We start from the raw sequence: 70006 nt of genomic DNA, 5'->3' as shown, positions 1-70006 counted from the left end.
GTGAGGAGGACGCTAAGAGGCTGCAGGGTCACGTGGGCAGATTAGGTGAGTGGCCAAAAACATGGCAGATGTGGTCTAATCTGGATAAATGTGAGGTTATCCATTTTGGGGGCAAAAACACGAAGGCAGAATATTATCTGAATGGTGGCAGACTAGAAAAAGGGGAGGTGCAGCGAGACCTGGGTGACATGGTTCATCAGTCTCTGAAGGTGGGCACGCAGGTACAGGAGGTCATAAAAAACCAAATGGTATGTTGGCCTTCGTAGCTAGGGGATTTGAATATAGGAGCAGGGAGGTCTTACTGCAGTTGTACAGGGCCTTAATGAGGCCTCACCTGGAATATTGTGTTCAGTTTTGGTCTCCTAGTCTGAGGAAGGACGTTCTTGTTATTGAGGGAGTGCAGCGAAGGTTCACCAGACTGATTCCAGGGATGGCTGGGCTGTCATATGAGGAGAGACTGGATCAACTAGGCCTTTATTCACTGGAGTTTAGAAGGATCAGAGGGGATCTCATAGAAACATATAAGATTCTGACGGGACTGGACAGTTTAGATACGGGAAGAATGTTCTCTATAATTGGGAAGTCCAGAACCAGGGGAGACAGTCTTAGGATAAGGGACAGGCCATTTACGACTGAGATGAGGAGAAACTTCTTCACTCAGAGAGTTGTTGACCTGTGTAATTCCCTGCCGCAGAGAGTTGTTGATGCCAGTTCATTGGATATATTCACGAGGGAGTTAAATATGGCCCTTACGGTTAAGGTGATCAAGGGGTATGGACAGACAGCAGGACAGCGGTACTGAAGGAATGGTCAGCCATGATCTGATTGAATGCCGGTGCAGGCTCGAATGGCCGAATGGCCTACTCCTGCACCTATTTTCTTTGTTTCTCTGTTTCTATCCACGTAAGTACATCACCCCCAATATCATGTGCTTTGATTTTGCACACAGATCTCTTGTGTGGGACCTTATCTAAAGCCTTTTGAAAGTCCAAATACACCACATCCATTGGTTCTCCCTTGTCCACTCTGCAAGTTACATATTCAGAAAATTCTGGTTGATTCGTCAAGCTTTATTTTCCCTTCATAAATCCATGCTGACTTGGTCCGACCCTGTCACTGCTTTCCAAATGCGCTGCGATTTCATATTTAATAATTGATTCCAACATTTTCCACACGACTGATGTCAGGCTAACCGATCTATAATTATCCATTTTCTCTCTCCCTCCTTTTTTAAAAAGTGGTGTTATATTACCAACCCTCCAGTCCATGGGAACTGATCCAGAGTCGATAGACTGTTGGAAAATGATCACGAATGCATCCACCATTTCTCGGGACACTTCCTTAAGTACTCTGGGATGCAGACTATCAGGCCCCGCGGATTTATCGGCCTTCAATCCCATCAATTTCCCCAACACAATTTCGCATCTAATCAGCATATCCTTCAGTTCCTCCTTCGCACTAGACCCTCGGTCCCCTAGTACATTCAAAAGATTATTTGTGTCTTCCGTCGTGAAGACAGAACCAAAGTATTTGTTCAATTAGTCTGCCTTTTCTTTGTTCCCCATTATAAATTCACCTGAATCCGACTGCAAGGGACCTACCTTTGCCTTCACTAATCTTTTCCTCTTCACATATGTATAGAAGCTTTGGCAGTAATTTTTTACGCTTCTGGCACGCTTCGTCTCGTACTCTTTTTTCCCCCTCTTAACAAAACCCTTAGTCCCCCTTGGCTGAATTCTAAATTTCTCGCAGTCCTCAGCTTTCCTGATTTTTCTGGCCAATTTATATAACTCTTCCTTGGATTTAACACTATCCTTAATTTACCTTGTTAGCCACGGTTGCGCCATCTTCCCCGTTGTATTTTTACTCCAGACAGGGATGTTCAATTGTTGAAGTTCATCCATGTGGTCTTTAAATGTTTGCCATTGCCTATCCACCGTCAACCCTTTAAGTATCATTTGCCAGTCTATTCTAGCTAATTCACGCCTCATACCATCGAAATTACCTTTCCTAAAGTTCAGGTCCCTAGTTTCTGAATTAACTGTGTCACTCTCCATCTTATAAAGAATTCTACCATGTTATGGTCACTCTTCCCCAAGGGGCCTCGCACAACAAGATTGCCAATTAGTCCCTTCTCATTGCACATCACCTAGTCCACGATGGCCAGCTCTCGCGGTGGTTCCTCGACATATTGGTCTGGAAAACCATCCCTAATATACTCCAGGAAATCGCCCTCCACCGCATTACTACCAGTTTGGTCAGCCCAATCAATATATAGATTACAGTCGCCCATGGTAACTGCTGTACCTTTATTGCACACATCCCTTATTTCTTGTTTGATGCTGTCCCCAACCTCACTACTACTGTTTGGAGGCCTGTACACAATTCCCACTAGCGTTTTCTGCCATTTTGTATTCTGCAGCTCCCCCCATACCACTTCCAAATCATCCAAGCTAATGTCCCTCCTTATCATTTCATTAATTTCCTCTTTAACCAGCAACGCCACACTGCCTCCTTTTCCATTCTCTCTATCCTTCACAAGCATCTTATCTACCTGCCCTGCTACCGTCAAGGATTCTGTGGACATGCACTCCAAGGTCATTTGCACCTCTACACTCATCAGTGGCCTCACATTTAATGTTTATTCGCTTTCCCTATAAGCACTCCCCAAATGCATTATCGAACACTTCTCCCGGTTGAATTCCATTAAACCCCTGACCAGTTCTTTGATATCTACCTGCAAAGTACAGCTTTCTTCCTCATTATCAAGCATACCTGGTTGACCAATCTTTTAGTCACCTGCGCTATTTTGTATTTAGTAGCTCTATGTCAATTTGTATCGCATAAAACTCTTGTGAAGCGCCTTGGACGTTTCGCTAATTTCAAGGTGCTAATTATATATAAGTTGTTGTTGTTTAAAATGTGTGTTACATAACGTTATATAGAGATTGCATCACAGAAAGAGACAATTGTACCTAACTGGTGTTGCTAGAGTTAATGCTGCACACTACCCTACTTCACTTGATCCTATCAGCATATTGTTCTATTGCTTTCTCAGTCATGTGCTTTGGTAATTTCCCTTTAAAATGAATCTGTGCTATTCGCCTCAACTGCTGCTTATGTAGCATCTTCCACATTCTAACCACTCTATGGTAAATAAGTTGCTCTTGAATTGTCCACTGAATTTACCGTTGATCTCCCGTTCTGAACTCCTGCACAATAGCAAACATTTTCTCCACATCAACTCGATCAAATACCTTCATAATGTTAAAAATATATCTCACTTGTTTTTCGAGAAAGAAGCTCCCCAGACTGTTCATTTTTTCCCGAAATGTAAATTCTTTCAGTTCTAACCGAAATTTTTCCTTCTTTGCTGCGAGATTCTGCGATTCTATGATTTCATTTTCACATCGTCTGGGTGATCCAATAGGGCAAGCATGCAGGCGGTCTCTCTGATAAATTGCACCGACGATTCGACTATTAAAGCAGCTCTACTGTGTAGCTGCTATGGCCGAGTAGTTAAGGCGTTGGACTTGAAATCCAGTGGGGATTTCCCTGCCCAGGTTCGAACCCTGCCCGCAGCGATTCTGCAAGTGCTCTTTTTTATCGACACACGGGGATCTCATTGGAATCTGATCACAATTCCCTCCACTGCCCTTTGTTACACTGATTGACGCGAAGCTGTTGTTCGAACTGGAAACATTAATAGTTTATCGGTATTAATTGTTGGTTTGTTGGACACTATCTGCAAAAATCAGTGAGCAATATAGACAGTATAAAAAAATGCCTTTTAATAAAGTCAAGTGCATTGTTTGGGAGGAACTCACCTTTAGTTAATGAGTGCGAACGAGGTTTGGTTTTCTAAAGATGAACAAGTTTTGCCAAAATGACCAAGGCAGCGTTTGACGTTGCAATTTTCTGATAACATCAGTGTTTGCATCAACGTAGATGGCTTATCCATTAAGCGACGTGGCCCCTGCAGTTTGCAGCAGAATAATGTACAGTAAAATTCTAATGGGTCAAAGTGTAATTGAAAGGCAAGCATGAAATCTCGGTGCCGCAATGCAAGGAGTATTCGGAACCCAGGACAGGGCTCTGAGCTAGTTAGAGTGCTTGACAGCTCAGATCACAGGACCCCAAAAATGCAAAAGGCAGGAGGCAACAGAGCAGAGTAGCACTGGGGAAAGTGTAAACGACAAGGTGATAGGAAGAGACAATATGTATGAATATAAAGAGGCTGCAGGAGGGGTCAAAACTAAAAATCCTGGTTTAAAAACTAGTACTAAAACACTCTACCTAACCGCACGCAGCTTTTGAAATAAAGTAAATGATTTGACGGCACAACTCATCATAAATGGGTATGATTTGTTGGCCATTACAGAAATATTGCAGGTTGGCCAGAACAGGGAATTAAACATATAGCGGTATCTGACAATTCGGAAGGATAGACAAGACGGGAAAGGAGGTGGGGTAGCTCTGTTAATAAACGATGTTATCAGGGCAGGTGTGAGAGACGATATTGGCTCTAATTAACAAAATATTGAATCATTTTGGGTAGATATTAGAGATAGTAAGGGGAAAAAGGCACTGGTGGGCGTAGTTTATAGGCCCCCAAATAATACCTTCACGATGGGGCGGGCAATAACCAAGGGAATAATGGAGGCATGTGAAAAAGGAACGGCAGTAATCATGGGGGATTTTAACCTACATTTCGATTGGTCAAATCAAATCGCACTGCGTAGCCTTGAGGAGGAATTCATAGAATGCATACGGGATTGTTTCTTAGAACATTATGTTACAGAACGTAAAGGGAAGCAAGCTATCTTAGATCTGGTCCTGTGTAATGAGGCAGGAATAATAAACGATCTCCCAGTACAAGATCCTCTCGGGATGAGTGATCACAGTATGGTTGAATTGGTAATACAGTTTGAGGGTGAGGAAGTAGTGTCTCAAACGAGCGTACTATGCTTAACCAAAAGTGACTACAGTGGTATGAGGGCAGAGTTGGCTGAAGTAGACTGGAACACAGACTAAACGGTGGCACAATTGAGGAACAGTGGAGGAATTTTATGGAGCTCTTTCATAGTGCTCAACAAAAATATATTCCAGTGAAAAAGAAGGGCGGTAAGAGAAGGGATAACCAGCCGTGGATAACCAAGGAAATAAAGGAGAGTGTCAAAATAAAAACCAATGCGTAAAAGGAGGCTAAGATTAGATGGAAATTAGCAGGTTGGGAAAATTTTAAACGACAGCAAAGAATGACGAAGAAAGCAATAAAGAAAGGAAAGCTAGATTACGAAGGTAAACTTGCACAAAACATAAAAATAGTAAGTAAAAGCTTTTACCGATATATAAAACGGAAAAGAGTGACTACAGTAAATGCTGGTGCCTGAGAAGGTGCGAAGGGGGATTTAATAATGGGAGATGTGGAAATGGCTGAGACCTCAAACAATTATTTTGCTTCGGTCTTCACAGTGGAACACACAAAAACCATGCCAAAAATTGCTGGTCACGGGAATGTGGGAAGGAAGGACCTTGAGATAATCACTATCACTAGGGGGCTAGTGCTGGACAGGTTAATAGGACTCAAGGTAGACAAGTCCCCTGATTCTGATGAAATTCAACCCAGGGTATTAAAAGAGATGGCGGACGTTCTAGCAGATGCATTCGTTATAATCTACCAAAATTCTCTGGACTCTAGGGAGGTACCAGTGAATTAAAAAGCAGCAAATGTAACGCCTCTGTTTAAAAAAGGGGGCAGACAAAAGGCAGGTAACAATAGGCCGGTTAGTTTACATCTGTAGTGGGTAAAATGCTTGAAGCTATCATGAAGGAAGAAATAGCGGGAACCGAGATAGGAAAAGTGCAATCAAGCAGACGCAACATGGATTCAGGAAGACAAAAGCATGTTTAAATAATTTACTGGAATTCTTTGAGGATATAACGGGCATGGTGGATAGAGGTGTACCGACGGATGTGGTGTATTTAGATTACCAAAAGGCTTTCGATAAGGTGCCACACGAAAGGTTACTGCAGAAGATAAAGATACCTGGAGTCATAGGAAATCTATTAGCATGGATAGAGAATTGGCTAACGAACAGAAAGCAGAAAGTCTGGATAAATGGGTCCTTTTCGGGTTGGAAATCGGTGTTTAGTGGTGTGCCACAAGGATCGGAGCTGGGACCACAACTGTTTACAATATACATAGATGACCTGGAAGAGGGGACAGAGTGTCGTGCAACAAAATTTGCAGATGACACAAAGATTACTGGGAAAGAGGATTGTGTAGAGGACACAGAGAGGCTGCAAAGAGATTTAGATCGGTTAAGCGAATGGGCTAAGTTTTGGCAGATGGAATACAATGTCAGAAAATGTGAGGTCATCCACCTTGGGGAAAAACAACAGTAAAAAGGAATATTATTTGAATGGGGAGAAATTACAACATGCTGAGGTGCAGAGGGACCTGGGGGTCCTTGTGCATGAATCCCAAAATGTTAGTTTGCAGGTGCAGCAATAATCAGGAAGGCGAATGGAATGTTGGCCTTCATTGTGAGAGGGATGAAATAGAAAAGCAGGGAGGTCCTGCTGTAACTGTATAGGGCATTGTTGAGGACGCACCTGGAGTACTCCGTGCAATTTTGATCACCTTTCCTTAGGAAGGATATACTTGCTTTGAAGGGTGTACAGAGACGATTTAATAGGCTGATTCCGGAGATGAGGGGGTTACCTTATTAAGATAGATTGCGTCGACTGGGTCTTTACTCGTTGGAGTTCAGAAGGATGAGGGGTGATCTGAAAGAAACATTTAAACGAATGAAAGGGAGAGACAAGATAGAGGCAGAAAGGTTGTTTCCACTGGTCGGGGAGACTAGAACTAGGGGCACAGCCTCAAAATAAGGGGGAGCCAATTTAAAACCGAGTGGAGAAGGAATTTCTTCTCCCAGAGGGTTGTGAATCTGTGCACTTCTCTGCCCAAGGAAGCAGTTGAGGTTAGCTAATTGAATGTATTCAAATCACAGATAGATACATTTTTAACGAATAAGGGAATTAGCGGTTACGGGGAGCGGGTGAGTCCGTGGAGCTGAGTCCTCGGCCAGATCAGCCATGATCTTGTTGAATGGTGGATCAGGCTCAAGGGGCTAGATGGCCTACTCCTGTTCCTAATTCTTATGTTCTTATAATGAGAGATTATGCAGTAGAATTGTATTTAGATCAGTTCCATACTTTGCACTACAAACCAATCAGCGGCAGTGAGCCTTTCACTGATTGAAATACGAGAAGTCACAAATCCCCGGAGGATATGGAATTATTCATTTAATGCTGGAAACACTCCTCAGGGCCACCAGCTCTCGGCAGAACTAATGTTTTGCAGCATTGCTTCAATGTATTACAGGTTTGGTGTGAGTTTCGTCCCTGAATGTTTAAGCTGCTCTAAAATACTTGCAGGCCAACCGCACCACCAAAAATAAAATAAATGGCCCGTAATGGGTTCGAACTCGCCAATTTGGCGTTAGTAAGACCAAGCGCTAACCAAGTGAGGCAATCGGCTTTAATGCCATGTACTTTCTTATGGCACTTTTACATTAAAATGATAGCATTCCTATAGCGACTTTTACCTCAGCACTTCCCAAAGCAGTTCAGATCAAATTAATTACTTTTAAGATGTGATCACTTTGTAGTGTAGGAAATGCAAAAATGTACAGCATGGAAGGAGGCCATTTCAGCCAATAGTGCCCGAGGAGGCCGATCAAGAGCTTTCCAGCCTAATTCCCACTTCCCAGCTCTAAGTCCGTCCGACGGGTTACAGCAATTTAAGTGGAATTCAAGTATTTTTAAAATGTGTGAGGGTTTCTGCCGCATTGAGACATTGAGTTTCCGACTACCATGACGCCTTGGGTAAAGACATTTATCCTCACAGCTCGTCTAATCCTCCCCCTAATTCATCATCATAGACAGTCCCTCGGAATCGAGGAAGACTTGCTTCCACTCTTAGCATGTGTTCTTCGATGGCTGTACAGTTCAATACGGGAACCACACTCTCTGACACAGGTCAGACAGACCGTCGTTGAGACAAAGGATGGGCAGGGAGCCTGGTTTGCCGCAGCTCCTTCCGCTGCCTGCACCTGATTTCTCCATGCTCTCGGCGACGATACTCGATGAGTTCAGCACGCACCCCCATGCACTTCCTCCACTTAGGGCGATCTATGGCCAAGGACTCCCAGGTCACAGTGGGGATGTCACACTTTATCAGGGAGGCTTTAAGGGTGTCTTTTTAACGTTTCCTCTGTCTGCCTTTGGCTCATTTGCCGTGGACGAGTTCCAAGAAGGGCGCTTGCTCTGGCAGTCTCGTGTGTGGCATATGGCCTGCCCAGCGGAGCTGATCAAGTGTGGTAAGTGGTGCAATGCTGGGGATGATGTCTTGGACGAGGACGCGAATGTTTGCGCGTCTGTCCTGCCAGGGGATTTGCAGGATCTTGAGGAGACATCGCTGGTGGCATTTTTCCAGCGACTTGAGGTGTTTACTGTACATAGTCCACGTCCCTGAGCCACACAGGAGGGCGGGTATTACTACAGCCTTGGAGACCATGAGCTTGGTGACAGTTTTGAGGGAATCATCTTCAAACACTCTTTTCCTCAGGCGGCCGAAGGCTGCACTGGCACACTGCTGGCGGTGTTGGATCTCGTCATCAATGCCTGCTCTTGTTGATAGGAGGCGCCCGAGATAGGGAAATTGGTCCATGCCGAAATTAGTTTAAATCTATTCCCCCTGGTTGTTGACCACTCTGCAAATGGAAACAGGACATTCCTTCCAACTCTATCTAGGGCCGTCATAAAGTTATGCACCTCAATATAGTCTCCCCTCAGCCTCCTCTGGTCCAAAGAAAAGAGACTCAGCATTTCCAATCTTTCCTCGTCACCAAAATTCTCCATTACAGGCAACTTTTTTTGTAAATCTCCTCAGTACCCTTTCCAGCGTAATCACATCTTTTTTTTGAAATGTGGTGACCAGAACTGCACACAGTACTCCAGCAGCGGCCTAACCAATGTTTTATACAGTCAAGTGCAATGTCTTTGCTGTAACTAGCAGAGTTACGGACCGAGAGCTGGTAAGTGGGATTAGGCTGGATTACCTTTTGTTGGCTGGCGCAGATACGATGGTAAGTACTGCAGGGATTCCAATACGGCCAAGTTGATCTCGTGGACTAATTTGATCGCGTCGATGGAGAGGAATTTTAACAGATTTTTTTCCAATAATTAGCCTGGGGGATTTTTTTGCTTTTTTGCTTCTCCCATGCGTTCGCATGGCTCGGGTTGGGGTGGTGTGTATAATTTTTCGGTGCAAGGGTTGTAGAAGTTGTGTGGGGCGGACTTATTGGGCTGGGCGTTCTTTATCTTTCCGCCATTGTCATACTTCACAGGTTCATATATAGCCTTCAGGGTTGTTGATCAAAGGGCCCTGTGGCTTTTTGTCGGCTGGCATGTATACTATGGGCCGAATTGGCCTCCTTCAGCGCTGTGGATTTCTAGATTTCTATTTACTTTCACAGCCCCAGACTATTCCTTCACAGAGCCAGACAGCTGCAACACATGTTCAGACGGCTCTTTCACAGTCCCAGACTCGACCTTCACAGATTCACAATCTTCCGACACAGTACCACAATCTACCTTCACAGATCCAAACTTTTCCTGCACTCACCCAGACAGCGGCTAAACAGACCCAGGCAGCTCCCGTACAGAGGGGTAGTGATCCTACACTGAGTCAGACATTACGGCACAGATCCATACACACTTGTGCAGATAGGCAAAGCGCATACACAGCATCAAAATGCTTGTGTGCAGACTGAGACAGTTCTTTTCAGAGACCCAGCATCACCTACACAGGAGCAAACATGTCCTCATCAGCTGCAGACTACACCAACACATTTCCAGAGAGCTTCGACAGATACACTGACATTTCCTTCGTGAAAGTAGGCAGCTCCTGTACAGAACCAGGCAGGTGCTACACTGAAGCAGGGATTAACAGCACAGGGATAACCTTCATACACAAACCCATACAGCTCCGTTCCAAGACATTTGGACCTCCGAGACAGATTAAGTCCCTCCTATATAGACATAGACAGCTCTACCCTGGCCAAGGCATCACCAACACAGATCCAAGAACTCCTACACAGATATAAGCAGTTCTTGCACGGGCGCAGACTGTTCCGACAAAGGACCAGACTGCTCGTTCACCGAGCCAGACACCTCGCTTCGGAGATGCAGACATTTCATTTAAAGATAAAGACAGTACCGGTACTGAATCAAAAAGCTCAATGCAGAACCACACTGACCCAGGGAGATCAACCAGAGACAGACACACTCCATCACAGATGCAGACTCTCCGGCACAAAAAGAGACAACTCTTGCAGAGACCCAGTCAGCTCCAAACCTGACACATGGAGCTGCAACACAAAGCCCAACGCTCCTACACAAACCCGGACAACACTTAAACAGACACAGTCAGCTCAAATTCTGACACAGGCAGCTGCAACACAGACCCAGACAGCACCTAAAGAGACTCAGAAACTATTACACAGAAACAGAAGGCTCTTACAGTGACACAGACAGTCCTACCTACACTCAGAGAGCTTGTCATTGAATCCAATGCAGAAAGCTGCAGATAACTGAATTAAATAGGCTTACAAAGGACAGCATAGCGTATACAGCCTCTCTCGAATATTCTGGAGTCTTTTTTCATTTAAATCTATCAGCATAGCCATCTATTCCTTTCTACCTCATATGCTTGTATAGCTTCTCCGTAAATGTATCTATAATATTCGCTGGAACCACTCCTACGCTTCTGAGTTCCACATTCTCATCACTCTTTCCAGAAAGAAGTTGCTTCTGAATTCTCGATTTGATTTCTGGATTTCTTGATGACTATCTTATATTGGTGGCCTCCAGTTATGCTCTTCCCCACATGTGAAAACATTCTCTCTGTAAACACTCCATCAAAATCTTTCATAATTTTAAATAAATCTATTAGGTCACCCCTATAGATCAATCTTCAAGAGAAAAGAGACCCAGCTTGTTCAGTATTTCCACTTATGAATAACCTCCCATTTCTGGTAGCATCCTTGTAAATCTTCTCTGCACCCTCCCAAATGCCTCTATATCATCTTTATAATAGGATGACCAGAACTGAATACAGTTCTCTAAGTGTGGTCTAACCCAGGTTCAATACAGGTTTAGCATAACCTTCCTATTTTGCAATTTTATAACACTAGAAATAACCTCCACTGCTTAGTTACCTTTATTTTGTCTTGATAAACTCTGACAATTTTTGTGATTTGTGTAGTTGTACTCAGAGATCCTATTGTTCCTCTACCCCACCGAGAGTCGTTTGTGCCAAGTAATTAGTGACCTCCATATTCTTCCTACCACAATGTAATACCTCACATGTGTGTGTGTGGAACTGAATTGAACATTATATGCCCATTCTGCGTGTTATTAATGTTGTCCTTAATTTGTTGCAGTCCTCCTCATTATAAATTTCCTCCAATTTGGTATCATTGGCAAATTTGGAAATTCTGTTTTTAGTTCCAAATTCTAAATCGTTCATATAAATTGTGAACAATAGTGGTTCCGGCATTGATCCTTTTGGAACACCACTACCCATCTTCTGCCAATGTGAATATCTGCCTTTTACCTCCAATCTCTGATTTCAGTCTTGAAGCTAGCTCTCTATGCATTCTGCTGCTTATACCCTGACGTTGCTCAGCAGGCTATTATTGGGTATCATAGCGAGGGTCTTTTGAAAATCTAGATACCTTACACGTATTGCATGATCAATGTCTACCCTCTCTTTTACCTCTTCAAACATTATGAGTTTGGTCCAGCAGTACTTTCCCTATTGAAATCCATGCTGATTATTCATTTTTATACTTTTGGTTTCTAGATGTTCTTCTATTTTCTCCATTAGTAAGGGTTCCATTATTTTCCTATATCAGTGACAATCATACCCCTTGACCAACGAGCTGATTAGCTGAGACAAGCAGGGAGTACATCATTTAATTCCCGCCGAAAGCAATTCAGCCATTCCATTGTGTAATACAGCGACATCAAGTTGTTGTACTGTCAGTCTCGGATCAGTCTTTATCTGTTTAAAAGGCTTGCGATCTCAGTGCTGCTTCATTCAGTGTGTGTTTAAAAAAATGCGACGTGCTAGCTGCCGTGGCTGGGTGGTTAAATCTTTGGATTAGGAATTTAATCGAATTGCTTCTGAGTAAGTTCGAGCCCTGTTCACAATGAATCAGTAGCTGTAGGCATTCGCACGTAATCGGCTCTGTTTGGAGGTCATTTGAGGTGTAATTGTTTTGAATTATTTTGCAGCAACTTTTCGGCCACCTGTTCCGTCACGCTCACCCAATCATCCACTCGTGCGTGTCCAGAGGATTGGGACATTTCTATAATCCAGCAAAGAATGACTAAAAATATGGTTAAAAAAGGGTAGATTATGAATGTTAACTTGAACGGAATATAAAAACAGATAGTAAGAGTTTCTACAGGTATGTAAAAAGGAAAAGAGTGGCTAAAGTAAATGTTAGTCTCGTGGAGGATGAGACTGGGGCATTAATAATCGAGAACAGGGAAATGGCAGAGACTTTGGACAAATATTTTGTTTCAGTTCTCACGGTAGAAGTCAGTAAAAACATTCAAATAGTGAATAATCCAAGGGCTATATGGAGGGAGGAAATTAATACTATCATTATCACTAATGAAGTAGTATGAGGTAAAATAATGGGACTAAAGGCGGACAAGTCCCTGGACCTGATGGCTTATATCCAATGGATGCATTGGTTGTATCCACAGGATATAAGCCATCAGGTCCAGCGGTCCTATGGAGGAGTTGCTTCCACTCCCAAAGTGAATTCTTTGATGGCTGAGCAGTCCGATACGAGAGCCACAGACCATTTCACAGGTGGGACAGACATTCGTCAGGGGAAGGGGTCGGTTGGGCTGGTTTGCCGCATGCTCCTTCTGCTGCGTGCGCCTTGGCTCTTCATGCTCCTTGCATCGAGCCTCAAAGAGCTCAACGCCCTCCCGGATGGATTTTCTCCACCTCGGGCGATCTGCGGCCAGGGTCTCACAGGTGTCAGTGGTGATGTCGCACTTTCCCAGCGAGGCTTTGAGGGTGTCCTTATAACGTTTACGCTGTCCTCCTTTGGCTCGTTTACCATGAAGGAGTTCCGCATAAAGCATTGCTTATGGAATATCACATCTGGCATGCGTGCTATGTGGCCTGCCCAGCGAAGCTGATCGAGTGTGGTCAGTGCTTCAATACTGGGGATGTTACCCTGGTCGAGGACAATGAGGTTGATGCGTCTGTCCTCCCAGGAGATTTGCAGGATCTTGCGGAGACATCGTTGGTGATATATCTCCAGCGACCTGAGGTGCCTTCAGCACATCGTCCATGCCTCAGACCCATACTGGAGGGCGGGTACTATTACAGCCCTGTAGACCATGAGTTACGTGCTAGATTTGAGGGCCTGGTCTTCAAACAGTCTTTTCCGCAGGCGGCCGAAGCCTGCACTGGAGCTTTGGAGGAGATGCTGAATCTCCACATCAATTTCTGCCTTTGTTGATAAGAGGCACCCCCTCATTTCCAATGGAATTCTTCCAGTCGCACAGCCTTCGTTCAATCAAAAAATATCTAGATTATGAATCAATTATTTATTTAATTAAAACAAATCATATTCAATTTTTTTTAAATAAAAATTAAATGTATTTATTTTCTTAAGTTGTTTAATATATATATATTTGTAAATTGGCTTTCAGTGGGCTGGTTTTATGTACCTCCCTCTTTCCTGCCTGTCTATCACCTGTGGCTTCAATAACCGTCTCTGTCCAGCGTGGTCCTGAGCCCCACTGCACAGTTGCCTTCAGGGATCAGAGAAATCTCACTTTATTCTTTTAAAAGAGAATTGCAGTCAGTCAAGGGTGATTCTGCATCTGGGTAAAAGGGATGTCCTTGCAGTCCCCGATCATTCTCTATCTGTTTAAAAGGGTTGGTTGTCAGTTCCGGTTCATAATCACTCCCTTTAAAACGGATTTTCTCATAAACCCGGGTCATCCTGTATAGTTTGAGAAGGAGTATGATTTCAGCTGCAATGACCGAATAGTTAAACTGTGGTGTTCCAATTTACATTGGGGTTGCCTGCGCCGGGTTTGCACACAGATCGCCGTGCATCTGTTCATAGAAACATAGAAACTTAGAAAATAGGTGCAGGAGCAGGCCATTCAGCCCTTCTAGCCTGCACCGCCATTCAATGAGTTCATGGCTGAACATGAAACTTCAGTACCCCCTTCCTGCTTTCTCGCCATAACCCTTGATCCCCCGAGTAGTAAGGACTTCATCTAACTCCCTTTTGAATATTATTAGTGAATTGGCCTCAACTACTTTCTGTGGTAGAGAATTCCACAGGTTCACCACTCTCTGGGTGAAGAAGTTTCTCCTCATCTCGGTCCTAAATGGCTTACCCCTTATCCTCAGACTGTGACCCCTGGTTCTGGACTTCGCCAACATTGGGAACATTCATTCTGCATCTAACCTGTCTGAACCCATCAGAATTTTAAACGTTTCTATGAGGTCCCCTCTCATTCTTCTGAACTCCAGTGAATACAAGCCCAGTTGATCCAATCTTTCTTGATAGGTCAGTCCCGCCATCCCGGGAATCAGTCTGGTGAACCTGCGCTGCACTCCCTCAATAGCAAGAATGTCCTTCCTCAAGTTAGGAGACCAAAACTGTACACAATAATCCAGGTGTGGCCTCACCAAGGCCCCGTACAACTGCAGCAACACCTCCCTGCCCCTGTATTCAACTCGAAATATGCTCATCTTTTCCAAAATCCACTCCTTGATTTTGCTCGCAATATAGACAACAACACATTGGATGCTGGTGGCAGCGGCCGCGTGGTCTAATGGATACGATGTCTGACTTCGATTATAACCGCGAACTTATCAAAACATTGGAGATTCGTATCTTGTCGCGGTTAATTAACTCGCTGCGTGAAATTTTATATTTGTTGCGATTCTGCCGAAAAAACAACAGTCTCTTCGAGTCACTCACCTGAAGTGAAGGAAGGCTGTTTGCTTTAAGAATCTAATGGCACGTGTTCATCATTGCCGATCTGCATGCACGGGCAGAGCAAGCTGTGAAGTGGAATTTCTTGCACATTATTTCTGTTGGGTTGCAAAAAGCAGGAGATTAAAGGCTGACGCTAGGCTGAATAAAAGGCGAGGTGGCCGAGAAATTAAGACGATGGACTATTAATCAATTTTGTTCTGCACGCATGAGTTCGAATCCCATCCTCATCGCATTTGTGCTCAGCTTTGACTCTGCTGGTCACTTTGTCAATCACATTAACCTCATCGGCGAATTTCCCTTTCACTGACAAGAATGCTGCACTTTGATCATGTCATGTCTCAAATTAATAATATATTCGTCAAATGGATAACATTTGTCGGACTGCGGAGAGGGAGACTAATTCGATAGGTCTCTGAGTGACAGCACAAGCACGATGGACCTAACATCTTTTCTCACTACCGTCAGAATCTGAGAGCTGCACTCTTCACTGTCGGCGGCTCGTTGGTCTCGGGGTATGATTCTCGCTTAGGAATGATCACATTTGAAATGCGAGAGGTCTCGGGCCAAATCCTGAACGAGCGCCGCCATTTTTTATTCAAAGATCCGCTCCTCACAGCCGCTTCACATGTGAGAAAGCAGATATATTTCACATTAAAACGTGTGATTTTGCGGCGATTGTTCGCACAGCGTCCAAATCCCAGAGCAAACTGAAACTCACACAACTGAGTAAAGTTAAAATATCTCAGAGGTACTCGGCTCTGTTACTCGTTGGATAACCGAAGCCTGTGTTTAGTTCCGGACAATACGTGATCAGTATATCTTCCTGTCTGTGCGCATCAGCTATCCTCAATGGGGAAACGCATACATTCAGCGTCAATCTCCACCTCTGCCCTGAATATGAAAGCGTCCTGTTTCTCCAGAGCTGAAAAGATGTGAGAAGCTGGCTTTTGAATTAGCCTCTTGGTTGCCGAATTCAGAGCCGACAGGAAATCAATCCGGGCTGGCCAAGCTTCCTGGTCTGATTAAAAGGCGGTGACACCCTATATTGCAAGCATGTTCTCGTCTTCTGGCCTCAACATTAGGTTCAACGTATCGGGTTATAAGCACCGCTCCCATTGTCTGGTAATGGTTCTGCTATTCCCACTAACACCTACTCTGGACCATCCTTTGTTACGTTATTGCCCGATTACCACCCACTTTGCCTTTCTCCATTGTGCCATGTAATATTTAATCACTCCTGCATTCCACTGTATCACAGACGTTCCCATTTGACCTTTCTCGCTGCGTATTATTTCCAGGCGCTATTTTTGTTGAAAAATCTGTAATCTTTAACTTTTTCCTAAAATATAGGAATGATTATCCGACAGAACGTGAAACCGGGTTCTTCATCCACAAAATCTGCACGACCTGCTGTGTTTGACATATTTATCTGTTTTTATTCATCCTGTTTCCGTGTCCCTTTTACGGGGATGTGCTGTCTGTCTGGGATCATTCTCTGTCTATTTAAAATGGTGTGCTATCAGCTCTGCATCATTCTGTATCTGTTTCAAAGCGATGTGCTGCCTGTCCCGGAGTTCAAATTTCAAATTTCAAAAACGGCCTTTAGAGGGTGCAGGAATTTTAGTTTGTTTGTGTGTTTGTGTAAGCCAGTGTGTGTGCAAATGTGCTGTGCGATTTTACTGTTATGTGAGAAAAATGCATTACATGCAGCTTGAAACCGTACTGATTTGATTGAACACTCTTTCGTGGACTCTCGGACGGTAGAAGAATCTGCTGTGGGATTTTGCTATTCCACATCTGAACGAGGGGAAAATACACATGTTAGAAATATAGCGATTTTATCGAGGGCTTACATGTGGGCTTTGTGATGTGATGACATCCTCCACCCTTATTTTTTAATTCAAATCAAATAAAATAAAATGAAGACAAGACGAGACAAGACATGACTGACTGACTGACTTTGTATATATATATATATATATATATATATATTTATATCCATCTCCCAACTTTTTAACTTCCAAATTCAATGTACTTTTTCTGTTCCGCCTGCACCGGGCTCTATTACATTTGACCTCTTTCACAGCACAAGCAGCTGCTGTCAGATCCACCAGAAAGTCATACGCGACTTTAAAAGATCGCCTTTGTAGCCCACAGCTTCCCTCGTGTCTTGTCTTCCAGCATGGGCTTCCTGTGTTTGCGTATTTATTGACTGCACCTCCTCATTTCCAATCTAATTCTTCCAGTCACACAGCATTCGTTCAATCAAAAATATATGGATTATGAATCAATTATTTATTTATTTAAAACAAATCAAATTCAATTAAAAAAATAATTAAATGTATTTATTTTCTTAAAATGTTAAATATATCTATATTTAAAAATTGGCTTTCAGTCTGGGCTGGTTTTACGTCCCTCCCTCCTTCCTGCCTGTCACTCACCTGTGGCTTCAATAACCGTCTCTGTCCCGCGTGCTCCTGAGCCCCACTACACAATTGCCTTCAGGGATGATAGAAATGTCACTTTATTCTTTTAAAAGGGACCTGCTGTCAGTCCAGGCTCATTCTGCATCTGAGTAAAAGGGATGTCCTTGCAGTCCGGGATCATTCTGTGTCTGTTTAAACGGGCTGGTTGTCAGTTCCGATTCATAATCTTTCCTTTTAAAACGGATTTTCTCATAAACCCGGGTCATCCTGTATAGTTTGAGAAGGAGTATGATTTCAGCTGCAATGACCGAATTGTTAAACTGTTGTGTTCCCACTTACATTGGGGTTGCCTGCGCCGGTGCACACCCAGATCGCAGTGCATCTGTTCATTTACTCGAAATATGCTCATCTTTTCCTGAATCAACTCCTTGATATTGCAGTTGCCCCGAATTTGCTCTCAATATAACCAACAACACAATGTACACTGACGGCAGAGGCCGCTTGGCCTAATGGTTAAGGCGTCTGACTTCGATTTATAACACAATCCTGCTTCGGTCAATTAGCTCGCTGCCAGAAAGGTTATATTCTTTGTTGTGATTCTGCCAAAAAAAAACAACCATCGCTTCCAGTCACTCAACTGAAGTAAAGGAAGGCTGTTTGCTTTATCAATCTCATGGCAAGTTTTCATCATTGTCGATCTGCATGCATGGGCAGAGCAAGCTGTGAAGTGAACTTTCTTGCACTTTATTTCTGTTTGGATACAAAAAGCAGGAGATTGAACGGCTGAGGCTGCGCTGAGTGAGAGATGAAATGGCCGAGAGGTTAAAGCGGTGGACTGTTAATCCACCATGCCCTGACACGGGTTTTTTCGAATCTCATCCTCGTCGGTGTTGTATTACAGCTTTGACCCCCGCCTGGTCCTATTGTCAATCACATTTAACCTCATCGCCAAAATCCCCTTTCACTGACAAGGATGCTGTATTTGCTCATGTCATGTCTCAAATTAATAATATATTCGTCAAAAGGATAACATTTGCAGGACGATGGGGAGGTGGACTAATTAGATAGGTCTCTGAGGGACAGCACAAGTACGAGGGTCCTCATATCTTTTCTCACAACCGTCAGAATTTGAGAGCTACGCTCTTCACTGTGGCGGCTCGTTGGTCGAGGCGTACGATTCTCGCTTAGAGTTGCTCACATTTGAAATGCGACAGGTCTCAGGCCAAATCTCGGACGAGCCCCGCCATTTTTTACTCGACATGTGAGAAAACAGCCATATTTCATATTAAAATGTGTGATTTTGCGCGGATGTTCCCACAGCGTCCAAAACCCAGAGCAAAGTGAAACTCACCCAACTGAGTAAAGTTAAAGTATCTCAGACGTACTCGGCTCTGTGACTGGTTGGATAACGTAAACCCGTGTTTGGTTCCGGCCAATACTTGACCAGTGTGTCTTCCTCTCTGTACGCATAAGCTCACCTCACAGGGGATAAGCATACATTCAGCGTCAATCTCCACCAATGCCCTGAATATGAATGTGCCCTGTTTCTATAGAGCTGACAAGATGTGAGAAGCTGGCTTTTGAATTAGTCCATTGGCTACCGAATTCCAAGCGGAGAGGATATCAATCCGGGGTGTCCAAGCTGCCTGGTCTGATTAAAAGGCGGTGACACCTTTTATTGTCCGCATGTTACAGTCTTCTAACCTCAACATTAGGTTCAACGTATCGGATCATAAGTGCCGCTCCCATTGTCTGGTAATGGTTCTGCTATTCCCACTAACACCTCCTCTGGAACATCCTATGTTACGTTATTGCCCGATTACCACCCATATTTTGCCTTACTCCATTGTGCCATTTATTATTTAATCGCTCCTGCTTTCCACTGTATCACAGACGTTTCCATTTGACCTTTGTCGCTGCGTATATTTTTCCAGGTGCTATTTTAGTTGAAAAAATCTGTAATCTTGAAATTTTTCCTAAAATATAGGAATGATTATCCGACAGAACGTGAAACCGGGTTCTTCATCCACAGAATCTGCACGACCTGCTGAGTTTTACATATTTATCTGTTTTTATTCATTCTGTTTCATTGTCCCTTTTAAGGTAATGTGCTCTCTGTCCGTTAACATTCTCTATCTGATTAAAATGGTGTGCGCTCAGCCCCTCATCATTCTGTGTCTGTTTAAAAGCGATGTGCTTTCTGTCCCGGATTTAAAATTTCAAATTTCAAAAACTGCCTTTGGAGGGTGCAGGAATTTTAATTTGTGTGGTTGTTTGTGTAAGCCACACTGTGTGCAAACGTGTGTGCGAACTTACTGTGCATTTCATGTCATGTGAGAAACATGCATTACTTGCAACTTGAAGCCATACTGATTTAATTGAACCCTCCTTCGTGGACTTTCTGGCGGTAGAATAATCTGCTGTGGGATTTTGCTATTCCACATCTGAAAGAAGGTAAAATACACAACTTAGAAATATAGTGATTTTAGCCAGGGCTTGCGTGTGAGCTGTGTGACATGATGATATCCTCCACCCGTATTTTGAAATTCAAATCAAATCAAATCAAGACAAGACAAGACATAACTCACTCACAGACTGTGTGTATACATGTATATATATATATGTATACATGAATGCAATCTGAACTTTTTAACTTTCACAATAAAAGTGCTTTTTCTGTTCTGTCTGCATTGGCTCTATTACATTTGACCTCTTTCAACAGCACAAGCAGCTGCTGTCAGATCCAGCTGAAAGACACACGCGACTTCAAAAGATCGCCTTTGGAGCCCACATCTTCCATCGTGGCTTGTCTTCCACCATGGGCTTACGGCGTTCGGGTATTTATTGACTGCACCCCTCATCTCCAATGAAATTCTTCTGACCACACAGCCTTCGTTCTATCAGAAAATATATCCAGATAACGATTCATTTATTTATTTATTTCAAACAAATCAAATTCAATTAGTGTAAAATAAAATTTAAATGGATTAATTTTCTTAAAATGTCAAATATATATATGTTTGAGTGTGGGCTGGTTTTACGTCCCTCCCTCCTTCCTGCCAGTCGATCACCTGTGGCTCCAATAACCGTCTCTGCCCCGCGTGTTCCTGAGCCCCACTGCACAATTTCCTTCTGGGATGATAGAAATCTCACTTTATTCTTTTAAAAGGGAACTGCTGTCAGTCAAGGCTCATTCTGCTTCTGGGTAAAAGGGATGTCCTTGCTGTCCCGGATCATTCTGTGTCTGTTTAAACGGGCTGGTTGTCAGTTCCGGTTCATAATTGTTCCCTTATTCTCATAAACACGGGTCATCCTGTATTGTTTGAGAAGGAGTATGATTTTAGCTTCAATGACCGAATTGTTAAACTGTTGTGTTCCAATTTATATTGGGGCTGCCTGCGCCGGTGCGCACCCAGATCGCAGTGCATCTGTTCATTCACTCGAAATATGCTCATCTTTTCGTCAGTCCACTCCTTGATGTTGCAGTTGTCCCGAATTTTCTCCCAATATACACAACAACACAATGCACCTTGTTCGCAGCGGTCGCGTGGCCTGAAGGATAAGGCGTCTGTCTTCGATGAAAACCGCGAAATTATCAGAAGAGTGCTGCCACGGTCAACTTAGCTCATGCGTGAAATGTTTGATTCTTTGTTTTGATACTGCCGACAAAGCAACCAACTCGTCCAGTCACTCACCTGAAGTAAAGGAAGGCTGTTTGCTTAAAGAAGCTCATGGCAAGATTTCATCATTGTCGATCTGCATGCTCGGGCAGAGAAAGCTCTGAAGTGGACATTCTTGCACCTTATTTCTGGTAGGATACAAAAAGCAGGAGAATGAATGGCTGACGATGTATTAAGGCAGGGACGAGGTGGCCGAGAGGTTAAGGCGATGGACTCGTCGTCGTTGGCTTACAGCTTGACCACGTTTTGACATTCACATTTAACCTCATCGCAAAATTCCCCTTTTACTTACAGGGATGCTGTACTTTCCTCATGTCATGTCTCAAATTAATAATATATTCATCAGAAGGAGAACAGTTTCAGTACAATGGCGAAGGGCACTAATTAGATAGGTATCTGAGAGACAGCACATGCACGATGGGCCATAATATCATTTCTCACCACCGTCAGAATCTGAGAGCTGCGCTTTTCACTGTCGGCGGCTCGTTGGTCCACGATTATGATTCTCCCTTCGGAATGATCACATTTGAAATGCGAGAGTTCACGGGCCAAATCCCGGACGAGCCCCGCCATGTTTTACTCAAAGTTCCGCTTCTAACAGCCGATCGACATGTGAGAAAACAGACGTATTTCACGTTAAAACGTGTGATTTTACGCCGATGTTCCCTTACCATCCAAATCCCAGAGCAAAGTGAAACCAGCCATACTGAGTAAAGTTAAAATATCTCAGAGGTACTCGGCTCTGTGACTCGTTGGATAACCTAAAGACTTGTTTGGTTTTTGCCGATACTTGATCAGTATATCTTCCTGTCTGTACGCATAAGTTCACCTCAATTGGGAAAAGCATTCATTCAGCGTCCATCTCCACCTCTGCCCTGAATAAGTGTGCGTCCTGTTTCTCGAGAGCTGAAAAGATGAGAGAAGCTGTCTTTTGAATTCGTCCCTTGGCTGCCGAATTAAAAGCGGACAGGAAATCAATCCGGGCTGGAAAAGCTTCCTGGTCTGATTAAAAGGCGTTGATACCCTCTATTGTAGGCATGTTCTCGTCTTCTGGCCTCAACATTAGGTTCAACGTATCGGATGATAAGCACCGCTCCCATTGTCTGGTAATTGTTCTGCTATTCCCACAAACACCTCCTCTGGACCATCCTTTGTTACGTTGTTGCCCGATTACCACCTACTTTGCCTTTCTCCATTGTGCCATGTATTATTTAATCACTCATGCGTTCCGCTATTTCACAGACGTTCCCATTTGACCTTTCTCGCTGCGTATTTTTTCCAGGCGCTATTCTTGTTGAAAACATCTGTAATCTTTAACTTTTTCCTGAAATATCGGAATGATTATCCGACAGAACGTGAAACCGGATTCTTCCTCCACAAAATCTGCACGACCTGCCGAGGTTTACATATTTATCTGTTTTTATTCATTCTATTTCCGTGTCCCTTTTAAGGGGATTTGCTGTCTTTCCGAGATCATTCTCTGTCTCTTTAAAACGGTGTGCTATCAGACCCTCATCATTCTGTGTCTGTTTAAAAGGGATGTGCTGTCTGTCCCGGGTTTCCAATTTCAAATTTCAAAACCTGCCTTTGGAGGTTAAGGAATTTTAGTTTTTTGTGTTTTTGTGTAAGCTAGAGAGTGTGCAAACGTGCTGTGAGATCTTACTGTCATGTGAGAAAAATGCATTACATGCAACTTGAAACCGTACTGATTTGATTGAACACTCCTTCGTGGACGCTCTGACGGTAGAAAAATCTGCTGTGGGATTTTGCTATTCCACATCTGAAAGAAGTGAATATACACAAGTTAGAAATATAGCGATTTTAGGCAGGGCTTGCGTGTGGGCTGTTTGACATGACGACATCCTCCATCCTTATTTGCAAATTCAAATCAAATCAAACCAAATACAAGACATGACTGACTGACTGACTTTGTTTATACATATATATACATATGTGTATATTTATATATAATCCCAAATTTTTTACTTCCAAAATAAATATGCTTTTTCTGTTCTGCCTGCGCTGGGCCCTCTTACATTTGACCTCTTTCGCAGCACAAGCAGCTGCTGTCAGATCCAGCGGAAAGACACACTCGACTTTAAAAGATCGCCCTTGTCGCCCACATCTTCCCTCATGGCTTGTCTTCCACCTTGGGCTTACTGTGTTTGGGAAGTTATTGACTGCACCTATCATTTCCAATGGAATTCTTATCGTTACGCAGCCTTCGTTCAATTAAAAAATACATAGATTAAGAATCAATTATTTATTTCATTAAACCAACTCAAATTTCAATTTTTTTTTAATACAATTTAAATGCATTTATTTTCTTAAAATGTTAAATATTTATATATTTCAGACTGGGCTGGTTTTACATCCCTCCCTCCTTCCTTGCTGCCTGTCTATCACCTGTGGCTTCAATAACCGTCTATGCGCCGCGTGGTCCTGAGCCCCACTGCACAATTGCCTTCAGGGATGAACGAAATCTCACTTTACTCTTTTAAAAGGGAATTGCTGTCAGTCAAGGTTCATTCTGCATCTGGGTAAAAGGGATGTCCTTGCAATCCCGGATCATTCTGTCTCTGTTTAAATGGGCTGGTTGTCAGTTCCGGTTCATAATCTTGCCCTTTAAAACGGATTTTCTCGGAAACCCGGGTCATCCTGTATTGTTTGAGAAGGATTATGATTTCAGCTGCAATGACCGAATTGTTAAACTATAGTGTTCCATTTTACATTCGGGTTGCCTGCGCTGATGCCCACCCAGATCGCAGTGCATCTGTTCATTCACTCGAAATATGCTCATCTTTTCCTCAATCCACTCCTTGATATTGCAGTTGCCCCGAATTTGCTCGCAATATACACAACAACACAATGAATGGTGCTGGCAGCGGCCGCGTGGCCTAATGGATAAGGCGTCTGACTTCGATCACAACCGCAAAGTTATCAGAAGATTGCAGGTCCGAATCCTGCCGTGGCCAACTTAGCTCGCTACCTGAAATTTTATATTCTTTGTTGTGATTCTGCCGAGAAACCAACCATCTCTTCCAGTCACTCACTTGAAGTGAAGGAAGGCTGTTTGCTTCAAGAATCTCATGGCAAGTTTTCATCATTCTCAATCTGCATGCACGGGCAGAGCAAGCTGTGAAGTGGACTTTCTTGCACATTATTTCTGTTTGGATACAAAAAGCAGGAGATTGAATGGCTGACGACGTCTTATAGAAGAGACTAGGTGGCCGAGAGGTTAAGGCGATGGACTGCTAATCCATTGTGCTCTGCACACATGGGTTCGAATCCCATTCTCGTCGTCGTAGGCTTGCAGCTTAACCACTTTTTGACATTCACATTTAACCTCATAGCCAAATTCCCCTTTTACTCGCAGGGATGCTGTACTTTCCTCATGTCATGTCTCAAATTAATAATATATTCGTCAAAAGGAGAACAGTTGCAGTACAATGGCGAGGGGCACTAATTAGATAGGTATCTGAGAGACAGCACATGCACGTTGGGCCATAATATCCTTTCTCACCACCTTCAGAATCTGAGAGCTGCGCTTTTCACTGTCGGCAGCTCCTTGGTCCACGGTTATGATTCTCCCTTCAGAATGATCACATTTGAAATTCGAGAGGTCGCGGACCAAATCCCGGACGAGCCCCGCCATGTTTTACTCAAATTTCCACTTTTAACAGCCGCTCGAGATGTGAGAAAACCGACATATTTCACGTTAAAACGTGTGATTTTACGCCGATGTTCCCTTAGCATCCAAATCCCAGAGCAAAGTGAAACCCGCCAAACTGAGTAAAGTTAAAATATCTCAGAGTTACTCGGCTCTGTGACTCGTTGGATAATCTGAAGCCTTGTTTGGTACCGGCCGATACTTGATCAGTATATCTTCCTGTCTGTACGCATTAGTTCACCTCAACTGGGATAAGCATACATTCAGCGTCAATCTCCACCTCTGCCCTGAAGCAATACGGTGGAGGAGGATTTCCTGTACTGCATAAGGGATGGTTTTTTAGACCAATATGTCGAGGAACCAACGAGGCGGGAGGCCATCTTAGACTGGGTGTTGTGAAATGAGACAAGATTAATTAGCAATCTTGTTTTGCGAGGCCCCTTGGGGAAGAGTGACCATAATATGGTGGAATTCTGCATTAGGTTGGAGAATGAAACAGTTAATTCACAGACCATGGTCCAGAACTTGAAGAAGGGTAACTTTGAAGGTATGAGGCGTGAATTGGCTAGGATAGATTGGGGAATTATACTGAAGGGGTTGACTGTGGATGGGCAATGGCAGACATTTAGAGACTGCATGGATGAACTATAAAAATTGTACATTCCTGTCTGGCGGAAAAATTAAAAATGGAATGTGGCTCAACCGTGGCGATCAAGGGAAATCAGGGATAGCATTATAGCCAAGGAAGTGGCATACAAATTGACCAGAAATAGCAGCGAACCCGGGGACTGGGAGCAATTTAGAATGAAGCAGAGGAGGACAAAGGGTTTGATTAGGGCAGGGAAAATGGAGTACGAGAAGAAGCTTGCAGGGAACATTAAGACGGTTTGCAAAAGTTTCTATAGATATGTAAAGATAAAAAGGTTAGTAAAGACAAACGTAGGTCCCCTGCAGTCAGAATCAGGGGAAGTCATAACGGGGAACAAAGAAATGGCGGACCAATGGAACAAGTACTTTGGTTCGGTTTTCACTGAGCAGGACACAAACAACCTTCTGGATATAAAAGGGGTCGGAGGGTCTAGTAAGGAGGAGTAACTGAGGGAAATCCTTATTAGTCTGGAAATTGTGTTGGGGAAATTGTTGGGATTGAAGGCCGATAAATCCCCAGGGCCTGATGGACTGCATCCCGGAGTACTTCAGGAGGTGGCCTTGGAAATAGTGGATGCATTGACAGTCATTTTCAAACATTCCATTGACTCTGGGTCAGTGCCTATGGAGTGGAGGGTAGCCAATGTAACCCCACCTTTTAAAAAAGGAGGGAGAGAGAAAACAAGGAATTATAGACCGGTCAGCCTGACATCGGTAGTGGGTAAAATGATGGAATCAATTATGAAGGATGTCATAGCAGTGCATTTGGAAACAGGTAATATGATAGGTCCAAGTCAGCATGGGTTTGTGAAAGGGAAATCATGCTTGACAAATCTTCTGGAATTCTTTGAGGATGTTTCCAGTAGAGTGGACAAGGGAGAACCAGTTGATGTGGTATATTTCGACTTTCAGAAGGCTTTCGACAAGGTCCCACACAAGAGATTAATGTGCAAAGTTAAAGCACATGGGATTGGGGGTAGTGTGCTGACATGGATTGAGAACGGGTTTTCAGACAGGAAGCAAAGAGTAGGAGTAAATGGGGACTTTTCAGAATGGCAGGCAGTGACTAGTGGGGTACCGCAAGGTTCTGTGCTGGGGCCCAAGCTGTTTACATTGTACATTAATGATGTAGACGAGGGGATTAAATGTAGTATCTCCAAATTTGCGGATGACACTAAGTTGGGTGGCAGTGTGAGCTGCGAGGAGGATGCTATGAGGCTGCAGAGTGACTTGGATAGGTAAGGTGAGTGCGCAAATGCATGGCAGATGAAGTATAATGTGGATAAATGTGAGGTTATCCACCTTGGTGGTAAAAACAGAGAGACAGACTATTATCCGAATGGTGACAGATTTGGAAAAGGGGAGGTGCAAAGAGAACTGGTTGTCATGGTACATCAGTCATTGAACGTTGGCATGCAGGTACAGCAGGCGATTAAGAAAGCAAATGGCATGTTGGCCTTCATCGCAAGGGGATTTGAGTACAGGGGCAGGGAGGTGTTGCTACAATTGTACAGGGCCTTGGTGAGGCCACACCTGGAGTATTGTGTAAAGTTTTGGTCTCCTAACCTGAGGAAGGACATTCTTGCTATTGAGGGAGTGCAGCGAAGGTTCACCAGACTGATTCCCGGGATGGCGGGACTGACCTATCAAGAAAGACTGGATCAACTGAGCTTGTATTCACTGGAGTTCAGAAGAATGAGAGGGGACCTCATAGAAATGTTTAAAATTCTGACGGGGTTAGACAGGTTAGATGCAGGAAGAATGTTCCCAATGTTGGGTAAGTCGAGAACCAGGGGACACAGTCTAAGGATAAGGGGGAAGCCATTTAGGACCGAGATGAGGAGGAATTTCTTCACCCAGAGAGTGGTGAACCTGTGGAATTCTCTACCACAGAAAGTTGTTGAGGCCAATTCAATAAATATATTCAAAAAGGAGTTAGATGAAATCCTGACCACTAGGGGAATCAAGGGGTATGGTGAGAAAGCAGGGATGGGGTACTGAAGTTGCATGTTTCAGCCATGAACTCATTGAATTGCGCTGCAGGCTAGAAGATCCGAATGGCCAATACCTGCATCTATTTTCTATGTTTCTATGAGTGCGTCCTGTTTCTCTAGAGCTGAAAAGATGAGAGAAGCTGCTTTTTGAATTCGTCCCTTGGCTGCCGAATTAAAAGCGGACAGGAAATCAATCTGGGCTGGCAAAGCTGCCTGGTCTGATTAAAAGACGGTGACACCCTATATTGTAGGCATGTTCTCGTCTTCTGGCCTCAAAATTTGGTTCAACGTATCGGATGATAGGCACCGCTCCCATTGTCTGGTAATGGTTCTGCTATTCCCACTAAGACCTCCTCTGCACCATCCTTTGTTACGTTATTGCCCGATTACGACCCACTTTGCCTTTCTCCATTGTGCCATGTATTATTTAATCACTCCTGCGTTCCGCAAAATCACAGACGTTCCCACTTGACCTTTCTCGCTGCGTATTTTTTCCAGGCGCTATTTTTGTTCAAAACATCTGTAATCTTTAACTTTTTCCTGAAATATCGGAATGATTATCCGACAGAACGTGAAACCGGATTCTTCCTCCACAAAATATGCAAGACCTGCCGAGTTTTACATATTTATCTGTTTTTATTCATTCTATTTCCGTGTACCTTTTAAGGGTTTTGCTGTCTGTCCGAGATCATTCTCTGTCTCTTTAAAATGGTGTGCTATCAGACCCTCATAATTCTGTGTCTGTTGAAAAGGGATGTGCTGTCTGTCCCGGATTTCCAATTTCAAATATCAAAACTTGCCTTTGGAGGTTAAGGAATTTTAGTTTGTTTGTGTGTTTCAGACTGGGCTGGTTTTACATCCCTCCCTCCTTGTCTATCACCTGTAGCTTTAATAACCGTCTCTGCGCCGCGTGGTCCTGAGCCCCACTGCACAATTGCCTTCAGGGATGAACGAAATCTCACTTTATTCTTTTAAAAGGGAACTGCTGTCCGTCAAGGTTCATTCTGCACCTGGGTAAAAGGTATGTCCTTGCAATCCCGGATCATTCTGTGTCTGTTTAAATGGGCTGGTTGTCAGTTCCGGTTCATAATCTTTCCCTTCAAAACGGATTTTCTCGGAAACCCGGGTCATCCTGTATTGTTTGAGAAGGATTATGATTTCAGCTGCAATGACCGAATTGTTAAACTATAGTGTTCCATTGTGGTTGCCTGCTCCGGTGCGCACCAAGATCGCAGTGCATCTGTTCATTCACTCGAAATATGCTCATCTTTTCCTAAATCCACTCCTTGATATTGCAGTTGCCCCGAATTTGCACGCAATATAAACAACAACACAATGAATGGTGCTGGCAGCGGCCGCGTGGCCTAATGGATAGGGCGTCTGACTTCGATGACAACCGCAAAGTTATCAGAAGATTGCAGGTTCGAGTCCTGCCGCGGTCAACTTAGCTCGCTACGTGAAATTTTATATTCTTTGTTGTGATTCTGCCGAGAAACCAACCATCTCTTCCAGTCACTCACCTGAAATGAAGGAAGGCTGTTTGCTTCAAGAATCTCATGGCAAGTTTTCATCATTGTCGATCTGAATGCACGGGCAGAGCAAGCTGTGAAGTGGACTTTCTTGCACATTATTTCTGTTTGGATACAAAAAGCAGGAGATTTAATGGCTGACGACGTCTTGTAAAAGAGACCAGGTGGCCGACAGGTTAAGGCGATGGACTGCTAATCCATTGTGCTCTGCACGCATGGGTTCGAGTCCCATTCTCGTCGTCGTTGGCTTGCAGCTTAGCCACTTTTTGACATTCACATTTAACCTCATCGCCAAATTCCCCTTTTACTTACAGGGATGCAGTACTTTCCTCATGTCATGTCTCAAATTAATAATATATTCGTCAAAAGGAGAACAGTTGCAGTACAATGGCGAGGGGCACTAATTAGATAGGTATCTGAGAGACAGCACATGCACGATGGGCCATAATATCATTTCTCACCACCGTCAGAATCTGAGAGCTGCGCTTTTCACTGTCGGCGGCTCGTTGGTCCACGGTTATGATTCTCCCTTCGGAATGATCACATTTGAAATGCGAGAGCTCACGGGCCAAATCCCGGACGAGCCCCGCCATGTTTTACTCAAAATTCCGCTTCCAACAGCCGCTCGACATGTGAGAAAACAGACGTATTTCACGTTAAAACGTGTGATTTTACGCCGATGTTCCCTTAGCATCCAAATCCCAGAGCAAAGTGAAACCCGCCAAACTGAGTAAAGTTAAAATATCTCACAGGTACTCGGCTCTGTGACTCGTTGGATAACCTAAAACCTTGTTTGGTTCCAGCCGATAGTTGATCAGTATATCTTCCTGTCTGTTCGCATAAGTTCACCTCAATTTGGATAAGCAAACATTCAGCGTCAATCTCCACCTCTGCCCTGAATATGAGTGCGTCCTGTTTCTCTAGAGCTGAAAAGATGAGAGAAGCTCCCTTTTGAATTCGAACCTTGGCTGCTGAATTCAAAGCGGACAGGAAATGAATCCGGGCTGGCAAAGCTGCCTGGTCTGATTAAAAGGCGGTGACACCCTATATTGTAAGCATGTTCTCGTCTTCTGGCCTCAACATTAGGTTCAACGTATCGGATGCTAAGCACCGCTCCCATTGTCTGGTAATGGTTCTGCTGTTCCCACTAACACCTCCTCTGGACCATTCTTTGTTACGTTATTGCCCGATTACCACCCACTTTGCCTTTCTCCATTGTGCCATGTATTATTTAATCACTCCTGCGTTCCGCTGTATCACAGACGTTCCCACTTGACCTTTCTCGCTGCGTATTTTTTCCAGGCGCTATTCTTGTTGAAAACATCTGTAATCTTTAACTTTTTCCTGAAATATCGGAATGATTATCCGACAGAACGTGAAAACGGATTCTTCCTCCACAAAATCTGTTCGACCTGCCGAGTTTTACATATTTATCTGTTTTTATTCATTCTATTTCCGTGTCCCTTTTAAGTGGATTTGCTGTCTGTCCGAGATCATTCTCTGTCTCTGTAAAATGGTGTGCGATCAGACCCTCATCATTCTGTGTCTGTTGAAAAGGGATTTGCTGTCTGTCCCGGATTTCCAATATCAAATTTCAAAACTTGCCTTTGGAGGTTAAGGAATTTTAGTTTGTTTGTGTGTTTCAGACTGGGCTGGTTTTCCGTCCCTCCCTCCTTGTCTATCACCTGTGGCTTCAATAACCGTCTCTGCGCCGCGTGGTCCTGAGCCCCACTGCACAATTGCCTTCAGGGATGAACGAAATCTCACTTTATTCTTTTAAAAGGGAACTGCTGTCAGTCAAGGTTCATTCTGCATCTGGGTAAAAGGTATGTCCTTGCAATCCCGGATCATTCTGTGTCTGTTTAAATGGGCTGGTTGACAGTTCCGGTTCATAATCTTTCCCTTTAAAACGGATTTTCTCGGAAACCCGGGTCATCCTGTATTGTTTGAGAAGGATTATGATTTCAGCCGCAATGACCGAATTGTTAATCTATAGTGTTCCAATTTACATTGGGGTTGCCTGCGCCGGTGCGCACCCAGATCGCAGTGCATCTGTTCATTCACTCGAAATATGCTCATCTTTTCCGAAATCCACTCCTTGATATTGCAGTTGCCCCGAATTTGCTCGCAATATACACAACAACACAATGAATGTGCAGGCAGCGGCCGCGTGGCCTAATGGATAAGGCGTCTGACTTCGATAACAACCGCAAAGTTATCAAAAGATTGCAGGTTCGAGTCCTGCCGCGTTCAACTTAGCTCGCTCCGAGAAATTTAATATTCTTTGTTGTGGTTCTGCCGAGAAACCAACCATCTCTTCCAGTCACTCACCTGAAGTGAAGGAAGGCTGTTTGCTTCAAGAATCTCATGGCAAGTTTTCATCATTGTCGATCTGAATGCACGGGCAGAGCAAGCTGTGAAGTGGACTTTCTTGCACATTATTTCTGTTTGGATACAAAAAGCAGGAGATTTAATGGCTGACGACGTCTTATAAAAGAGACGAGGTGGCCGAGAGGTTAAGGCGATGGACTGCTAATCCATTGTGCTCTGCACGCATGGGTTCGAGTCCCATTCTCGTCGTCGATGGTTTGCAGCTTAACCACTTTTTGACATTCACATTTAACCTCATCGCCAAATTCCCCTTTTACTTGCAGGGATGCTGTACTTTCCTCATGTCATGTCTCAAATTAATAATATATTCGTCAAAAGGAGAACAGTTGCAGTACAATGGCGAGGGGCACTAATTGGATAGGTATCTGAGAGACAGCTCATGCACGATGGGCCATAATATCATTTCTCACCACCGTCAGAATCTGAGAGCTACGCTTTTCACTGTCGGCGGCTCGTTGGTCCACGGTTATGATTCTCCCTTCGGAATGATCACATTTGAAATGTGAGAGCTCACGGGCCAGATCCCGGACGAGCCCCGCCATGTTTTACTCAAAGTTCCGCTTCTCACAGCCGCTCGACATGTGAGAAAACAGACGTATTTCACGTTAAAACGTTTGATTTTACGCCGATGTTCCCTTAGCATCCAAATCCCAGAGCAAAGTGAAACCAGCCAAACTGAGTAAAGTTAAAATACCTCACAGGTACTCGGCTCTGTGACTCGTTGGATAACCTAAAACCTTGTTTGGTTCCGGCCGATAATTGATCAGTATATCTTCCTGTCTGTTCGCATAAGTTCACCTCAATTTGGATAAGCATACATTCAGCGTCAATCTCCACCTCTGCCCTGAATATGAGTGCGTCCTGTTTCTCTAGAGCTGAAAAGATGAGAGAAGCTGCCATTTGAATTCGTCCCTTGGCTGCCGAATTCAAAGCAGACAGGAAATCAATCCGGGCTGGCAAAGCTGCCTGGTCTGATTAAAAGGCGGTGACACCCTATATTGTAAGCATGTTCTCGTCTTCTGGCCTCAACATTTGGTTCAACGTATCGGATGCTAAACACCGCTCCCATTGTCTGGTAATGGTTCTGCTGTTCCCACGAACACCTCCTCTGGACCATCCTTTGTTACGTTATTGCCCGATTACCACCCACTTTGCCTTTCTCCATTGCGCCATGTATTATTTAATCACGCCTGCGTTCCGCTGTATCACAGACGTTCCCACTTGACCTTTCTCGCTGCGTATTTTTTCCAGGCTCTATTCTTGTTGAAAACTTCTGTAATCTTTAACTTTTTCCTGAAATATCGGAATGATTATCCGACAGAACGTGAAAACGGATTCTTCCTCCACAAAATCTGCACGACCTGCCGAGTTTTACATATTTATCTGTTTTTATTCATTCTATTTCCGTGTCCCTTTTAAGTGGATTTGCTGTCTGTCCGAGATCATTCTCTGTCTCTGTAAAATGGTGTGCGATCAGACCCTCATCATTCTGTGTCTGTTGAAAAGGGATGTGCTGTCTGTCCCGGATTTCCAATTTCAAATATCAAAACTTGCCTTTGGAGGTTAAGGAATTTTAGTTTGTTTGTGTGTTTCAGACTGGGCTGGTTTTACGTCCCTCCCTCCGTGTCTATCACCTGTGACTTCAATAACCGTCTCTGCGCCGCGTGGTCCTGAGCCCCACTGCACAATTGCCTTCAGGGATGAACGAAATCTCACTTTATTCTTTTAAAAGGGAACTGCTGTCAGTCAAGGTTCATTCTGCATCTGGGTAAAAGGTATGTCCTTGCAATCCCGGATCATTCTGTGTCTGTTTAAATGGGCTGGTTGACAGTTCCGGTTCATAATCTTTCCCTTTAAAACGGATTTTCTCGGAAACCCGGGTCATCCTGTATTGTTTGAGAAGGATTATGATTTCAGCTGCAATGACCGAATTGTTAAACTATAGTGTTCCAATTTACATTGGGGTTGCCTGCGCCGATGCGCACCCAGATCGCAGTGCATCTGTTCATTCACTCGAAATATGCTCATCTTTTCCTAAATCCACTCCTTGATATTGCAGTTGCCCCGAATTTGCTCGCAATATTCACAACAACACAATGATTGGTGCTGGCAGCGGCCGCGTGGCCTAATGGATAAGGCGTCTGACTTCGATGACAACCGCAAAGTTATCAGAAAATTGCAGGTTCGAGTCTTGCCGCGGTCAACTTAGCTCGCTACGTGAAATTTTATATTCTTTGTTGTGATTCTGCTGAGAAACCAACCATCTCTTCCAGTCACTCACCTGAAGTGAAGGAAGGTTGTTTGCTTCAAGAATCTCATGGCAAGTTTTCATCATTCTCAATCTGCATGCATGGGCAGAGCAAGCTGTGAAGTGGAATTTCTTGCACATTATATCTGTTTGTATACAAAAAGCAGGAGATTGAATGGCTGACGACGTCTTAACGAAGAGACGAGGTGGCCGAGAGGTTAAGGCGATGGACTGCTAATCCATTGTGCTCTGCACGCATGGGTTCGAATCCCATTCTCGTCGTCGTTGGCTTGCAGCTTAACGACTTTTTGACAATAAAATTTAACCTCATCGCCAAATTCTCCTTTCACTTACAGGGTTGCTGTACTTTCCTCATGTCATCTCTCAAATTAATAATATATTCGTCAAAAGGAGAACAGTTGCAGTACAATGGCGTGGGGCACTAATTGGATAGGTATCTGAGAGACAGCTCATGCACGATGGGCCATAATATCATTTCTCACCACCGTCAGCATCTGAGAGCTGCGCTTTTCACTGGCGGCGGCTCGTTGGTCCACGGTTATGATTCTCCCTTCGGAATGATCACATTTGAAATGCGAGAGCTCACGGGCCAGATCCCGGACGAGCCCCGCCATGTTTTACTCAAAGTTCCGCTTCTCACAGCCGCTCGACATGTGAGAAAACAGACGTATTTCACGTTAAAACGTTTGATTTTACGCCGATGTTCCCTTAGCATCCAAATCCCAGAGCAAAGTGAAACCAGCCAAACTGAGTAAAGTTAAAATACCTCACAGGTACTCGGCTCTGTGACTCGTTGGATAACCTAAAACCTTGTTTGGTTCCGGCCGATAATTCATCAGTATATCTTCCTGTCTGTTCGCATAAGTTCACCTCAATTTGGATAAGCATACATTCAGCGTCAATCTCCACCTCTGCCCTGAATATGAGTGCGTCCTGTTTCTCTAGAGCTGAAAAGATGAGAGAAGCTGCCTTTTGAATTCGTCCCTTGGCTGCCGAATTCAAAGCGGACAGGAAATCAATCCGGGCTGGCAAAGCTGCCTGGTCTGATTAAAAGGCGGTGACACCCTATATTGTAAGCATGTTCTCGTCTTCTGGCCTCAACATTTGGATCAACGTATCGGATGCTAAACACCGCTCCCATTGTCTGGTAATGGTTCTGCTGTTCCCACGAACACCTCCTCTGGACCATCCTTTGTTACGTTATTGCCCGATTACCACCCACTTTGCCTTTCTCCATTGCGCCATGTATTATTTAATCACTCCTGCGATCCGCTGTATCACAGACGTTCCCACTTGACCTTTCTCGCTGCGTATTTTTTCCAGGCGCTATTCTTGTTGAAAATATCTGTAATCTTTAACTTTTTCCTGAAATATCGGAATGATTATCCGACAGAACGTGAAAACGGATTCTTCCTCCACAAAATCTGCAGGACATGCCGAGTTTTACATATTTATCTGTTTTTATTCATTCTATTTCCGTGTCCCTTTTACGTGGATTTGCTGTCTGTCCGAGATCATTCTCTGTCTCTGTAAAATGGTGTGCGATCAGACCCTCATCATTCTGTGTGAGTTGAAAAGGGATGTGCTGTCTGTCCCGGATTTCCAATTTCAAATTTCAAAACTTGCCTTTGGAGGTTAAGGAATTTTAGTTTGTTTGTGTGTTTCAGACTGGGCTGGTTTTACGTCCCTCCCTCCTTGTCTGTCACCTGTGGCTTCAATAACCGTCTCTGCGCCGCGTGGTCCTGAGCCCCACTGCACAATTGCCTTCAGGGATGAACAAAATCTCACTTTATTCTTTTAAAAGGGAACTGCTGTCAGTCAAGGTTCATTCTTCATCTGGGTAAAAGGGATGTCCTTGCAATCCTGGATCATTCTGTGTCTGTTTAAATGGGCTGGTTGTCAGTTCCGGTTCATAATCTTTCCCTTTAAAACGGATTTTCTCGGAAACCCGGGTCATCCTGTATTGTTTGAGAAGGATTATGATTTCAGCTGCAATGACCGAATTGTTAAACTATAGTGTTCCAATTTACATTGGGGTTGCCTGCGCCGGTGCGCAGTCAGATCGCAGTGCATCTGTTCATTCACTCGAAATATGCTCATCTTTTCCTAAATCCACTCCTTGATATTGCAGTGGCCCCGAATTTGCTCGCAATATACACAACAACACAATGAATGGTGCTGGCAGCGGTCGCGTGGCCTAATGGATAAGGCGTCTGACTTCGATGACAACCGCAAAGTTATCAGAAGATTGCAGGTTCGAGTCCTGTCGCGGTCAACTTAGCTCGCTACGTGAAATTTTATATTCTTTGTTGTGATTCTGCCGAGAAACCAACCATCTCTTCCAGTCACTCACCTGAAGTGAAGGAAGGCTGTTTGCTTCAAGAATCTCATGGCAAGTTTTCATCATTCTCAATCTGCATGCACAAACAGAGCAAGCTGTGAAGTGGAATTTCTTGCACATTATTTCTGTTTGTATACAAAAAGCAGGAGATTGAATGGCTGACGACGTGTTATAGAAGAGACGAGGTGGCCGAGAGGTGATGGCGATGGACTGCTAATCCATTGTGCTCTGCACGCATGGGTTCGAGTCCCATTCTCGTCGTCGTTGGCTTGCAGCTTAACCACTTTTTGACATTCACATTTAACCTCATCGCCAAATTCCCCTTTTACTTGCAGGGATGCTGTACTTTCCTCATGTCATGTCTCAAATTAATAATATATTCGTCAAAAGGAGAACAGTTGCAGTACAATGGCGAGGGGCACTAATTGGATAGGTATCTGAGAGACAGCTCATGCACGATGGGCCATAATATCATTTCTCACCACCGTCAGAATCTGAGAGCTGCGCTTTTCACTGTCGGCGGCTCGTTGGTCCACGGTTATGATTCTCCCTTCGGAATGATCACATTTGAAATGCAAGAGCTCACGGGCCAGATCCCGGACGAGCCCCGCCATGTTTTACTCAAAGTTCCGCTTCTCACAGCCGCTCGACATGTGAGAAAACAGACGTATTTCACGTTAAAACGTTTGATTTTACGCCGATGTTCCCTTAGCATCCAAATCCCAGAGCAAAGTGAAACCAGCCAAACTGAGTAAAGTTAAAATACCTCACAGGTACTCGGCTCTGTGACTCGTTGGATAACCTAAAACCTTGTTTGGTTCCGACCGATAATTGATCAGTATATCTTCCTGTCTGTTCGCATAAGTTCACCTCAATTTGGATAAGCATACATTCAGCGTCAAACTCCACCTCTGCCCTGAATATTAGTGCGTCCTGTTTCTCTAGAGCTGAAAAGATGAGAGAAGCTGCCTTTTGAATTCGTCCCTTGGCTGCCGAATTCAAAGCGGACAGGAAATCAATCCGGGCTGGCAAAGCTGCCTGGTCTGATTAAAAGGCGGTGACACCCTATATTGTAAGCATGTTCTCGTCTTCTGGCCTCAACATTTGGTTCAACGTATCGGATGCTAAACACCGCTCCCATTGTCTGGTAATGGTTCTGCTGTTCCCACGAACACCTCCTCTGGACCATCCTTTGTTACGTTATTGCCCGATTACCACCCACTTTGCCTTTCTCCATTGCGCCATGTATTATTTAATCACGCCTGCGTTCCGCTGTATCACCGACGTTCCCACTTGACCTTTCTCGCTGCGTATTTTTTCCAGGCTCTATTCTTGTTGAAAACATCTGTAATCTTTAACTTTTTCCTGAAATATCGGAATGATTATCCGACAGAACGTGAAAACGGATTCTTCCTCCACAAAATCTGCACGACCTGCCGAGTTTTACATATCTATCTGTTTTTATTCATTCTATTTCCGTGTCCCTTTTAAGTGGATTTGCTGACTGTCCGAGATCATTCTCTGTCTCTGTAAAATGGTGTGCGATCAGACCCTCATCATTCTGTGTGTGTTGAAAAGGGATGTGCTGTCTGTCCCGGATTTCCAATTTCAAATTTCCAAACTTGCCTTTGGAGGTTAAGGAATTTTAGTTTGTTTTTGTGTTTCAGACTGGGCTGGTTTTACGTCCCTCCCTCCTTGTCTATCACCTGTGGCTTCAGTAACCGTCTCTGCGCCACGTGGTCCTGAGCCCCACTGCACAATTGCCTTCAGGGATGAACGAAATCTCACTTTATTCTTTTAAAAAGGAATGCTGTCATCAAGGTTCATTCTGCATCTGGGTAAAAGGGATGTCCTTGCAATCCCGGATCATTCTTTGTCTGTTTAAATGGGCTGGTTGTCAGTTCCGGTTCATAATCTTTCCCTTTAAAACGGATTTTCTCGGAAACCCGGGTCATCCTGTATTGTTTGAGAAGGATTATGATTTCAGCTGCAATGACCGAATTGTTAAACTATAGTGTTCCAATTTACATTGGGGTTGCCTGCGCCGGTGCGCACCCAGATCGCAGTGCATCTGTTCATTCACTCGAAATATGCTCATCTTTTCCGAAATCCACTCCTTGATATTGCAGTTGACCCGAATTTGCTCCCAATATACATAACAACACAATGAATGGTGCTGGCAGCGGTCGCGTGGCCTAATGGATAAAGCGTCTGACTTCGATGACAATCGCAAGGTTATCAGAAGATTGCAGGTTCGAGTCCTGCCGCGGTCAACTTAGCTCGCTACGTGAAATTTTATATTCTTTGTTGTGATTCTGCTGAGAAACCAACCATCTCTTCCAGTCACTCACCTGAAGTGAAGGAAGGCTGTTTGCTTCAAGAATCTCATGGCAAGTTTTCATCATTCTCAATCTGCATGCACAAACAGAGCAAGCTGTGAAGTGGAATTTCTTGCACATTATTTCTGTTTGTATACAAAAAGCAGGAGATTGAATGGCTGACGACGTCTTATAGAAGAGACGAGGTGGCCGAGAGGTGAAGGCGATGGACTGCTAATCCATTGTGCTCTGCACGCATGGGTTCGAGTCCCATTCTCGTCGTCGTTGGCTTGCAGCTTAACCACTTTTTGACATTCACATTTAACCTCATCGCCAAATTCCCCTTTTACTTGCAGGGATGCTGTACTTTCCTCATGTCATGTCTCAAATTAATAATATATTCGTCAAAAGGAGAACAGTTGCAGTACAATGGCGAGGGGCACTAATTGGATAGGTATCTGAGAGACAGCTCATGCACGATGGGCCATAATATCATTTCTCACCACCGTCAGAATCTGAGAGCTGCGCTTTTCACTGTCGGCGGCTCGTTGGTCCACGGTTATGATTCTCCCTTCGGAATGATCACATTTGAAATGCAAGAGCTCACGGGCCAGATCCCGGACGAGCCCCGCCATGTTTTACTCAAAGTTCCGCTTCTCACAGCCGCTCGACATGTGAGAAAACAGACGTATTTCACGTTAAAACGTTTGATTTTACGCCGATGTTCCCTTAGCATCCAAATGCCAGAGCAAAGTGAAACCAGCCAAACTGAGTAAAGTTAAAATACCTCACAGGTACTCGGCTCTGTGACTCGTTGGATAACCTAAAACCTTGTTTGGTTCCGACCGATAATTGATCAGTATATCTTCCTGTCTGTTCGCATAAGTTCACCTCAATTTGGATAAGCATACATTCAGCGTCAATCTCCACCTCTGCCCTGAATATGAGTGCGTCCTGTTTCTCTAGAGCTGAAAAGATGAGAGAAGCTGCCTTTTGAATTCGTCCCTTGGCTGCCGAATTCAAAGCGGACAGGAAATCAATCCGGGCTGGCAAAGCTGCCTGGTCTGATTAAAAGGCGGTGACACCCTATATTGTAAGCATGTTCTCGTCTTCTGGCCTCAACATTTGGTTCAACGTATCGGATGCTAAACACCGCTCCCATTGTCTGGTAATGGTTCTGCTGTTCCCACGAACACCTCCTCTGGACCATCCTTTGTTACGTTATTGCCCGATTACCACCCACTTTGCCTTTCTCCATTGCGCCATGTATTATTTAATCACGCCTGCGTTCCGCTGTATCACCGACGTTCCCACTTGACCTTTCTCGCTGCGTATTTTTTCCAGGCTCTATTCTTGTTGAAAACATCTGTAATCTTTAACTTTTTCCTGAAATATCGGAATGATTATCCGACAGAACGTGAAAACGGATTCTTCCTCCACAAAATCTGCACGACCTGCCGAGTTTTACATATCTATCTGTTTTTATTCATTCTATTTCCGTGTCCCTTTTAAGTGGATTTGCTGACTGTCCGAGATCATTCTCTGTCTCTGTAAAATGGTGTGCGATCAGACCCTCATCATTCTGTGTGTGTTGAAAAGGGATGTGCTGTCTGTCCCGGATTTCCAATTTCAAATTTCCAAACTTGCCTTTGGAGGTTAAGGAATTTTAGTTTGTTTTTGTGTTTCAGACTGGGCTGGTTTTACGTCCCTCCCTCCTTGTCTATCACCTGTGGCTTCAGTAACCGTCTCTGCGCCGCGTGGTCCTGAGCCCCACTGCACAATTGCCTTCAGGGATGAACGAAATCTCACTTTATTCTTTTAAAAAGGAATGCTGTCATCAAGGTTCATTCTGCATCTGGGTAAAAGGGATGTCCTTGCAATCCCGGATCATTCTTTGTCTGTTTAAATGGGCTGGTTGTCAGTTCCGGTTCATAATCTTTCCCTTTAAAACGGATTTTCTCGGAAACCCGGGTCATCCTGTATTGTTTGAGAAGGATTATGATTTCAGCTGCAATGACCGAATTGTTAAACTATAGTGTTCCAATTTACATTGGGGTTGCCTGCGCCGGTGCGCACCCAGATCGCAGTGCATCTGTTCATTCACTCGAAATATGCTCATCTTTTCCGAAATCCACTCCTTGATATTGCAGTTGACCCGAATTTGCTCCCAATATACATAACAACACAATGAATGGTGCTGGCAGCGGTCGCGTGGCCTAATGGATAAGGCGTCTGACTTCGATGACAATCGCAAGGTTATCAGAAGATTGCAGGTTCGAGTCCTGCCGCGGTCAACTTAGCTCGCTACGTGAAATTTTATATTCTTTGTTGTGATTCTGCTGAGAAACCAACCATCTCTTCCAGTCACTCACCTGAAGTGAAGGAAGGCTGTTTGCTTCAAGAATCTCATGGCAAGTTTTCATCATTCTCAATCTGCATGCACGGGCAGAGGAAGCTGTGAAGTGGACTTTCTTGCACATTATTTCTGTTTGGATACAAAAAGCAGGAGATTGAATGGCTGACGACGTCTTATAGAAGTGACGAGGTGGCCGAGAGGTTAAGGCGATGGACTGCTAATCTATTGTGCTCTGCACGCATGGGTTCGAATCCCATTCTCGTCGTCGTTGGCTTGCAGCTTAACCACTTGTTGACATTCACATTTAACCTCATCGCCAAATTCCCCTTTTACTTACAGGGATGCTGTACTTTCCTCATGTCATGTCTCAAATTAATAATATATTCGTCAAAAGGAGAACAGTTGCAGTACAATGGCGAAGAGCACTAATTAGATAGGTATCTGAGAGACAGCTCATGCACGATGGGCCATATATCATTTCTCACCACCGTCAGAATCTGAGAGCTGCGCTTTTCAATGTCGGCGGCTCGTTGGTCCACGGTTATGATTCTCCCTTCGGAATGATCACATTTGAAATGCGAGAGCTCAAGGGCCAAATCCTGGACGAGCCCCGCCATGTTTTACTCAAAGTTCCGCTTCTCACAGCCGCTCGACATGTGAGAAAACAGACGTATTTCACGTTAAAACGTGTGATTTTACGCCGATGTTCCCTTAGCATCCAAATCCCAGAGCAAAGTGAAACCCGCTAAACTGAGTAAAGTTAAAATATCTCACAGGTACTCGGCTCTGTGACTCGTTGGATAACCTAAAACCTTGTTTGGTTCCGGCCGTTACTTGATCAGTATATCTTCCTGTCTGTTCGCATAAGTTCACCTCAATTTGGATAAGCATACATTCAGCGTCAATCTCCACCTCTGCCCTGAATATGAGTGCGTCCTGTTTCTCTAGAGCTGAAAAGATGAGAGAAGCTGCCTTTTGAATTCGTCCCTTGGATGCCGAATTCAAAACGGACAGGAAATCAATCCGGGCTTGCAAAGCTGCCTGGTCTGATTAAAAGGCGGTGACAGCCTATATTGTAAGCATGATCTCGTCTTCTGGCCTCAACATTAGGTTCAACGTATCGGATGATAAGCACCGCTCCCATTGTCTGGTAATGGTTCTGCTGTTCCCACTAACACCTCCTCTGGACCATCCTTTGTTACGTTATTGCCCGATTACCACCCACTTTGCCTTTCTCCATTGTGCCATGTATTATTTAATCACTCCTGCGTTCCGCTGTATCACAGACGTTCCCACTTGACCTTTCTCGCTGCGTATTTTTTCCAGGCGCTATTCTTGTTGAAAACATCTGTAATCTTTAACTTTTTCCTGAAATATCGGAATGATTATCCGACAGAACGTGAAAACGGATTCTTCCTCCACAAAATCTGCACGACATGCCGAGTTTTACATATTTATCTGTTTTTATTCATTCTATTTCCGTGTCCCTTTTACGTGGATTTGCTGTCTGTCCGAGATCATTCTCTGTCTCTGTAAAATGGTGTGCGATCAGACCCTCATCATTCTGTGTGTGTTGAAAAGGGATGTGCTGCCTGTCCCGGATTTCCAATTTCAAATTTCAAAACTTGCCTTTGGAAGTTAAGGAATTTTAGTTTGTTTGTGTGTTTCAGACTGGGCTGGTTTTACGTCCCTCCCTCCTTGTCTATCACCTGTGGCTTCAATAACCGTCTCTGCGCCGCGTGGTCCTGAGCCCCAATGCACAATTGCCTTCAGGGATGAAAGAAATCTCACTTTATTCTTTTAAAAGGGAACTGCTGTCAGTCAAGGTTCATTCTGCATCTGGGTAAAAGGGATGTCCTTGCAATCCCGGATCATTCTGCGTCTGTTTAAATGGGCTGGTTGTCAGTTCCGGTTCATAATCTTTCCCTTTAAAACGGATTTTCTCGGAAACCCGGGTCATCCTGTATTGTTTGAGAAGGATTATGTTTTCAGCGGCAATGACCGAATTGTTAAACTATAATGTTCCAATTTACATTGGAGTTGCCTGCGCCGCTGCGCACCCAGATCGCAGTGCATCTGTTCATTCACTCGAATAATGCTCATCTTTTGCTCAATCCACTCCTTGATATTGCAGTTGCCCCGAATTTGCTCGCAATATATACAGCAACACAATGAATGGTGCTGGCAGCGGCCGCGTGGCCTAATGGATAAGGCGTCTGACTTCGATGACAACCGCAAAGTTATCAGAAGATTGCAGGTTCGAGTCCTGCCGCGTTCAACTTAGCTCGCTACGTGAAATTTTATATTCTTTTTTATGATTCTGCCGAGAAAGCAACCATCTCTTCCAGTCACTCACCTGAAGTGAAGGAAGGCTGTTTGCTTCAAGAATCTCATGGCAAGTTTTCATCATTCTCAATCTGCATCCACTTTTTGACATTCACATTTAACCTCATCGCCAAATTCCCCTTTTACTTACAGGGATGCTGTACTTTCCTCATGTCATGTCTCAAATTAATAATATATTCGTCAAAAGGAGAACATTTGCAGTACAATGGCGAGGGGCACTAATTAGATAGGTATCTGAGAGACAGCACATGCACGATGGGCCATAATATAATTTCTCACCATCGTCAGAATCTGAGAGCTGCGATTTTCACAGTCGGCGGCTCGTTGGTCCACGGTTATGATTCTCCCTTTGGAATGATCACATTTGAAATGCGAGAGGTCACGGGCCAAATCCCGGACGAGCCCCACCATGTTTTACTCAAAGTTCCGCTTCTAACAGCCGCTCGACATGTGAGAAAACAGACGTATTTCACGTTAAAACGTGTGATTTTACGCCGATGTTCCCTTAGCATCCAAATCCCAGAGCAAAGTGAAACCCGCCAAACTGAGTAAATATCTCAGAGGTACTCGGCTCTGTGACTCGTTGGATAACCTAAAGCCTTGTTTGGTTCCGGCCGATACTTGATCAGTATATCTTCCTGTCTGTACGAATAAGTTCACCTCAATTGGGATAAGCAGACATTCAGCGTCAATCTCCACCTCTGCCCTGAATATGAGTGCGTCCTGTTTCTCTAGAGCTGAAAAGATGAGAGAAGCTGCCTTTTGAATTCGTCCCTTGGCTGCCGATATCAAGGCGGACAGGAAATCAATCCGGGCTGGCAAAGCTGCCTGGTCTGATTCAAAGGCGGTGATACCATATATTGTAAGCATTCTCTCGTCTTCTGGCCTCAACATTAGTTTCAACGTATCGGATGATAAGCACCGCTACCATTGTCTGGTAATGGTTCTGCTATTCCCACTAACACATCCTCTGGACGATCCTTTGTTACGTTATTGCCCGATTACCACCCACTTTGCCTTTCTCCATTGTGCCATGTATTATTTAATCACTCCTGCGTTCCGCTGTATCACAGACGTTCCCATTTGACCTTTCTCGCTGCGTATTTTTTCCAGGCTCTATTCTTGTTGAAAATATTTGTAATCTTTAACTTTTTCCTAAAATATCGGAATGATTATCCGACAGAACGTGAAACCGGATTCTTCCTCCACAAAATCTGAACGACATGCCGAGTTTTACATATTTATCTGTTTTTATTCATTCTATTTCCGTGTCCCTTTTAAGTGGATTTGCTGTCTGTCCGAGATCATTCTCTGTCTCTGTAAAATAGTGTGCTACCAGACCCTCATCATTCTGTGTCTGTTGAAAAGGGATGTGCCGTCTGTCCCGGATTTCCAATTTCAAATTTCAAAACCTGCCTTTGGAGGTTAAGGAATTTTAATTTGTTTGTGTGTTTCAGACTGGGCTGGTTTCACGTCCCTCCCTCCTTGTCTATCACCTGTGGCTTCAATAACAGTCTCTGCGCCGCGTTGTCCTGAGCCCCACTGCACAATTGCCTTCAGGGATGATCGAAATTTCACTTTATTCTTTTAAAAGGGAACTGCTGTCAGTCAAAGGTCATTCTGCATCTGGGTAAAAGGGATGTCGTTGCAATCCCGGATCATTCTGTGTCTGTTTAAATGGGCTGGTTGTCAGTTCCGGTTCATAATCTTTCCCTTTAAAACGGATTTTCTCATAAACCCGGGTTATCCTGTATTGTTTGAGAAGGAGTATGATTTCAGCTGCAATGAGCGAATTGTTAAACTATAGTGTTCCAATTTACATTGGGGTTGCCTGCGCCGGTGCACACCCAGATCGGAGTGCATCTGTTCATTCACTCGAAATATGCTCATCTTTTCCTAAATCCACTCCTTGACATTGCAGTTGCCCCGAATTTGCTCGCAATATACACAACAACACAATGAATGTTGCTGGCAGCGGCCGCGTGGCCTAATGGATAAGGCGTCTGACTTCGATGATAACGGTAAAGTTATCAGAAGATTGCAGGTTCGTGGTCAACTTCGCTCGCTACGTGAAATTTTATATTCTTTGTTGTGATTCTGCCGAGAAACCAACCATCTCTTCCAGTCACTCACCTGAAGTGAAGGAAGGTTGTTTGCTTCAAGAATCTCATGGCAAGTTTTCATCATTGTCGATCTGCATGCAAGCGCAGAGCAAGCTGTGAAGTGGACTTTCTTGCACATTATTTATGTTTGGATACAAAAAGCAGGAGATTGAATGGCTGACGATGTCGTCTAGCAGAGACGAGGTGGCCGAGAGGTTAAGGCGATGGACTGCTAATCTATTGTGCTCTGCACGCATGGGTTCGAATCCCATTCTCGTCGTCGTTGGCTTGCAGCTTAACGACTTTTTGACATTCACATTTAATCTCATCGCCAAATTCCCCTTTGACTGACAGGGAAGCTGTACTTTCCTCATGTCATGTCTCAAATTAATAATATATTCGTCAAAAGGAGAACAGTTGCAGTACAATGGCGAGGGGCACTAATTAGATAGGCATCTGAGAGACAGCACATGCACGATGGGCCATAATATTATTTCTCACCACCGTCAGAAACTGAGAGCTGCACTTTTCACTTTTGGCGGCTCGTTGGTCCACGGTTATGATTCTCCCTTCGGAATGTTCACATTTGAAATGCGAGAGGTCACGGGTCAAATCCCGGACGAGCCCCGCCATGTTTTACACAAAGTTCCGCTACGAACAGCCGCTCGACATATGAGAAAACAGACGTATTTCACGTTACAACGTGTGATTTTACGCCGATGTTCCCTTATCATCTAAATCCCAGAGCAAAGTGAAACCCGCCAAACTCAGTAAAGTTAAAACATCTCAGAGGTACTCGGCTCTGTGACTCGTTGGATAACCGAAAGCCTTGTTTGGTTCCGGCCGATACTTGATCAGTATATCTTCCTGTCTGTACGAATATGTTCACCTCAATTGGGATAAGCAGACATTCAGCGTCAATCTCCACCTCTGCCCTGAATATGATTGCGTCCTGTTTCTCTAGAGCTGAAAAGATGAGAGAAGCTGCCTTTTGAATTCGTCCCTTGGCTGCTGAATTCAAAGCGGACAGGAAATCAATCCGGGCTGGCAAAGCTGCCTGGTCTGATTCAAAGGCGGTGATACCCTATATTGTAGGCATTTTCTCGGCTTCTGGCCTCAACATTAGTTTCAACGTATCGGATGATAAGCACCGCTACCATTGTCTGGTAATGGTTCTGCTATTCCCACTAACACATCCTCTGGACCATCCTTTGTTACGTTATTGCCCGATTACCACCCACTTTGCCTTTCTCCATTGTGCCATGTATTATTTAATCACTCCTGCGTTCCGCTGTATCACAGACGTTCCCACTTGACCTTTCTCGCTGCGTATTTTTTTAGGCGCTATTTTTGTTGAAAACATCTGTAATCTTTAACTTTTTCCTAAAATATCGGAATGATTATCCGACAGAACGTGAAACCGGATTCTTCCTCCACAAAATCTGCACGACCTGCCGAGTTTTACATATTTATCTGTTTTTATTCATTCTATTTCCGTGTCCCTTTTACGGGGATTTGCTGTCTGTCCGAGATCATTCTCTGTCTCTTTCATATAGTGTGCTATCAGACCCTCATCATTCTGTGTCTATTTAAAAGGGATGTGCTGTCTGTCCCGGATTTCCAATTTCCAATTTCATAACCTGCCTTTGGAGGTTAAGCAATTTTAGTTTGTTTGTGTGTTTCAGACTGGGCTGGTTTTCCGTCCCTCCCTCCATCCATCCTTCCTGCCTGTCTATCACCTGTGGCTTCAATAACAGTCTCTGCGCCGCGTGGTCCTGAGCCCCACTGCACAATTGCCTTCAGGGATGATGGAAATCTAACATTATTCTTTCAAAAAGGGAACTGCTGTCAGTCAAGTGTCATTCTGCATCTGGGTAAAAGGGATGTCCTTGCAATCCCGGTTCATTCTGTGTCTGTTTAAATGGGCTGGTTGTCAGTTCCGGTTCATAATCTTTCCGTTTAAAACGGATTTTCTCATAAACCCGGGTCATCCTGTATTGTTTGAGAAGGAGTATGATTTCAGCTGCAATGAGCGAATTGTTAAACTATAGTGTTCCAATTTACATTTGGGTTGCCTGCGCCGGTGCGCACCCAGATCGCAGTGCATCTGTTCATTCACTCGAAATATGCTCATCTTTTCCAAAATCCACTCCAAGATATTGCAGTTGCCCCGAATTTGCTCACAATATACACAACAACACAATGAATGGTGCTGGCAGCGGCCGCGTGGCCTAATGGATAAGGCGTCTGCCTTCCATGACAAACGCAAAGTGATCCAAAAATTGCAGGTTCGAGTCCTGCCGCGGTCAACTTAGCTAGCTACGTGAAATTTTAGATTTTTTGTTGTGATTCTGCCGAGAAACCAACCATCTCTTCCAGTCACTCACCTGAAGTGAAGGAAGGCTGGTTGCTTAAAGAATCTCATTGCAAGTTTTCATCATTCTCAATCTGCATGCACCGTCAGAGCAAGCTGTGAAGTGGACTTTCTTGCACATTATTTCTGTTTGGATACAAAAAGCAGGAGATTGAATGGCTGACGACGTCTTATAGAAGAGACGAGGTGGCCGAGAGGTTAAGGCGATGGACTGCTAATTTATTGTGCTCTGCACGCATGGGTTCGAATCCCATTCTCGTCGTCGTTGGCTTGCAGCTTAACGACTTTTTGACATTCACATTTAACCTCATCGCCAAACTCCCCTTTCACTTCCAGGGATGCTGTACTTTCCTCATGTCATGTCTCAAATTAATAATATATTCGTCAAAAGGAGAACATTTGCAGTACAATGGCGAGGGGCACTAATTAGATAGGTATCTGAGAGACAGCACATGCACACGATGGGCCATAAATCATTTCTCACCACCGTCAGAATCTGAGAGCTGCGCTTTTCACTGTCGGCGGCTCGTTGGTCCACGGTTATGATTCTCCCTTCTGAATGATCACATTTGAAATGCGAGAGCTCAAGGGCCAAATCCTGGACGAGCCCCGCCATGTTTTACTCAAAGTTCCGCTTCTAACATCCGCTCGATATGTGAGAAAACAGACGTATTTCACGTTAAAACGTGTGATTTTACGCCGATGTTCCCTTAGCATCCAAATCCCAGAGCAAAGTGAAACCCGCTAAACTGAGTAAAGTTAAAATATCTCACAGGTACTCGGCTCTGTGACTCGTTGGATAACCTAAAACCTTGTTTGGTTCCGGCCGTTACTTGATCAGTATATCTTCCTGTCTGTTCGCATAAGTTCACCTCAATTTGGATAAGCATACATTCAGCGTCAATCTCCACCTCTGCCCTGAATATGAGTGCGTCCTGTTTCTCTAGAGCTGAAAAGATGAGAGAAGCTGCCTTTTGAATTCGTCCCTTGGATGCCGAATTCAAAACGGACAGGAAATCAATCCGGGCTTGCAAAGCTGCCTGGTCTGATTAAAAGGCGGTGACACCCTATATTGTAAGCATGATCTCGTCTTCTGGCCTCAACATTAGGTTCAACGTATCGGATGATAAGCACCGCTCCCATTGTCTGGTAATGGTTCTGCTGTTCCCACTAACACCTCCTCTGGACCATCCTTTGTTACGTTATTGCCCGATTACCACCCACTTTGCCTTTCTCCATTGTGCCATGTATTATTTAATCACTCCTGCGTTCCGCTGTATCACAGACGTTCCCACTTGACCTTTCTCGCTGCGTATTTTTTCCAGGCGCTATTCTTGTTGAAAACATCTGTAATCTTTAACTTTTTCCTGAAATATCGGAATGATTATCCGACAGAACGTGAAAACGGATTCTTCCTCCACAAAATCTGCACGACATGCCGAGTTTTACATATTTATCTGTTTTTATTCATTCTATTTCCGTGTCCCTTTTACGTGGATTTGCTGTCTGTCCGAGATCATTCTCTGTCTCTGTAAAATGGTGTGCGATCAGACCCTCATCATTCTGTGTGTGTTGAAAAGGGATGTGCTGCCTGTCCCGGATTTCCAATTTCAAATTTCAAAACTTGCCTTTGGAAGTTAAGGAATTTTAGTTTGTTTGTGTGTTTCAGACTGGACTGGTTTTACGTCCCTCCCTCCTTGTCTATCACCTGTGGCTTCAATAACCGTCTCTGCGCCGCGTGGTCCTGAGCCCCAATGCACAATTGCCTTCAGGGATGAAAGAAATCTCACTTTATTCTTTTAAAAGGGAACTGCTGTCAGTCAAGGTTCATTCTGCATCTGGGTAAAAGGGATGTCCTTGCAATCCCGGATCATTCTGTGTCTGTTTAAATGGGCTGGTTGTCAGTTCCGGTTCATAATCTTTCCCTTTAAAACGGATTTTCTCGGAAACCCGGGTCATCCTGTATTGTTTGAGAAGGATTATGTGTTCAGCGGCAATGACCGAATTGTTAAACTATAATGCTCCAATTTACATAGGAGTTGCCTGCGCCGCTGCGCACCCAGATCGCAGTGCATCTGTTCATTCACTCGAATAATGCTCATCTTTTGCTCAATCCACTCCTTGATATTGCAGTTGCCCCGAATTTGCTCGCAATATATACAGCAACACAATGAATGGTGCTGGCAGCGGCCGCGTGGCCTAATGGATAAGGCGTCTGACTTCGATGACAACCGCAAAGTTATCAGAAGATTGCAGGTTCGAGTCCTGCCGCGTTCAACTTAGCTCGCTACGTGAAATTTTATATTCTTTTTTATGATTCTGCCGAGAAAGCAACCATCTCTTCCAGTCACTCACCTGAAGTGAAGGAAGGCTGTTTGCTTCAAGAATCTCATGGCAAGTTTTCATCATTCTCAATCTGCATCCACTTTTTGACATTCACATTTAACCTCATCGCCAAATTCCCCTTTTACTTACAGGGATGCTGTACTTTCCTCATGTCATGTCTCAAATTAATAATATATTCGTCAAAAGGAGAACATTTGCAGTACAATGGCGAGGGGCACTAATTAGATAGGTATCTGAGAGACAGCACATGCACGATGGGCCATAATATAATTTCTCACCACCGTCAGAATCTGAGAGCTGCGATTTTCACAGTCGGCGGCTCGTTGGTCCACGGTTATGATTCTCCCTTTGGAATGATCACATTTGAAATGCGAGAGGTCACGGGCCAAATCCCGGACGAGCCCCGCCATGTTTTACTCAAAGTTCCGCTTCTAACAGCCGCTCGACATGTGAGAAAACAGACGTATTTCACGTTAAAACGTGAGATTTTACGCCGATGTTCCCTTAGCATCCAAATCCCAGAGCAAAGTGAAACCCGCCAAACTGAGTAAATATCTCAGAGGTACTCGGCTCTGTGACTCGTTGGATAACCTAAAGCCTTGTTTGGTTCCGGCCGATACTTGATCAGTATATCTTCCTGTCTGTACGAATAAGTTCATCTCAATTGGGATAAGCAGACATTCAGCGTCAATCTCCACCTCTGCCCTGAATATGAGTGCGTCCTGTTTCTCTGGAGCTGAAAAGATGAGAGAAGCTGCCTTTTGAATTCGTCCCTTGGCTGCCGAATTCAAAGCGGACAGGAAATCAATCCGGGCTGGCAAAGCTGCCTGGTCTGATTCAAAGGCGGTGATACCCTATATTGTAAGCATTCTCTCGTCTTCTGGCCTCAACATTAGTTTCAACGTATCGGATGATAAGCACCGCTACCATTGTCTGGTAATGGTTCTGCTATTCCCACTAACACATCCTCTGGACGATCCTTTGTTACGTTATTGCCCGATTACCACCCACTTTGCCTTTCTCCATTGTGCCATGTATTATTTAATCACTCCTGCGTTCCGCTGTATCACAGACGTTCCCATTTGACCTTTCTCGCTGCGTATTTTTTCCAGGCTCTATTCTTGTTGAAAATATTTGTAATCTTTAACTTTTTCCTAAAATATCGGAATGATTATCCGACAGAACGTGAAACCGGATTCTTCCTCCACAAAATCTGAACGACATGCCGAGTTTTACATATTTATCTGTTTTTATTCATTCTATTTCCGTGTCCCTTTTAAGTGGATTTGCTGTCTGTCCGAGATCATTCTCTGTCTCTGTAAAATAGTGTGCTACCAGACCCTCATCATTCTGTGTCTGTTGAAAAGGGATGTGCCGTCTGTCCCGGATTTCCAATTTCAAATTTCAAAACCTGCCTTTGGAGGTTAAGGAATTTTAATTTGTTTGTGTGTTTCAGACTGGGCTGGTTTCACGTCCCTCCCTCCTTGTCTATGTATGTGGCTTCAATAACAGTCTCTGCGCCGCGTGGTCCTGAGCCCCACTGCACAATTGCCTTCAGGGATGATCGAAATTTCACTTTATTCTTTTAAAAGCGAACTGCTGTCAGTCAAAGGTCATTCTGCATCTGGGTAAAAGGGATGTCGTTGCAATCCCGGATCATTCTGTGTCTGTTTAAATGGGCTGGTTGTCAGTTCCGGTTCATAATCTTTCCCTTTAAAACGGATTTTCTCATAAACCCGGGTTATCCTGTATTGTTTGAGAAGGAGTATGATTTCAGCTGCAATGAGCGAATTGTTAAACTATAGTGTTCCAATTTACATTGGGGTTGCCTGCGCCGGTGCACACCCAGATCGGAGTGCATCTGTTGATTCACTCGAAATATGCTCATCTTTTCCTAAATCCACTCCTTGACATTGCAGTTGCCCCGAATTTGCTCGCAATATACACAACAACACAATGAATGTTGCTGGCAGCGGCCGCGTGGCCTAATGGATAAGGCGTCTGACTTCGATGACAACGGCAAAGTTATCAGAAGATTGCAGGTTCGTGGTCAACTTCGCTCGCTACGTGAAATTTTATATTCTTTGTTGTGATTCTGCCGAGAAACCAACCATCTCTTCCAGTCACTCACCTGAAGTGAAGGAAGGTTGTTTGCTTCAAGAATCTCATGGCAAGTTTTCATCATTGTCGATCTGCATGCAAGCGCAGAGCAAGCTGTGAAGTGGACTTTCTTGCACATTATTTCTGTTTGGATACAAAAAGCAGGAGATTGAATGGCTGACGATGTCGTCTAGCAGAGACGAGGTGGCCGAGAGGTTAAGGCGATGGACTGCTAATCTATTGTGCTCTGCACGCATGGGTTCGAATCCCATTCTCGTCGTCGTTGGCTTGCAGCTTAACGACTTTTTGACGTTCACATTTAATCTCATCGCCAAATTCCCCTTTGACTGACAGGGAAGCTGTACTTTCCTCATGTCATGTCTCAAATTAATAATATATTCGTCAAAAGGAGAACAGTTGCAGTACAATGGCGAGGGCACTAATTAGATAGGTATCTGAGAGACAGCACATGCACGATGGGCCATAATATTATTTCTCACCACCGTCAGAAACTGAGAGCTGCACTTTTCACTTTTGGCGGCTCGTTGGTCCACGGTTATGATTCTCCCTTCGGAATGATCACATTTGAAATGCGAGAGGTCACGGGCCAAATCCCGGACGAGCCCCGCCATGTTTTACTCAAAGTTCCGCTACGAGCAGCCGCTCGACATATGAGAAAACAGACGTATTTCACGTTACAACGTGTGATTTTACGTCGATGTTCCCTTAGCATCTAAATCCCAGAGCAAAGTTAAAACATCTCAGAGGTACTCGGCTCTGTGACTCGTTGGATAACCGAAAGCCTTGTTTGGTTCCGGCCGATACTTGATCAGTATATCTTCCTGTCTGTACGAATAAGTTCACCTCAATTGGGATAAGCAGACATTCAGCGTCAATCTCCACCTCTGCCCTGAATATGAGTGCGTCCTGTTTCTCTGGAGGTGAAAAGATGAGAGAAGCTGCCTTTTGAATTCGTCCCTTGGCTGCCGAATTCAAAGCGGACAGGAAATCAATCCGGGCTGGCAAAGCTGCCTGGTCTGATTCAAAGGCGGTGATACCCTATATTGTAAGCATTTTCTCGTCTTCTGGCCTCAACATTAGTTTCAACGTATCGGATGATAAGCACCGCTACCATTGTCTGGTAATGGTTCTGCTATTCCCACTAACACATCCTCTGGACGATCCTTTGTTACGTTATTGCCCGATTACCACCCACTTTGCCTTTCTCCATTGTGCCATGTATTATTTAATCACTCCTGCGTTCCGCTGTATCACAGACGTTCCCATTTGACCTTTCTTGCTGCGTGTTTTTTCCAGGCTCTATTCTTGTTGAAAATATTTGTAATCTTTAACTTTTTCCTAAAATATCGGAATGATTATCCGACAGAACGTGAAAGCGGATTCTTCCTCCACAAAATCTGAACGACATGCCGAGTTTTACATATTTATCTGTTTTTATTCATTCTATTTCCGTGTCCCTTTTAAGTGTATTTGCTGTCTGTCCGAGATCATTCTCTGTCTCTGTAAAATAGTGTGCTACCAGACCATCATCATTCTGTGTCTGTTGAAAAGGGATGTGCCGTCTCTCCCGGATTTCCAATTTCAAATTTCAAAACCTGCCTTTGGAGGTTAAGGAATTTTAATTTGTTTGTGTGTTTCAGACTGGGCTGGTTTCACGTCCCTCCCTCCTTGTCAATCACCTGTGGCTTCAATAACAGTCTCTGCGCCGCGTGGTCCTGAGCCCCACTGCACAATTGCCTTCAGGGATGATCGAAATTTCACTTTATTCTTTTAAAAGGGAACTGCTGTCAGTCAAAGGTCATTCTGCATCTGGGTAAAAGGGATGTCCTTGCAATCCCGGATCATTCTGTGTCTGTTTAAATGGGCTGGTTGTCAGTTCCGGTTCATAATCTTTCCCTTTAAAACGGATTTTCTCATAAACCCGGGTTATCCTGTATTGTTTGAGAAGGAGTATGATTTCAGCTGCAATGAGCGAATTGTTAAACTATAGTGTTCCAATGTACATTGGGGTTGCCTGCGCCGGTGCACACCCAGATCGGAGTGCATCTGTTCATTCACTCGAAATATGCTCATCTTTTCCTAAATCCACTCCTTGACATTGCAGTTGCCCCGAATTTGCTCGCAATATACACAACAACACAATGCATGTTGCTGGCAGCGGCCGCGTGGCCTAATGGATAAGGCGTCTGACTTCGATAACAACCGCAAAGTTATCAGAAGATTGCAGGTTCGTGGTCAACTTCGCTCGCTACGTGAAATTTTATATTCTTTGTTGTGATTCTGCCGAGAAACCAACCATCTCTTCCAGTCACTCACCTGAAGTGAAGGAAGGTTGTTTGCTTCAAGAATCTCATGGCAAGTTTTCATCATTGTCGATCTGCATGCAAGCGCAGAGCAAGCTGTGAAGTGGACTTTCTTGCACATTATTTCTGTTTGGATACAAAAAGCAGGAGATTGAATGGCTGACGATGTCGTCTAGCAGAGACGAGGTGGCCGAGAGGTTAAGGCGATGGACTGCTAATCTATTGTGCTCTGCACGCATGGGTTCGAATCCCATTCTCGTCGTCGTTGGCTTGCAGCTTAACGACTTTTTGACATTCACATTTAACCTCATCGCCAAACTCCCCTTTCACTTCCAGGGATGCTGTACTTTCCTCATGTCATGTCTCAAATTAATAATATATTCGTCAAAAGGAGAACATTTGCAGTACAATGGCGAGGGGCACTAATTAGATAGGTATCTGAGAGACAGCACATGCACACGATGGGCCATAAATCATTTCTCACCACCGTCAGAATCTGAGAGCTGCGCTTTTCACTGTCGGCGGCTCGTTGGTCCACGGTTATGATTCTCCCTTCTGAATGATCACATTTGAAATGCGAGAGCTCAAGGGCCAAATCCTGGACGAGCCCCGCCATGTTTTACTCAAAGTTCCGCTTCTAACATCCGCTCGACATGTGAGAAAACAGACGTATTTCACGTTAAAACGTGTGATTTTACGCCGATGTTCCCTTAGCATCCAAATCCCAGAGCAAAGTGAAACCCGCTAAACTGAGTAAAGTTAAAATATCTCACAGGTACTCGGCTCTGTGACTCGTTGGATAACCTAAAACCTTGTTTGGTTCCGGCCGTTACTTGATCAGTATATCTTCCTGTCTGTTCGCATAAGTTCACCTCAATTTGGATAAGCATACATTCAGCGTCAATCTCCACCTCTGCCCTGAATATGAGTGCGTCCTGTTTCTCTAGAGCTGAAAAGATGAGAGAAGCTGCCTTTTGAATTCGTCCCTTGGATGCCGAATTCAAAACGGACAGGAAATCAATCCGGGCTTGCAAAGCTGCCTGGTCTGATTAAAAGGCGGTGACACCCTATATTGTAAGCATGATCTCGTCTTCTGGCCTCAACATTAGGTTCAACGTATCGGATGATAAGCACCGCTCCCATTGTCTGGTAATGGTTCTGCTGTTCCCACTAACACCTCCTCTGGACCATCCTTTGTTACGTTATTGCCCGATTACCACCCACTTTGCCTTTCTCCATTGTGCCATGTATTATTTAATCACTCCTGCGTTCCGCTGTATCACAGACGTTCCCACTTGACCTTTCTCGCTGCGTATTTTTTCCAGGCGCTATTCTTGTTGAAAACATCTGTAATCTTTAACTTTTTCCTGAAATATCGGAATGATTATCCGACAGAACGTGAAAACGGATTCTTCCTCCACAAAATCTGCACGACATGCCGAGTTTTACATATTTATCTGTTTTTATTCATTCTATTTCCGTGTCCCTTTTACGTGGATTTGCTGTCTGTCCGAGATCATTCTCTGTCTCTGTAAAATGGTGTGCGATCAGACCCTCATCATTCTGTGTGTGTTGAAAAGGGATGTGCTGCCTGTCCCGGATTTCCAATTTCAAATTTCAAAACTTGCCTTTGGAAGTTAAGGAATTTTAGTTTGTTTGTGTGTTTCAGACTGGACTGGTTTTACGTCCCTCCCTCCTTGTCTATCACCTGTGGCTTCAATAACCGTCTCTGCGCCGCGTGGTCCTGAGCCCCAATGCACAATTGCCTTCAGGGATGAAAGAAATCTCACTTTATTCTTTTAAAAGGGAACTGCTGTCAGTCAAGGTTCATTCTGCATCTGGGTAAAAGGGATGTCCTTGCAATCCCGGATCATTCTGTGTCTGTTTAAATGGGCTGGTTGTCAGTTCCGGTTCATAATCTTTCCCTTTAAAACGGATTTTCTCGGAAACCCGGGTCATCCTGTATTGTTTGAGAAGGATTATGTGTTCAGCGGCAATGACCGAATTGTTAAACTATAATGCTCCAATTTACATAGGAGTTGCCTGCGCCGCTGCGCACCCAGATCGCAGTGCATCTGTTCATTCACTCGAATAATGCTCATCTTTTGCTCAATCCACTCCTTGATATTGCAGTTGCCCCGAATTTGCTCGCAATATATACAGCAACACAATGAATGGTGCTGGCAGCGGCCGCGTGGCCTAATGGATAAGGCGTCTGACTTCGATGACAACCGCAAAGTTATCAGAAGATTGCAGGTTCGAGTCCTGCCGCGTTCAACTTAGCTCGCTACGTGAAATTTTATATTCTTTTTTATGATTCTGCCGAGAAAGCAACCATCTCTTCCAGTCACTCACCTGAAGTGAAGGAAGGCTGTTTGCTTCAAGAATCTCATGGCAAGTTTTCATCATTCTCAATCTGCATCCACTTTTTGACATTCACATTTAACCTCATCGCCAAATTCCCCTTTTACTTACAGGGATGCTGTACTTTCCTCATGTCATGTCTCAAATTAATAATATATTCGTCAAAAGGAGAACATTTGCAGTACAATGGCGAGGGGCACTAATTAGATAGGTATCTGAGAGACAGCACATGCACGATGGGCCATAATATAATTTCTCACCACCGTCAGAATCTGAGAGCTGCGATTTTCACAGTCGGCGGCTCGTTGGTCCACGGTTATGATTCTCCCTTTGGAATGATCACATTTGAAATGCGAGAGGTCACGGGCCAAATCCCGGACGAGCCCCGCCATGTTTTACTCAAAGTTCCGCTTCTAACAGCCGCTCGACATGTGAGAAAACAGACGTATTTCACGTTAAAACGTGAGATTTTACGCCGATGTTCCCTTAGCATCCAAATCCCAGAGCAAAGTGAAACCCGCCAAACTGAGTAAATATCTCAGAGGTACTCGGCTCTGTGACTCGTTGGATAACCTAAAGCCTTGTTTGGTTCCGGCCGATACTTGATCAGTATATCTTCCTGTCTGTACGAATAAGTTCATCTCAATTGGGATAAGCAGACATTCAGCGTCAATCTCCACCTCTGCCCTGAATATGAGTGCGTCCTGTTTCTCTGGAGCTGAAAAGATGAGAGAAGCTGCCTTTTGAATTCGTCCCTTGGCTGCCGAATTCAAAGCGGACAGGAAATCAATCCGGGCTGGCAAAGCTGCCTGGTCTGATTCAAAGGCGGTGATACCCTATATTGTAAGCATTCTCTCGTCTTCTGGCCTCAACATTAGTTTCAACGTATCGGATGATAAGCACCGCTACCATTGTCTGGTAATGGTTCTGCTATTCCCACTAACACATCCTCTGGACGATCCTTTGTTACGTTATTGCCCGATTACCACCCACTTTGCCTTTCTCCATTGTGCCATGTATTATTTAATCACTCCTGCGTTCCGCTGTATCACAGACGTTCCCATTTGACCTTTCTCGCTGCGTATTTTTTCCAGGCTCTATTCTTGTTGAAAATATTTGTAATCTTTAACTTTTTCCTAAAATATCGGAATGATTATCCGACAGAACGTGAAACCGGATTCTTCCTCCACAAAATCTGAACGACATGCCGAGTTTTACATATTTATCTGTTTTTATTCATTCTATTTCCGTGTCCCTTTTAAGTGGATTTGCTGTCTGTCCGAGATCATTCTCTGTCTCTGTAAAATAGTGTGCTACCAGACCCTCATCATTCTGTGTCTGTTGAAAAGGGATGTGCCGTCTGTCCCGGATTTCCAATTTCAAATTTCAAAACCTGCCTTTGGAGGTTAAGGAATTTTAATTTGTTTGTGTGTTTCAGACTGGGCTGGTTTCACGTCCCTCCCTCCTTGTCTATGTATGTGGCTTCAATAACAGTCTCTGCGCCGCGTGGTCCTGAGCCCCACTGCACAATTGCCTTCAGGGATGATCGAAATTTCACTTTATTCTTTTAAAAGCGAACTGCTGTCAGTCAAAGGTCATTCTGCATCTGGGTAAAAGGGATGTCGTTGCAATCCCGGATCATTCTGTGTCTGTTTAAATGGGCTGGTTGTCAGTTCCGGTTCATAATCTTTCCCTTTAAAACGGATTTTCTCATAAACCCGGGTTATCCTGTATTGTTTGAGAAGGAGTATGATTTCAGCTGCAATGAGCGAATTGTTAAACTATAGTGTTCCAATTTACATTGGGGTTGCCTGCGCCGGTGCACACCCAGATCGGAGTGCATCTGTTGATTCACTCGAAATATGCTCATCTTTTCCTAAATCCACTCCTTGACATTGCAGTTGCCCCGAATTTGCTCGCAATATACACAACAACACAATGAATGTTGCTGGCAGCGGCCGCGTGGCCTAATGGATAAGGCGTCTGACTTCGATGACAACGGCAAAGTTATCAGAAGATTGCAGGTTCGTGGTCAACTTCGCTCGCTACGTGAAATTTTATATTCTTTGTTGTGATTCTGCCGAGAAACCAACCATCTCTTCCAGTCACTCACCTGAAGTGAAGGAAGGTTGTTTGCTTCAAGAATCTCATGGCAAGTTTTCATCATTGTCGATCTGCATGCAAGCGCAGAGCAAGCTGTGAAGTGGACTTTCTTGCACATTATTTCTGTTTGGATACAAAAAGCAGGAGATTGAATGGCTGACGATGTCGTCTAGCAGAGACGAGGTGGCCGAGAGGTTAAGGCGATGGACTGCTAATCTATTGTGCTCTGCACGCATGGGTTCGAATCCCATTCTCGTCGTCGTTGGCTTGCAGCTTAACGACTTTTTGACGTTCACATTTAATCTCATCGCCAAATTCCCCTTTGACTGACAGGGAAGCTGTACTTTCCTCATGTCATGTCTCAAATTAATAATATATTCGTCAAAAGGAGAACAGTTGCAGTACAATGGCGAGGGCACTAATTAGATAGGTATCTGAGAGACAGCACATGCACGATGGGCCATAATATTATTTCTCACCACCGTCAGAAACTGAGAGCTGCACTTTTCACTTTTGGCGGCTCGTTGGTCCACGGTTATGATTCTCCCTTCGGAATGATCACATTTGAAATGCGAGAGGTCACGGGCCAAATCCCGGACGAGCCCCGCCATGTTTTACTCAAAGTTCCGCTACGAGCAGCCGCTCGACATATGAGAAAACAGACGTATTTCACGTTACAACGTGTGATTTTACGTCGATGTTCCCTTAGCATCTAAATCCCAGAGCAAAGTTAAAACATCTCAGAGGTACTCGGCTCTGTGACTCGTTGGATAACCGAAAGCCTTGTTTGGTTCCGGCCGATACTTGATCAGTATATCTTCCTGTCTGTACGAATAAGTTCACCTCAATTGGGATAAGCAGACATTCAGCGTCAATCTCCACCTCTGCCCTGAATATGAGTGCGTCCTGTTTCTCTGGAGGTGAAAAGATGAGAGAAGCTGCCTTTTGAATTCGTCCCTTGGCTGCCGAATTCAAAGCGGACAGGAAATCAATCCGGGCTGGCAAAGCTGCCTGGTCTGATTCAAAGGCGGTGATACCCTATATTGTAAGCATTTTCTCGTCTTCTGGCCTCAACATTAGTTTCAACGTATCGGATGATAAGCACCGCTACCATTGTCTGGTAATGGTTCTGCTATTCCCACTAACACATCCTCTGGACGATCCTTTGTTACGTTATTGCCCGATTACCACCCACTTTGCCTTTCTCCATTGTGCCATGTATTATTTAATCACTCCTGCGTTCCGCTGTATCACAGACGTTCCCATTTGACCTTTCTTGCTGCGTGTTTTTTCCAGGCTCTATTCTTGTTGAAAATATTTGTAATCTTTAACTTTTTCCTAAAATATCGGAATGATTATCCGACAGAACGTGAAAGCGGATTCTTCCTCCACAAAATCTGAACGACATGCCGAGTTTTACATATTTATCTGTTTTTATTCATTCTATTTCCGTGTCCCTTTTAAGTGTATTTGCTGTCTGTCCGAGATCATTCTCTGTCTCTGTAAAATAGTGTGCTACCAGACCATCATCATTCTGTGTCTGTTGAAAAGGGATGTGCCGTCTCTCCCGGATTTCCAATTTCAAATTTCAAAACCTGCCTTTGGAGGTTAAGGAATTTTAATTTGTTTGTGTGTTTCAGACTGGGCTGGTTTCACGTCCCTCCCTCCTTGTCAATCACCTGTGGCTTCAATAACAGTCTCTGCGCCGCGTGGTCCTGAGCCCCACTGCACAATTGCCTTCAGGGATGATCGAAATTTCACTTTATTCTTTTAAAAGGGAACTGCTGTCAGTCAAAGGTCATTCTGCATCTGGGTAAAAGGGATGTCCTTGCAATCCCGGATCATTCTGTGTCTGTTTAAATGGGCTGGTTGTCAGTTCCGGTTCATAATCTTTCCCTTTAAAACGGATTTTCTCATAAACCCGGGTTATCCTGTATTGTTTGAGAAGGAGTATGATTTCAGCTGCAATGAGCGAATTGTTAAACTATAGTGTTCCAATGTACATTGGGGTTGCCTGCGCCGGTGCACACCCAGATCGGAGTGCATCTGTTCATTCACTCGAAATATGCTCATCTTTTCCTAAATCCACTCCTTGACATTGCAGTTGCCCCGAATTTGCTCGCAATATACACAACAACACAATGCATGTTGCTGGCAGCGGCCGCGTGGCCTAATGGATAAGGCGTCTGACTTCGATAACAACCGCAAAGTTATCAGAAGATTGCAGGTTCGTGGTCAACTTCGCTCGCTACGTGAAATTTTATATTCTTTGTTGTGATTCTGCCGAGAAACCAACCATCTCTTCCAGTCACTCACCTGAAGTGAAGGAAGGTTGTTTGCTTCAAGAATCTCATGGCAAGTTTTCATCATTGTCGATCTGCATGCAAGCGCAGAGCAAGCTGTGAAGTGGACTTTCTTGCACATTATTTCTGTTTGGATACAAAAAGCAGGAGATTGAATGGCTGACGATGTCGTCTAGCAGAGACGAGGTGGCCGAGAGGTTAAGGCGATGGACTGCTAATCTATTGTGCTCTGCACGCATGGGTTCGAATCCCATTCTCGTCGTCGTTGGCTTGCAGCTTAACGACTTTTTGACATTCACATTTAATCTCATCGCCAAATTCCCCTTTGACTGACAGGGAAGCTGTACTTTCCTCATGTCATGTCTCAAATTAATAATATATTCGTCAAAAGGAGAACAGTTGCAGTACAATGGCGAGGGGCACTAATTGGATAGGTATCTGAGAGACAGCACATGCACGATGGGCCATAATATTATTTCTCACCACCGTCAGAAACTGAGAGCTGCACTTTTCACTTTTGGCGGCTCGTTGGTCCACGGTTATGATTCTCCCTTCGGAATGATCACATTTGAAATGCGAGAGGTCACGGGCCAAATCCCGGACGAGTACCGCCATGTTTTACTCAAAGTTCCGCTACGAACAGCCGCTCGACATATGAGAAAACAGACGTATTTCACGTTACAACGTGTGATTTTACGCCGATGTTCCCTTAGCATCTAAATCCCAGAGCAAAGTGAAACCCGCCAAACTCAGTAAAGTTAAAACATCTCAGAGGTACTCGGCTCTGTGACTCGTTGGATAACCGAAAGCCTTGTTTGGTTCCGGCCGATACTTGATCAGTATATCTTCCTGTCTGTACGAATAAGTTCACCTCAATTGGGATAAGCAGACATTCAGCGTCAATCTCCACCTCTGCCCTGAATATGATTGCGTCCTGTTTCTCTAGAGCTGAAAAGATGAGAGAAGCTGCCTTTTGAATTCGTCCCTTGGCTGCCGAATTCAAAGCGGACAGGAAATCAATCCGGGCTGGCAAAGCTGCCTGGTCTGATTCAAAGGCGGCGATACCCTATATTGTAGGCATTTTCTCGTCTTCTGGCCTCAACATTAGTTTCAACGTATCGGATGATAAGCACCGCTACCATTGTCTGGCAATGGTTCTGCTATTCCCACAAACACATCCTCTGGACCATCCTTTGTTACGTTATTGCCCGATTACCACCCACTTTGCCTTTCTCCATTGTGCCATGTATTATTTAATCACTCCTGCGTTCCGCTGTATCACAGACGTTCCCACTTGACCTTTCTCGCTGCGTATTTTTTCCAGGCGCTATTTTTGTTGAAAACATCTGTAATCTTTAACTTTTTCCTAAAATATCGGAATGATTATCCGACAGAACGTGAAACCGGATTCTTCCTCCACAAAATCTGCACGACCTGCCGAGTTTTACATATTTATCTGTTTTTATTCATTCTATTTCCGTGTCCCTTTTAAGGGGATTTGCTGTCTGTCCGAGATCATTCTCTGTCTCTTTCATATAGTGTGCTATCAGACCCTCATCATTCTGTGTCTATTTAAAAGGGATGTGCTGTCTGTCCCGGATTTCCAATTTCAAATTTCATAACCTGCCTTTGGAGGTTAAGCAATTTTAGTTTGTTTGTGTGTTTCAGACTGGGCTGGTTTTCCGTCCCTCCCTCCATCCATCCTTCCTGCCTGTCTATCACCTGTGGCTTCAATAACAGTCTCTGCGCCGCGTGGTCCTGAGCCCCACTGCACAATTGCCTTCAGGGATGATCGAAATCTAACATTATTCTTTTAAAAGGGAACTGCTGTCAGTCAAGTGTCATTCTGCATCTGGGTAAAAGGGATGTCCTTGCAATCCCGGTTCATTCTGTGTCTGTTTAAATGGGCTGGTTGTCAGTTCCGGTTCATAATCTTTCCGTTTAAAACGGATTTTCTCATAAACCCGGGTCATCCTGTATTGTTTGAGAAGGAGTATGATTTCAGCTGCAATGAGCGAATTGTTAAACTATAGTGTTCCAATTTACATTTGGGTTGCCTGCGCCGGTGCGCACCCAGATCGCAGTGCATCTGTTCATTCACTCGAAATATGCTCATCTTTTCCTAAATCCACTCCAAGATATTGCAGTTGCCCCGAATTTGCTCACAATATACACAACAACACAATGAATGGTGCTGGCAGCGGCCGCGTGGCCTAATGGATAAGGCGTCTGACTTCCATGACAACCGCAAAGTTATCCAAAAATTGCAGGTTCGAGTCCTGCCGCGGTCAACTTAGCTAGCTACGTGAAATTTTAGATTTTTTGTTGTGATTCTGCCGAGAAACCAACCATCTCTTCCAGTCACTCACCTGAAGTGAAGGAAGGCTGGTTGCTTAAAGAATCTCATTGCAAGTTTTCATCATTGTCGATCTGCATTTCTTCCTTAATAATAGCTTCAATCATTTTCACCAATACAGATGTTAAACTAACGGGCCGAGAGTTAACTGCCTTTTGTCTGCCCCCTTTTTTAAACAGAGGCGATACATTAGCTGATTTCCAATCCGCTGGTACCTCCCCAGAGTCCAGGGAATTTTGGTAGATTATAACGAATGCATCTGCTATTAATTCCGCCATCTCTTTTAATACCCTAGGATGCATTTCATCAGGACCAGGGCACTTGACTACCTTGAGTCCCATTAGCCTGTCCAGCACTACCCCGCTAGTGATAGTGATTATCTCAAGGTCCTCCCTTCCCACATTCAGGTGACCAACAATTTTTGGCATGGTTTTTGTGTCTTCCACTGTGAAGACCGAAGCAAAATAATTGTTTAGTGTCTCAGCCATTTTCACATTTCCCATTATTAAATACCCCTTATCATCTTCTAAGGAACCAACATTTACTTTAGTCACTCGTTTCCGTAATTTTTATCGGTAAAAGCTTTTACTATTTTTTTTAATGTTTTGCGCAAGTTTACTTTCGTAATCTATCTTTCCTTTCTTTATTGCTTTCTTAGTCATTCTTTGCTGTCGTTTAGAATTTTCCCAATCTGCTAGTTTCCCACTAATCTTGGCCGCCTTGTCTACGCATTGGTTTTAATTTGATACTCTCCTTTATTTCTTTGGTTATCCACGGCTGGTTATCCCTTCCATTACCGCCCTTCTTTTATACAGGAATATATTTTTGTTGAACACTATGAAAGAGCTCCTTAAATGTCCTCCACTGTTCCTCAATTGTGTCATCGTTTAGTCTGTGTTTGCAGTCTACTTTCGGCAACTCTGCCCTCATCCCACTGTAGTCCCCTTGTTTAAGCATAGTACGCTCGTTTGAGACACTACTTCCTAATCCTCATTCTGTATTTCAAATTCAACCATACTGTGATCACTCATTCCGAGAGGATCTTTTACTAGGAGATCATTTATTATTCCTCTCTCATTACACAGGACCAGATCTAAGATAGCTTGCTCCCTTGTAGGTTCTGTAACATACTGTTCTAAGAAACAATCCCGCATGCATTCTATGAATTCCTCCTCAAGGCTAGCCCGTGCGATTTGGTTTGACCAATCGATATATAGATTAAAATCCCCCATGATTACTGCCCTTCCTTTTTCACATGCCTCCATTATTCCCTTGATTATTGCCCGCCCCACCGTGAAGTTATTATTTGGGGACCTATAAACTACGCCCACCAGTGACTTTTTCCCTTTACTATCTCTAATCTCCACCCACAATGATTCAACATTTTGTTCATTCGAGCCGATATCGTCTCTCACAACTGGCCTGATATCATCCTTTAGTATCAGAGCTACCTCACCTCCTTTTCTTTCTTGTCTATCTTTCCGAATTGTCAGATACCCCTGTATGTTTAATTCCCAGTCTTGGCCACCCTGCAACCATGATTCTGTAATGGCCACCAAATCTTACCCATTTGTAATGAATTCTGCCGTCAACTCATTTACTATATTTCGAATGCTGCGTGCGTTTAGGTAGTGTGTTTTAATACTAGTTTTTAAACCATGATGTTTGGTTTTGACCCCTCCTGCAGCCCCTTTATATTCAGACATATTGTCCCTTCCTATCACCTTGTGGTTTACACTTACCCCAGTGCTGCTCTGCTCTGTTGCCTCCTGCCTTTTGTATTCTTTCTTGGGATCGTGATCATCTGAGCTCTCATCCACTCTAACGAGCTCAGAGCCCTCTCCTGGGTTCAGAATACTCCTTGCATTGAGGAACCGAGCCTTCATGATTGCTTTTTTAATACACTTTGACCCTTTAGAATTTTGCTGTACAGTGGCCATTTTTGTTTTTTGCCTTGGGTTTCTCTGCCCTCCACATTTACTCATCTCATTTCTGTCTTTTGCTTTTGTCTCCATTTTGTTTCCCTCTGTCTCCCTGCATTGATTCCTATCCCCCTGCCATATTAGTTTAATTCCTCCCCAACAGCACTAGCAAACACTGCCCCGAGGACATTGGTTCTAGTCCTGCCGAGGTGCAGACCGTCCGGTTTATACTGGTCCCACCTCGCCCAGAACAGTTTCCAATGCCCCAGGAATTCGAATCCCTCCCTGCTGCACCACTACTCAAGCCACGTATTCTTCTGAGCTATCCTGCGATTTCTACTCTGACTAGCACGTGGCACTGGTAGCAATCCTGAGATTACTACTTTTGAGGTCCGACATTTTAATTTAGCTCCTAGCTCCTTAAATTAGTCTTGTAGGACCTGAACCCTTTTACCTATATCGTTGGTACCAATGTGCACCACTACAACTGGCTGTTCCCCCTCCCTTTTCAGAATGTCCTGCACCCACTCCGAGACAACCTTGACTCTTGCACCAGGGAGGCAACATACCATCCTGGAGTCTCGGTTGCGGCCGCAGAAACGCTTATCTATTCCCAGTACAATTGAATCCCCTATCACTATCGCTCTGCCACTCTTTTTCCTGCCCTCCTGTGCAGCAGAGCAAGCCACGGTGCCATGAACTTGGCTGCTGCTACCCTCCCCTGATGAGTCACCCCCCTCAACAGTACTCAAAGCAGTGTATCTGTTTTGCAGGGGGATGACCGCAGGAGACCCCTGCACTACTTTCCTTGCACTGTTCTCCTGCTGGTCTTCCCTTCCCTAGCTGGCTGTGGACCCTTAACCTGCGGTAAGACCAACTCGCTACGCGTGCTACTCACATCATTCTCAGCATCGTGGATGCTCCAGAGTTAATCCACCCTCAGCTCCAATTCCAAAACGCGTACTGCCAGGAGCTGGAGGCGGATGCACTTCCTGCACACGTAGTTGTCAGGAACACCGGAAGTGTCCCTGAGGTTCCACATGGTACAGGAGGAACATATCACATGTCCGAGCTCTCCTGCCATGATTTAACCCTGAGATTAAATTAATTGGCAACAACAGTATTAAAAGTTCCTCACTGATATAGAAGAGGAAAAAGAAAAACTACTTACAAGTCACCAGCCAATCACTTACCCTCTTGGCAGTGACATCACCTTTCTATTTCTTTCTACTTCTTTTTTGCCTCCTCCTGTAGTCGCACAAGCACAGATTCGGAAAAGGGGAGGTGCAACGACAACTGGATGTCATGGTACATCAGTCATTGCAGGTTGGCATGCAGGTACAGCAGACGGTTAAGAAAGCAAATGGTATGTTGGCCTTCATAGCGAGGGGATTTGAGTACAGGGGCAGGGAGGTGTTGCTACAGTTGTACAGGGCCTTGGTGAGGCCACACCTGGAGTATTGTGTACAGTTCTGGTCTCCTAACTTGAGGAGGGACATTCTTGCTATTGAGGGAGTGCAGCGAAGGTTCACCAGACTGATTCCCGGGATGGCGGGACTGACCTATCAAGAAAGATTGGATCAACTGGGCTTGTATTCACTGGAGTTCAGAAGAATGAGAGGGGATCTCATAGAAACGTTTACAATCCTGATGGGTTTAGACAGGTTAGATGCAGGAAGAATGTTCCCAAAGTTGCGGAAGTCCAGAATCAGGGGTCACAGTCTAAGGATAAGGGTTAAGCCATTTAGGACCGAGATGAGGAGAAACTTCTTCACCCAGAGAGTGGTGAACCTGTGGAATTCTTTTCCACAAAAAGTTGTTGAGGCCAATTCGCTGAATTTATTCAAAAAGGAGTTGGATGAAGTCCTTACTACTTGGGGGATCAAGGGGTATGGCGAGAAACAGGAATGGGGTACTGAAGTTGCATTTTCAGCCATGAACTCATTGAATGGCGGTACAGGCTAGAAGGGCCGTATGGCCTACGCCTGCACCTATTTTCTATGTATCTATATTTGTATGTTTCTCTCCAATGAACCTCCTCGACGCTGCTCCCGACTCAGTATAGGGGGAGGTTGTGGGGGACTGGGGTTGTCGGGGTGGGGGTTGTGGGGGGGTAGTTATAGGGGTGGGAGTTTTGGGGGGGCTTGTAAGATTGGTTGCTGTCGGGGATGGGGTTGTAGGGTGGGGGTTGTAGGGGTGGAGGTTGTTGTGACGGGAGCTGTAGGGGTGGTGGTTTTGGGCGAGCAGGGTTGTATGGGGTGGAGGGTGTATGGGAGGCGGGTGTAGAGTTGGGTTGTGAGGGAGTGTTGCATGGGTGGGGGTTGTGGGGGGTGTAGGGGCAGGGTTTGTGGGGGGTGTAGGGGGTGGGGGTTGTGTGAGGTGTAGGGACACGTGTTCTGGTGGGTGTAGGAGGTGGGGGTTGTGGCGGTTGTAGGGGGTGGGGATTGTGGGGGGTGTAGGCGTAGGGTTTGTGTGGAGTGAACGGGTGGAGGTTGTGGGGTGTGTAGGTGCTGGGGGTTCTGGGGAGTGTAGGGGGTGAGGGTTGTGGGGGATGTAGGGGTGGGGGTTGTGGGGGGTGTAGGGGTTGGTTAGAGGGGGGTGTAGGGTTGGGGTATGTGGGGGGTGTCGGGGGTAGGGATTGTGTGGGGGGTGTAGGGGTGCGGGATGTGGGGGGTGTAGGGGGTAGGGGTTGTGGGGTGTGTAGGGGATGGTGTTTGTGGGGTTGTGGGTGGGGTGTAGAGGTGGGTGTTGTCGTGGGTGAGGGCGCGGAGTTTGGTGAACGGTTTCCTTTATGTTTAATTTCTATCTCCCTGAGGTGCAGAGGATTGGCAGAATAGTCATTCCCCCACAACACTGACCAAGTGCCACCTATACTCACTCACAAGCCCGATGTCCAATTGAACTGGTTTACCTCCTTCCTGCATGATGCATTCTCCACCCCAGCCAGTACTATCAGCCAATCGAAAGCTCAGAGTTCGATGATTGATGGGGTTGAGTGCCGTTTCACTCAATCTTTGATTTTCAGTCTTGACAACCAAAAATGTCTGCACCAACAACCCAAGAATACCCAGGCGAGCAGACTTGCCTTTGATGCTTGATGGGCCAAAGTGTCTTTTAATTCATGAAAAATGTTTGGCCACGAGTTTGGCTTCATTCTTAGAAATGGAGAAAAGAGAAGACCCAGAAAACGGAGCTTGGTGCCACCTTCATTATAATAATGGCATCACACACATGAAAACTTATGCTGGGGGAGAAGATGGATTCATGGCTGTCAATTTATCTGACGTCATTTCTGTGCAAAGCCTCCATATTTTAGGTTGTGTTCTGCCGTGCCCAAGCTATGCCAGGATTGTGCCAGACTCCATATGGACCCAGGCAACTTTTAGTCGTTCAGAGCACACGCCTGAAAACAACGGCTGGTCGAACAAATACATGTAAATCAGGATTCGGCGCCTGGTTAATGATCCCTCGGCTCAATTTGATCTTGGAAGCACTGTATTTGATTTGTAACATAAAATCTGACTGCAAAAGCTTCTATAGATATGTGAAGAGAAAAAGATTAATGAAGACAAATTTGGGACCCTTGCGGTCAGAATCAGGTGAATTTATAATTGGGAACAAAGAAATGGCAGACCAATTGAACAAATTTTTTGGATCTGTCTTCACCAAGGAAGACACAAAGACCTTCCGGGAATACTAGGGGTTCGACGGTCTAGCGAAAAGGAGGAATTGAACTAAATCCTTATTAGTCAGGAAATTGTGTTCGGGAAATTGATGTGATTGAAGGCCGATAAATACCTAGGGCCTGATAGTCTGCATCCCAGAAGTGGCCCTAGAAATAGCAGATACATTGGTGATCATTTTCCAACATTCTATTGACTCTGGATCAGTTCCTATGGACTGGAGGGTAGCTAATGTAAAACCACTTTTTAAAAAAGGAGGGAGAGAGAAAACAACGCATTATAGACCGGTTAGCCTGACATCGGTGGTGGGGAAAATGTTGAAATCAATTATTAAAGATGAAATAGCAGCGCATTTGGAAAGCATTGACAGGATCGGTCCAATTCAGCATGGATTTATAAAAAGGAAATCATGCTTGACAAATCTTCTAGAATTTTTTGAGGATGTAACTAATAGAGTGGACAAGGGAGAACCATTGGATGTGATGTATTTGGACTTTCAAAAGGCTTTTGACAAGGTCCCACACAAGAGATTAGTGTGCAAAATTAAAGCACATGTTATTGGGGGTAATGTATTGACGATTGACATGGATGGAGAACTGGTTGACAGACAGGAAGCAGAGTCGGAATAAACGGGTCCTTTTCAAAATGGCAGGCAGTGACCAGTGGGGTGCAGCAGGGTTCAGTACTGGGACCCCAGCTATTTACAATATACATCAATGATTTAGATGAAGGAATTGAATGTAATATCTCCAAGTTTGAAGATGACACTAAGCTGGGTGGTGGTGTGAGCTGTGAAGAGGATGCTAAGAGGCTGCAGGGTGACTTGGACATGTTAGGTTGGTGGGCAAATGCATGGCAGATGCCTATTAATGTGGATAAAAGTGAGGTTATCCACTTTGATGGCAAAAACAGGAAGACAGAATATTATCTGAA

The 70006-nt window shown here is 44.4% G+C and overlaps 23 non-coding genes across 23 annotated transcripts; all 23 read left to right on the top strand.

Moving 5' to 3' along the window:
- Window positions 1–3501: 3501 nt before the first annotated feature.
- Window positions 3502–3584, top strand: trnas-uga (transfer RNA serine (anticodon UGA)). The gene has a single exon. It is a non-coding gene; the product is annotated as a tRNA-Ser (tRNA).
- Window positions 3585–24120: 20536 nt separating this feature from the next.
- On the top strand, window positions 24121–24209 carry trnar-ucg (transfer RNA arginine (anticodon UCG)). Its single transcript is given in 2 exon segments — window positions 24121–24157; window positions 24174–24209. It is a non-coding gene; the product is annotated as a tRNA-Arg (tRNA).
- A 245-nt stretch (window positions 24210–24454) lies between these two features.
- Window positions 24455–24536, top strand: trnas-gcu (transfer RNA serine (anticodon GCU)). Its single transcript has one exon. It is a non-coding gene; the product is annotated as a tRNA-Ser (tRNA).
- A 4363-nt stretch (window positions 24537–28899) lies between these two features.
- trnar-ucg (transfer RNA arginine (anticodon UCG)) lies at window positions 28900–28988 on the top strand. Its single transcript is given in 2 exon segments — window positions 28900–28936; window positions 28953–28988. It is a non-coding gene; the product is annotated as a tRNA-Arg (tRNA).
- Window positions 28989–29233: 245 nt separating this feature from the next.
- trnas-gcu (transfer RNA serine (anticodon GCU)) lies at window positions 29234–29315 on the top strand. The gene has a single exon. It is a non-coding gene; the product is annotated as a tRNA-Ser (tRNA).
- Window positions 29316–31573: 2258 nt separating this feature from the next.
- Window positions 31574–31655, top strand: trnas-gcu (transfer RNA serine (anticodon GCU)). The gene has a single exon. It is a non-coding gene; the product is annotated as a tRNA-Ser (tRNA).
- A 1925-nt stretch (window positions 31656–33580) lies between these two features.
- Window positions 33581–33669, top strand: trnar-ucg (transfer RNA arginine (anticodon UCG)). The gene is given in 2 exon segments: window positions 33581–33617; window positions 33634–33669. It is a non-coding gene; the product is annotated as a tRNA-Arg (tRNA).
- A 245-nt stretch (window positions 33670–33914) lies between these two features.
- On the top strand, window positions 33915–33996 carry trnas-gcu (transfer RNA serine (anticodon GCU)). Its single transcript has one exon. It is a non-coding gene; the product is annotated as a tRNA-Ser (tRNA).
- A 1925-nt stretch (window positions 33997–35921) lies between these two features.
- On the top strand, window positions 35922–36010 carry trnar-ucg (transfer RNA arginine (anticodon UCG)). The gene is given in 2 exon segments: window positions 35922–35958; window positions 35975–36010. It is a non-coding gene; the product is annotated as a tRNA-Arg (tRNA).
- A 245-nt stretch (window positions 36011–36255) lies between these two features.
- trnas-gcu (transfer RNA serine (anticodon GCU)) lies at window positions 36256–36337 on the top strand. Its single transcript has one exon. It is a non-coding gene; the product is annotated as a tRNA-Ser (tRNA).
- Window positions 36338–38260: 1923 nt separating this feature from the next.
- On the top strand, window positions 38261–38349 carry trnar-ucg (transfer RNA arginine (anticodon UCG)). The gene is given in 2 exon segments: window positions 38261–38297; window positions 38314–38349. It is a non-coding gene; the product is annotated as a tRNA-Arg (tRNA).
- A 245-nt stretch (window positions 38350–38594) lies between these two features.
- On the top strand, window positions 38595–38676 carry trnas-gcu (transfer RNA serine (anticodon GCU)). The gene has a single exon. It is a non-coding gene; the product is annotated as a tRNA-Ser (tRNA).
- Window positions 38677–40599: 1923 nt separating this feature from the next.
- trnar-ucg (transfer RNA arginine (anticodon UCG)) lies at window positions 40600–40688 on the top strand. Its single transcript is given in 2 exon segments — window positions 40600–40636; window positions 40653–40688. It is a non-coding gene; the product is annotated as a tRNA-Arg (tRNA).
- Window positions 40689–40933: 245 nt separating this feature from the next.
- trnas-gcu (transfer RNA serine (anticodon GCU)) lies at window positions 40934–41015 on the top strand. Its single transcript has one exon. It is a non-coding gene; the product is annotated as a tRNA-Ser (tRNA).
- Window positions 41016–42939: 1924 nt separating this feature from the next.
- trnar-ucg (transfer RNA arginine (anticodon UCG)) lies at window positions 42940–43028 on the top strand. The gene is given in 2 exon segments: window positions 42940–42976; window positions 42993–43028. It is a non-coding gene; the product is annotated as a tRNA-Arg (tRNA).
- Window positions 43029–45396: 2368 nt separating this feature from the next.
- On the top strand, window positions 45397–45478 carry trnas-gcu (transfer RNA serine (anticodon GCU)). The gene has a single exon. It is a non-coding gene; the product is annotated as a tRNA-Ser (tRNA).
- A 2274-nt stretch (window positions 45479–47752) lies between these two features.
- trnas-gcu (transfer RNA serine (anticodon GCU)) lies at window positions 47753–47834 on the top strand. The gene has a single exon. It is a non-coding gene; the product is annotated as a tRNA-Ser (tRNA).
- Window positions 47835–49760: 1926 nt separating this feature from the next.
- trnar-ucg (transfer RNA arginine (anticodon UCG)) lies at window positions 49761–49849 on the top strand. Its single transcript is given in 2 exon segments — window positions 49761–49797; window positions 49814–49849. It is a non-coding gene; the product is annotated as a tRNA-Arg (tRNA).
- A 2367-nt stretch (window positions 49850–52216) lies between these two features.
- trnas-gcu (transfer RNA serine (anticodon GCU)) lies at window positions 52217–52298 on the top strand. The gene has a single exon. It is a non-coding gene; the product is annotated as a tRNA-Ser (tRNA).
- Window positions 52299–54522: 2224 nt separating this feature from the next.
- Window positions 54523–54604, top strand: trnas-gcu (transfer RNA serine (anticodon GCU)). Its single transcript has one exon. It is a non-coding gene; the product is annotated as a tRNA-Ser (tRNA).
- Window positions 54605–56530: 1926 nt separating this feature from the next.
- Window positions 56531–56619, top strand: trnar-ucg (transfer RNA arginine (anticodon UCG)). Its single transcript is given in 2 exon segments — window positions 56531–56567; window positions 56584–56619. It is a non-coding gene; the product is annotated as a tRNA-Arg (tRNA).
- A 2367-nt stretch (window positions 56620–58986) lies between these two features.
- Window positions 58987–59068, top strand: trnas-gcu (transfer RNA serine (anticodon GCU)). The gene has a single exon. It is a non-coding gene; the product is annotated as a tRNA-Ser (tRNA).
- A 2224-nt stretch (window positions 59069–61292) lies between these two features.
- Window positions 61293–61374, top strand: trnas-gcu (transfer RNA serine (anticodon GCU)). Its single transcript has one exon. It is a non-coding gene; the product is annotated as a tRNA-Ser (tRNA).
- Window positions 61375–70006: the final 8632 nt, after the last annotated feature.

The sequence above is a fragment of the Pristiophorus japonicus genome, unplaced genomic scaffold (assembly GCF_044704955.1).
Source record: "Pristiophorus japonicus isolate sPriJap1 unplaced genomic scaffold, sPriJap1.hap1 HAP1_SCAFFOLD_244, whole genome shotgun sequence".
Taxonomy (NCBI): Eukaryota; Metazoa; Chordata; class Chondrichthyes; family Pristiophoridae; genus Pristiophorus; species Pristiophorus japonicus.
This window is presented reverse-complemented; position numbering and strand designations above follow the sequence as displayed.